This window comes from Brachionichthys hirsutus, chromosome 10 (genome assembly GCF_040956055.1).
Source record: "Brachionichthys hirsutus isolate HB-005 chromosome 10, CSIRO-AGI_Bhir_v1, whole genome shotgun sequence".
NCBI classification, from domain to species: domain Eukaryota; kingdom Metazoa; phylum Chordata; class Actinopteri; order Lophiiformes; family Brachionichthyidae; genus Brachionichthys; species Brachionichthys hirsutus.
In genome coordinates this window covers 5,348,801-5,420,889 of record NC_090906.1, presented here as the reverse complement: position 1 = coordinate 5,420,889, position 72,089 = coordinate 5,348,801, and the positions used below count along the sequence as shown (strand labels likewise).

General features: G+C 42.2%; 4 protein-coding genes across 4 annotated transcripts; 3 read left to right on the top strand and 1 right to left on the bottom strand.

Moving 5' to 3' along the window:
• The first annotated feature begins 3,117 nt into the window (after positions 1-3,117).
• On the top strand, positions 3,118-5,610 carry LOC137900225 (reticulon-4 receptor-like 1). The gene is made up of 3 exons (XM_068744287.1): positions 3,118-3,160; positions 3,416-3,870; positions 4,708-5,610. The coding sequence occupies exons 1-3, from the start codon at positions 3,118-3,120 to the stop codon at positions 5,608-5,610; spliced, it is 1,401 nt and encodes a 466-aa protein (XP_068600388.1).
• A 22,703-nt stretch (positions 5,611-28,313) lies between these two features.
• Positions 28,314-52,883, bottom strand: LOC137900557 (replication protein A 70 kDa DNA-binding subunit-like). The gene is made up of 17 exons (XM_068744664.1): positions 52,851-52,883; positions 52,460-52,507; positions 52,074-52,152; positions 51,776-51,884; positions 51,563-51,654; positions 51,376-51,477; positions 46,807-46,951; positions 45,272-45,374; positions 45,088-45,156; positions 43,935-44,127; positions 42,244-42,380; positions 40,999-41,147; positions 39,228-39,357; positions 33,987-34,163; positions 33,760-33,867; positions 33,431-33,517; positions 28,314-28,870 (listed from the first exon to the last, which is right to left on the bottom strand). Exons 1-17 carry the CDS (start codon positions 52,881-52,883, stop codon positions 28,769-28,771), a joined length of 1,863 nt encoding a protein of 620 aa, XP_068600765.1. The 3' UTR covers positions 28,314-28,768.
• An 881-nt stretch (positions 52,884-53,764) lies between these two features.
• On the top strand, positions 53,765-58,411 carry smyd4 (SET and MYND domain containing 4). Its single transcript, XM_068744941.1, has 10 exons — positions 53,765-53,898; positions 54,038-54,182; positions 54,854-54,943; positions 55,344-56,289; positions 56,500-56,766; positions 56,845-57,002; positions 57,103-57,250; positions 57,398-57,511; positions 58,052-58,175; positions 58,272-58,411. The coding sequence occupies exons 1-10, from the start codon at positions 53,765-53,767 to the stop codon at positions 58,393-58,395; spliced, it is 2,250 nt and encodes a 749-aa protein (XP_068601042.1). The 3' UTR covers positions 58,396-58,411.
• Positions 58,412-63,242: 4,831 nt separating this feature from the next.
• On the top strand, positions 63,243-71,533 carry tpbgl (trophoblast glycoprotein like). The gene is made up of 2 exons (XM_068744972.1): positions 63,243-63,254; positions 70,478-71,533. The coding sequence occupies exons 1-2, from the start codon at positions 63,243-63,245 to the stop codon at positions 71,531-71,533; spliced, it is 1,068 nt and encodes a 355-aa protein (XP_068601073.1).
• The last annotated feature ends 556 nt before the right edge of the window (positions 71,534-72,089 follow it).

The following is a 72,089-nucleotide window of genomic DNA, read 5'->3' as shown; positions in this document are numbered from 1 at the left end:
TCTCTCTCAGTGTGCACTATATACCGTCGTGCCAACACTTTAGGTTAACACAATTCATTTCAGCAGATGATGAATAAATAATAGAACTGTGTGTTAGTGTGAGATTTGTTACCCTCAGTTTCAAAGTCTTATGGCAGTTAGCAGATTGTCTATTTAATGTCATCATCTCTACCTTTCAATCACCCACGATACACTCCCACAATTAATAGGCATATTGAGATGTAGATACATTCCTTCAGATGGCCTCAGACATATTCCGGTCCGGTACATGCATGACTGTGGACTGTCTTACATGTGCACCATATTGCATAAGAAGCAGCAGTTAGAGAGAGGCTATAATCTGAAAAGATAAAAGAGGCAAAGGGGAGAAGAAAGGGAAATAAAGATTATCAAAATTCAAAAATGAAAAAGACTGCAGGGGTAAACAGAAGGGAACGAGGAAGCAAGAACAGTTTAAAATGCAAACTAATGCTAGGAGCACTATCACGAGTACATGTCAAGCAGACTGAAGGCTGGATGAATGCGGAAGTAATTAATGTGGCCAGTGGGGAAAAAGCCAATTTGGGAGCTTAATATTACAAACATAGACTAACAACTGAAAAACCACAATTGTCATTTGTGACAGATTTGACAATTGAACAAAGAAAATCGCAATGATGCGTTACTCTCAATTAGAGTCTGCATGTTGAGAGTATAATTCATCAAGACCAGATTATGATGCATAACGAGGATCTTATTTTAACTTTCATTTTCATAATATCTTTAATCGTATAGAATCTGTGAAATCTCAAAGTCTGATAAAGGCTGAAACAAAATATATTTTATGCAAGATCCTGTCAAGATCAATCAAGCGCTGCCAAAGGATTATGTCACAACATACCACACATGTTCAGTTCACATTGCACACTTTATGGCATACAACACCTCTATGAATAATTGACAGACAAGCCAGAGCAGCAAATAAAGATAAAGCTATTTAGGAAGGAAAGCGTAAATGTTTTGGGTAAAGGAGGCAGAGAAGCATAACGTGAAGGGCAACAAAGATTAACCGATAGAGCTGAGGAGAAGAGAGCAGCCAGATAAAATCACTTTGAGACTGAATATGTTCCAGTTTGTAGCAAGAACATTTGACCAATTAAACCGAGGGCAAACCTCCATGCACAAGTCTGCAGGTTCGTTTTTATTATTCAGACCTGCTGCAGCACAAACGTATGTATGACCTACATGTATTCATATGAGACAGAGAGAGAGAGAGAGAGAGCGAGAGAGAGAGCGCAAGAGCTGTACTATTATTTGTTATTTTTGTTTGGCAGGAGAAACAAATCAGTAGCGTACTAGTTTAAAAAATATTGTTTCCCTTTGTTTATGACCTTTGTCCAGATGATAGCATCTTCACAATGAGTGCTAACATGCTGACGTGATAATGCATACAACGTTCTTGGTTTATTATTGGTGCATGCTAACCTCTAGCAAAGTAAAGCACGGCTGATGGGAATGACACGAGTTCTGCAGGTATTTGCTCATAAACTAAAAGATTTAAATACTAGAAATATTGATAATGAATATTGTCATTGCAAATGGATTTTACCTCATCCAAGTTGGGATAAAAATATTTATAATCAGAACCACAAACTCATCAAACTCACGACTCAAAAGTCTGGGGCTCATCAGTGGAAAGTGATACTCGTGCCATGTGGAACATGAAGCTCTGTACCAAATTGTATGGACGTCTGTCATAGTTAGTGATGTATGAAGTGTTGGCTCTGGCACCTCTAGTATCACTCAGTTTAATGCATATTCATGTAAATATAAACTTGCATCTAATACGGAATGGATGCCCTGTGCCTGTCCCACTGTGCTGCTGTTGCTGATCTGCACTATTGCTTGCTGATTTTCATTCTCTCTGTGTGTATATATCGTTGCTTTAAGAGAGAGATTTTGGTTTTTGTTTATGTTCCGATGAGTGCGTTAAGCCGTAGGCCTTCACACGATTTTATTATGTTCGCATAATGATAATAAAGTATCTTGAATCTTGATACACGCATGTAAAGGAGGCTTGTCAATAAAGAAAAACAGGTTTGTTTAACCTCGCATTAAAAGGCACAACATTTTATAATTTCTCCTCAACATTTAACATTATTGATTTGCTGTTGGTACAGGCAAGAAGATGGTCTGCTGCATCAACAGCTGCTGTCGTAGGTCTGTTTGCTTGTTTTGTTTTGTTTTGGTAGGAAAAAAGTCAGACTTGTCCAATACATGAGAAACACCCTACTCTCTCAGTGTAGCTCAGATAAACGAAGGACCTACAGACAAGTAAACAAGTAAATACAGAACCATGCAGACACATGTGTGCCGTACAGGAGAAGACAGCGTTATCATGTGCTGTTCTTTACAGAGCAGCAGTGTCCTGGTCAACCTCACATCTGTCCATCACATCTGGTGAACCACCGACACAAACAAACACATACAAGGTTGGACACATCAGCACATGGCATTCATACAGCATATCCTTGTAGTCTCTGATGAGATATTTCTCCTTGGCTCAGGTTGCAGTCACCTTCAACTCTTTATTATTTACTTCTCCGGCCCCCAGTACAGGGGGAAAAAAAATGAAATGAATGACTGGGACGGGGGTAATCTGGAAACAAAAAGCAATATCCACTCCACAGATGATTCCCGTTTCATCTTCCGCCTTCTCTCTCTGCCTCCATCGCTTTTTCCTCATTTTTCCTTTTTTTTTGTAGAAACATATTACAGTTGTGGTGTGTGCTCACTTGTAAAAGCAAGAGAAGCATTGATTTTCGGTTGCCTTCAGAGGATAACAAAAGCTTGCAACGCTGCAGGTTGTGCAATGCCACGCTTTGTGTGTCGCTCTCTGGCTGTGCCTTATCGTCAGGTTTGGTTCCAGGAAGACATGAATAAAAATGATTGTACCTCTGTGGCAATCATAGTGTAACGCAATATATATAAAGAAAGAAAGAAACCCAAGACTCCACAACGTGTCTGTGTGGTGAAAGTTAGTGACTGGGCCTGTCTCAGGACATTCAAGGGTTTTGCAGAAAGTAATGCGTTAATTAAGAGACCGTTAAAGATGAGCATGACATCGAAGGATAGGCGATGACGTTCAGGAGCGAAATGTACAAGGAGCATCGGCAGAGACGCATGTTTGTGTGTGTGTTCGTGTGTGTTTGAACAAGATTTGTGTCAGTGTTGTAATTTGTCTGCACTGAACCGTGCCTATTGTTGTCTGTGCAAATTGAGAGCAATGGGTTTTTCATTTAAAGATGTATCTGATAACAGAAGCTCCGCTGTACAAATTCAATTTACCCTGCTTATCTTTCATGTAGTCTTTTCCCTCCATCTCTTTGGATGTTTGTTGTATTTTCATCCTCCTCCTCTCCCCCTTGTCTCTCAGGTTATGGTGGAGTGGAGTTACTCTTGGTGCTGTGTGGCCTGGATCTCTCTCTGCCCTGCCCTCGCCACTGCATCTGCTACTCTTCGCCGAGCACCGTCTCCTGTCAGGCCCACAACTTCCATGCCGTGCCCGAGGGCATACCCGCCCAGAGCGAGCGTGTCTTCCTGCAAAACAACAAGATCCAGCGGCTGCTTCGTGGCCACTTTTCGCCCACCACCACCATGCTGTGGCTTTATTCCAACAATATCTCTTACATACAACCATCAACCTTCCACGGCTTTGATCGCCTGGAGGAACTTGACCTTGGGGACAACCGCCACCTAAAGGGTGTTGCTTCGGACACCTTCCTGGGTCTGGGTAGACTACATGCCCTGCACCTATACCGCTGTGGCCTGATCAGCCTGCCTCCAGGGATCTTTGCAGGCCTCCATAATCTTCAGTATCTCTACCTACAGGTACATGGATAATAGCCTCCTTTTATCTCTACCGTATATTGCATCTGCAGCCACAATCGTATTACGGTGTAATCTGCCCGTAAGCCTGGCTCAGCACTTACTGCTTATGAATTGGATGACGATCAAATGTTAGCGTTTATTCTTAGTGCAATGAAAGTACTGCAAAGCAGCTCTCACACTAAAATAATCTACAGTACAGCCTCTGTGGGCTACCACCATAGGAAAACAGCATGGGTTTATAATCTGGTATAATGGATGATTTCATCTATTGCATGGTGGGTTGATGGAGATAAAAGCCTCTGGAAAGTACGTCCCATTCTTATTATTGATCGAGAAATCAATCAGTTGTCAGTCTGAGTGAGTGGGGTAAAGGTTACATTTTAAATATTTGATTGTATTCTGTAACAGCAGCTTTGTCTGGAAAACCATGCATTATGATTAGGTCACCCCGTGATTGTTCCATTTAACCAAGTGCTCAACCTGAAATTAACCACACAAAAGGCACTGATGGGAACATTTCTTGTGTAATATGTTCTATATTACTGTACTCTTTGAAAGAAGACAAACTCTCTCTGGTTTTCTGTTTTATTGTTTTTTATGTGGTGTTAAGCTGAGCTAAAAACCACACAAGAGCAAGCTATTGCTAATAAAATAAATAATGTTAGAATAGATGTAAAGATGTTTTTTTTTTCAATAATAGTAAATTACAATATGAATGATCATCAAATAATAATAAAAAAAAACATTTATTTATGTATTTGGGGTTAAGTGAGATTTCATGCAACACTCTACACACTAATTTAAGCTTTTATTTTAACTTTCCATTTTTCCTGGCAGGACAACCATTTAGAGTTCCTGGAGGATGATTTGTTCATCGATTTACTGAACCTCAGTCATCTCTTCCTGCATGGCAATCGACTATGGAGCCTTCGCCAGAACACTTTCCGTGGTTTGGGAGTCTTAGACCGCCTGCTTCTACACCAGAACCGCATCCAATGGGTTGACCGCCTAGCTTTCCATGATATGCGACGGCTCACCACACTGTACCTGTTCAACAACTCCCTGACTGAGCTATCTGGTGGCAGCTTGACTCTACTGCCGGCCCTGGAGTACCTACGTCTCAATGACAATCCCTGGGAATGTGACTGCAAGGCTCTGTCACTTTGGAATTGGCTACAGAGGTTCAGAGGCTCCACATCGTCACTGATGTGTGTTTCACCATCAGAACTTGCGGGGAAAGACCTGAAAATAATGAAGAAAGAGGAGCTGCCTAGCTGCTTGCCAAATGAAGGTCATGCACGTGGCGCCCCTGGTGGGGAGGTGGAGCATGGAGAGTCATTAAACCACCTGAATCGCCACAGAAACCATCAAAACCACCATCAGCGGTCATACTTGCCCCATGGAGACCAGCACAACTTGCCTTCCCCCTCTCCCCTGCCACTGCCGCCTAAGGCAAGTCGCAGAAACTGTACCCGTCGGGGCCGCAAAACAAAAGGGGGCCTCAATGAGGTGCAGGTATTGCAGGGGGAGAGGGAGAAAGACTATGCTCCAAATGGAGGTAAATATGACCGATCAGGAAATGCAAGGAGGAAGAACAAGTGCATCCCCAGAACTTCTGTTGGCCCACCAAGTGGGGTCCAGATAGCCAATAATAAAGCAGGGTCCCACCATGCATATTACAAGATCTGTTTCTCCTCAGCTCTGCTGCTGTCACTCATCTCTGCGATGCTATTGTGGTAATGATGCAACATTCTCCTGAACCGTCCTGCCCCAGTTCTTTAAGTGATGCACATGTGTATTATAGTGGGCGTACATGAACTGTGCACGAAGTGAATAATCAAATATTCACTATCAAGGTGTCCCTGTTGTGTTAAGGCAGGAAACTATGACTCATAATAAAATCATGGAAGTCAGGGAAATAATTTAGCCGACAGTTTTGATGATGTCACCATGGAAAAAGCAGGAAGTCTTACACACGTCTCGGTGACATTACTTGCTGAATTGATGTATGTACAAAATGCTTATAACAACTGTACAAGCACACAGAAACAAACCAATGACTTGTTGACATAATAGCAAGAAGAATGCACAGTAAAAACAGTCTAAACGTATGTTGAATACATATGTGTCTATACTTGTCAATCTCATTGGACGCTCACCTCTGAGATGTGTATTGCGTTTTTTCCAAAGTAAGAAAGACGAACATGCAGTAGAGTAAGATCCTAATGTAGCGACAAATAATTTAAAAGACATTAAATGGTTAAATATCACAATTTAAACATATATCATTTGGATGGGCGTCGACCACTGTAACCAGTAGCCCAGCGTGATTATAGTAAAACTAACCTCTTTATTCTTTTCTCAACACAAGCATCCTCTCTATTTTCAGGTACAAAATCTACAGAGTGGACAAGTGTGATGCATTAATGGTGGTTACATGAATCACAGCACGTTTATTTTAACTTTAAAGCGTATGTGTATGATTGACTTTTAGCCTAAACGTCACTGCGAGTTCCACGTTCATATAACTGACACCTCTTCAAACCAGTCCTGTCTAAAGCCCTGCTGCGACAAATCAATCCTTTTAAAAGCCATTCAGGAACATCATAGTCATAAGAACCAACCAATCACAGTCATTGTAAATGAGCATGTGATTTTCTGTTTTTTGGATGACATCCTTAAAAAAAAACAGCCCTAAAGCCATGCGGGTAGAACAGCGCTAAACAGCAAGAGTGCCTGGAGGACAAGTGGTCGACGAGGACAAAACATGGAGCTGATGGATGGATTCATTCCTCATCCTCACTGGCTACAAAACAGAGGCCTCAACAACTCTGAAAGGTCGAAACACTGAGGCCCGATGTCCAATGTACTTTAGTCTGAAGAGTTTCGGAGGATAATTGAAATGTTATCCTTCAAGCAGAGATGATATAATCCAATAGTCACAAAAGGAATTCAGATGCTGCAAAAAACAGCCCAACAATCATGGATGATTCCTGATGGCCACCACGAGACTGCAATGCATCTCCTAGATTGGTGCAATCAATCGCTGATCGACTGCAGACTGAGACGATCATCCCAGAGAAAAAGAAACAGACAAACTGCAACTGAATTTATTTTTACGTTCTCACCGGTGTGTTGAGTGCGATCCAAAGCAGAAGGACTTCTCGACGACATGTGAGACTGATTGTAGAGTTGGATTTTAATGCTGCTAAGTCAGAGAAGACGCCTTCCTGAGGCTCAGGATTCTTCTTCGAGAAATCAGGAAAGAGAGGACTATGTTAGAACTGGAGTGGCTCAGCAACACACGCCCCTAATAAAGCCAAATCACTTCCACAGCCTTCCTGTCCCACTGCAACCCTAGCACCGCCATCCTTTCAGGGCACGGACATGCTCAGCTACAAACAAGGAACCCTGTACATATACACACAGATCATCGGTGTACCATAATAGTCATGCTTAAATAATCTTTATTTCTTACTGAAATAAACTTGTGAATTTTATTTTAAAAAGGAACTACATGGGGTCGTAGACTTACGACCACAATTGATTCTGAGGGTTTGATCGTAAGCCGACTTGGTTGTAAGTCGGCCCATGTTGAATCACCGTAAGTATATTATGCTGCGTCATGATTCTGTAAATGGAGTAGAAAGAGACAATTTCCTCGTGGGTGAGACCGCAGGAACTGTCGTAGGATCGATTCGCTCAGTCGCTTTCCGGTATGTCGTAAAAACACCTCATAAACCGACAAAAACAACAACAACAGACCAGTGCGTTCGTAAAGTCAAACAGTCGTATAGGTCGTAAGTCGACGACCCCCTGTCCCCACGCATACAAAAGGATGGCCTAGAGAACTGGAATCCAAACGCAGGGAACACATGTGTACCTGCCTGTATGTTCCCTGCTGAGCCTCGCCTTTTTAACTCTGTAAATGTCGGGGGTGATCGGAGGCCTGTCCCTGGTGTCTGACACATAGGATTAGAGACCCCTCTTGGTAAACTTGTTTGTGCTGCTGTGAACCCAGAGGTCATGTAAATTATGTATGTTTATTCCAGTGAGGATGATATTTTGGAAAAAACTTAAAGAAAAAAAAAAAGAAACTATCGTGTCTCACTAGTTCCCTATAAACATAAACAGGACGCTTGAGGCTTGAATTTTATTTTTACATAAAAGGATTCCTATCATTATGTATGCCATTTTTTTAGGCTCTGCCTTTTTGTGTTGTGCTGAATCATTCAAGATAAACAGTGTATTGAACTGTCGCTCTCCCACTTCTCTATTTGTTTCAATCCTCCTCTTCATCACCCCGTCTTTCCCTCCCTGCTACTCCTCACCTCCACTCCTTCCGCCCCATTTGCTCATTCTCTCTCCACCTCCTCCGCTCCTTTCTTCTCAAGCACTCGCTTCTCCCCTTTCCCCTAGTCTATCTTCTCATTCTTTTCCTCCTTCATATGCAACACAAATGTTTTCTATGTGGTAATCAAACAATGCCAGACTAAAAAGCTCTTTATAAATAACATTAAACAGAAAGTGTCCTCAAATGGCTGAGGCAGTCTGTTTGTTTTGCCTCCTTTTTGTCTGCGCGGTTGCACAACTGTCTGTGCATGTATGAGTGTGTGTGGCTAATAGAGAACCAAAATAAGCCCTGAGGCTGAGCGATAAGGCAAAAGAAAGGAAAATGGTTAAAAAGGTGACGCAATAAGTGAACAAATTCATCTACTGCTGGGGGAGGAATGCCTAAATATACAAACAATTTTCTCTAGGTTCAGTCATTCACTGCACAAGTTTGTAATAATAGTCATCAGAAGGACTTTTGGCTCACACAGACACACAAATACACTCACCTGTCCAGCTGTGTTAGCTGTTAAGGTGCGAGGGAGGTGGCGTGTGTCAGGCCAAGGTGGGGTCAAACAGAGACTCGAGTGTGCTATGTCTGCTTTCATTGTTTACACCGTGTTCACATTTACGCATACGTGTCTCACTGCTCGACGCTGGTCTGTGTTGCTGCATGCCCACCAGTGTACCAAGAATGCCCACTGCCACGGCAGATCCCACCCGGGGGGGGGGGCATGCCTCTGAGATATAGTATATATCTCACTGCTCTGTTTGTGAGAAAAAAAACGACAAGAGGAATAGACAGACACACAGAGAGAGAGAGAGAGAGAGCGAGAGAAAGAGAGGAAAACCACATGGATTTAAAGGCAGAGGGGTGGAGACATTGGTGAAAGAAATCCATGAAGTAGTTATCAGTGCAAAACAGACCAGCAGCCAGGGGAGAGGGAGTGGGCACAATATCAGTAGCTGCAGCATCAGCTTTGAGTTGTGCTTGGTCAGTGACAGCATGCGTCCGAAGAAAAGCCTGGGCCACAGTTTACATGTGTTCATCCATGTAGAGACAAAGCAAGTGATGGAGAACAGCGTTTAAATTAAAGCTCCAGCCTGCTCCGTCAATGGCTCCAGGGAGAATATGAAATAAAAAGCAGTTCCTGAAACAAAAGCCTCATAGTAACGATGTTAATTATTTAAGGGACAAAAATAGCAATGCTGCATAAATACTTGGGCGTATTTCCCTTGACTGGGAAGGAGGGATGGAATAAAGATTTAAATTACTAAAAACCAAAGTAACATTAAAGAAGAAGAAAGGAGAATGATGAACGAAAGAGGATCTCATTGAGGATGAAGAGGGGGGGAAAGAAAGTGAGAATCACAGGATGAAAGAAAGCTGAGGTAAAACAATGGAAAGGCCATGAGGGAAAATGGAAGGATGACGATTACAAAAAAATTAGGGAAGGAAGCATGAAGAGGAAAAATGGTTGGGAACTACAAATGATGTGACACACTTAAAGGGATGAAATTAAGAGATAAGGGAGTGAAAGATGGAAGATGAGAAGGGAAATTGATAACAAGCAAAAGAAGACAGATTCTGGAGGAATTGAGCGTGAAAATGAGGGAGCTAAGGGACAGTTGTTGAATGAGGAATGTACAACGAAAGAAAGAAATCATCCACGAATGCCAGCTTCATGATCTAACCGAAGAACAGCTCCTCCATTAGTTCAGTCCCTCAGCTGAGGATCTAAAATAGCCACATGTGAATATTTATATATGCCTGTGTTCCCTACCAAAGCCAAAGAGGCCAAGCAAAATTGATTTCTCAGTGTGAATCCCTTAAGAGTTGAGACTTAGCTAAAGAAAACCTGAAAACAGCGAGAGGGAGCGGGAAAAAGAAATAAAGCGCTGCAGTCGATGTTGGCGAAGTGGAAAACTACAAAATAACACCTTCAGTCAGATTCATCATGCTGATGCACTTACAGTTTGCACATCCTATGTGATGTCATATCATACACCAGCTTGCATGCCTTACAGTAGTTCCCTGTAAGCGTCATTTACATCAGCCATTTCATCACTGCCTTGTTCCATTAGAAAAATGCAATGCCTGTTTGATCACATTTAGTCACACTTTTTTTTATTGATGGCTTTCTTTCACTCCATATCGGCATATCGAGGGGTTCTTTGTTCAATATCCCTGCAGTATTTATTACTGTCAAAGTCAAAATATCACAGCTTTAAAGGGTAACAAAAGTTAATGTGTATGTGAACATCAATGAGATCATTTAGACATTTTAAATACTGCAGCAGCAAAGCCGCGCATGTGTCGTGTTTGATCATGTGTGATTATTATATGAAAACTCTGCATCCATGCAAGTTTGTGTGTTTCGACGTACAATTTCAATTTGCTGTTCCCTAAACCAAACCAAAACAGATGTCGACATTAATTCAAAACCGTCATGCATACACATTATGCATTGTTGTCACCCTGCTGGGTCGCAGCTTACGGTATGAATAAAAGAAAAAGAAAAAGAAAAACCTAAAAGAAAAGCACCATCAAATATGAAGCTAAGAAAGCAGACTCTATTTGCACATTTGCTTTGGTTGTTGCATAAAAGTTACAAACCCTTGTTCTGAGACTTTTACTTTTAACTATTACCGGTATATTAATGATTATGGTGCTGTGGTAAGCGATGTTGCCTGACAGCAAGAAGGTCACAGGTTCAAATCCAAATTGGGGCCTTTGTGTGAGAAGTTTGCATGTTCACCCCATGTCTGTGTGGGTTCTTTCCAGGTTCTCCAGGTCATCTGGAAACCTAAGCAGCTTTTCTTTTTTTTTTAAGTGTATGCCTTTGTTTGTATGATTAATCCACATTTGAACATGTACATTTTGATTTTTCATAGTTACATTCTAACTGGACCAAGTCAGTACTGCCATTGGAGAAATGACGCTAATGACATTTTAACTCATAGTACGTGTATGTGTACTTATGTGACAAGCTTGGGAAAAAAGAAAGCATTATATTTGTTAGGAAAGCTATGCATTAACAAATAATAAAAAAAAGTTACTTTTCTTATGCTTGTCAAAAGAGATGGTTGATCTTGGAAAATGAAATGTCACAACAAAAATGCTTCAATGGATCCGACTGACTCTGGACAGGCAGGATAATTATCAATTCCAATGAAACAATTATTTCTAAACTGGTGCTGGGCTCATTATGACAATCAGATACTCAAACTGAACAGACACAGGCCCAATGAATCCGGAACATGCACTGATGTCTTAGCTCTGATCTCATTCTCAACACTCTCCACAAGCTCACGCCATGCTCAGCTCAGCAGATATCACAGAGTGATGATAGACTTTCAAAACCACGTTAGTCACAGAGTACAGCAGCAGATACTACACAGGCGGCATTTGGTTATTCCCTAAAAGAACAAATCCAGCTACTGCAGGGAATATGATTCAAACCTGCTGCTGCAGTACATGAACAGTACATGAACAGTACATGAACAGTACATGAACAGTACATGAACAGTACAGGAAAGCAAGGTTAAGACGGACAAGGCAGACTTAGAAACCTTGACGGTAGTTTTGGGGAACCACCTGCCAAAGACGTGTTCATCTCCAGTTAAGATTTATTAATGACACAAACTATATTTGAACTCAGTCTGTGACACTAAAACATTTAAGAGAAAAATACTAAACAAATGGAGTCCTGCATGGTGGCGCTGTGGTTAGCACTGTTGCCTCACAGCAAGAAGTGTCCTTGGCTCAATTCCAATTTCAGATAGAGTTTCAACTTCAAACTAAAGTTTTCCATTTGAAGTGATCTAATCTAAAGTCTGGCAGTAAAATGTGTACCGTAATAAAATAAATAAATAGATGAAATACAAACTACACAAAAACTAGTAGCAGACAAATAGCAGAACAGAATTAATAAGGCAGGCTTTTCTTAGTTTGACAATACAACATTCTGCTGCACTATTCCTACAGCTTATACCCCACCCAAAAGACACTCCAGACATGAGGGGATTCAGGTTGACAGTTTTATGCATTTGACACAGATGGAGTTCAGGAATTAGTTACACAAGGATGGCCTCAGTCAGACTTTGTTAAGAAAGGTGTCACTAAAATGGTCCATGTGTCCTTTGGCAGCCATCATGGCCTACCTGGCCATGAAATAACATGCTGTACTGTATCAGAGCTTAGGATGGTATGATATGGAGTTGTGTTTTAGTCACCCAGCAGAAGTATCCTACAGTCTGCAATACTGTACTGTGAAAAATGATAGAGAGACTTAGCATTCTCTACTGTCACCTTCTTAGGTAAGACACAAAGGAACCCGTCCATGAAATACCTCAGAGAAGAGAATGTGCCAGTTTGGCATCTAAATGTTTCTGCCACTGCAAGCAGGCTGCAGCGCCGTATTCACACAGGGGAACATGAAGACCACATAACCCTCTTCTTCATCACGTCACACAGGAATCCTGCTAAACTAAAGGTTACTCTGGCTGTCTGAATGTTTCTTGTGACAAATGAATAAAATCTTGCCAGTCAGCTGGTATATTCTATTTCTGCAAAGATCAAGCCTGCATCATTTCTTAACCCCATCCATGATCCTGACAATCTGTTCAGCTTTGCACAAGACAAGCAGAACTAATATCAGAAGTAAAAAATAATCTTTCTCCACTCAACCGGTCAAGACAGATGGTCGCTCACTGCAAGTTGTAGGTCCTGTTCAAGGTTTCTGCCTGTTAAAGTCTTTGCTCATGTGGAACAAGTTAGTACGTTCTATAAGAGCAGGCCTTCCCTTGCTCTACCTGGAAAGTGCCTTTTTGTTCCTACTTCTACCCCAGCTACAGCGGCGACATGAGAAAAAACATCAATAATAACCTCATAAACTTGCAAGATCATTTAGGAAAATACAACATTTTACTCACCAGAAATTTGTAGACAAAATCCATCCTCCTCTCTGTCCTCACAGACAGTTCAAATGCTCTGTCGTACAGATTATCCATGCGCTTGAGTTCCATCATGAAGTCAAGATGCTCCAGCCAGAGTGTGCTGAAACAGTTCCTTTTTTTAGAGCATCTCTCTTCTCAAAGACTGTATTGACCAATCTGGATGTGTAACTGCCGCTGTGTTGGTGCCGCACGAGGGAGTTCGTCCAGTTGTTGCGTGCGCCGCGATCGAGAAAAAAAATGCAGCAAGGCCATTGAGGTGGCCAAAAAAGATCTTGCATTCCCTCCAGCTTTGAGGCCCCTTGAGTCTGTGCTAAATTGAGTCGATGTGCATATCAGAGTATAAATAAAGCCAAAGGTGCATCTCTCTCTCTTTAACTTTAGCCTGCAGCACCCCATTTAATCCAGAAGACATGACCGCTGCACCACAACTTTGCCCAGACATTCATTTCCTAACAAACATCTGATGATAAGACCTACAATGTCATCGACTCGCTTCCCACTGGTAACATGTTCAAATCTGGCAAACCACTCCTGGACACCTGCGCTCGTTACGTAACTGCGTCACTCTGCCTGGCAACAAATGATGGCTGAAATGTGATTGGTTAGAATAGATGCTTTAATATGAAAAGCATGTCTCTGGAAGCAGCACAACCGTCGGAAAAGCTATGAAAGAAAGCTTTCATACACACACACACACACACATAAGTAACATGACAAAGACAATGAAGTAGTTTTTGTTTATTAATATATTTTGCATAACTTAAATTAGCAATCCCACAATGACAGAACATCTGACAACTGAATATTGCATTCCAAATGTAAAAGGAAATATACTGTACAATCATTTTGAGAAGATTATGATGGTGAATTTTATTCTTGGGCATGACGTTGTGCATCAACAAGTAAGCAGCAATGTAAAATGGTGTAGCTGGTTATGGTGGAGAAAGAGATGTCATTCGAGTCAAGTCTCTCTAAACAGTAATTCTACGGTGGAAGTTGCAGTACTCGGGTCTGGAAGTTTAACCAGTGACTCATTTAATGAGAAAAATCGCTATGAAGTTTATTTTTATCCATGTTTATGGAGCAACATCAGCAGCATGTGACTCTATTAAATATAAATCTATGTAGACCACCAAGCTCAAAGGAAACAAATGTATCCCATTACTTGTAAGGTAAATCACAATTAGATTTTTTTTTCTTTTTGGAAACGGCTCTACCTTGAGGGCATTTGTCATTGCTTTTAAATAAAATGTTCCAGTGCTGCAGCTTCAACACATTCAGAGGAAGGGTAGTAATGATCTGGTAGAAGAAGAAAAAAGCACCATATGGCTGACAAAAATATATTGCACTGAGCCTACTCCTCCAAATGCTGTGGATCATTATAATAATTTGCAGTCAGCAGACTCTGGCCCATGTTTAGCTTTCCATCTTTTAGTCCCATGTACAAAGGTTCAGTACTGCATCAAACAGAACACAAGTGGAATTACCAGATTTACGATATACATTTACACTCATAGCCATGATAGCAACACTGCAATTGTGAGCGTCTTAAAGTGAAGTTAGTCGATGTACAATAGGGCCCATCAAGCCTCGGAGCACACAGTGCGGAGACTGTCCTTCTTAAAATCAAGGGTGCCTTTCATCTGGCCGTGGACACTGGATCACGTTCAGCTGTAATCCTCTTAGCCCAGACTGCGGCTTTCAAGTCTGCATGGCTCCATTTGATCATCTGCTTCAAATACAGGCTGGAAGGTTACTTACACTGCTGAACATATTTTTCGTGTATTCATGACATCATTGATTTTCTATGGCGTCTGCGGCTTTTGAGGAAGAGACTTCATTGCATCGCACGTTATGAAAAGGAACTGGGAAAGTGTTTTTCACTTTTCAGTTCTGAAGTTTTGAGTCAGGGAAGTAGCTGGAGTCTGTTTCAAGGCAGAGGCAGAGCTCTTTACAGCAGACGCTCTTTTGCTCTCTCCGTCGGCATGGCGACGCAGACGCCACGGAGAACAAAACGACCAAATCTAGAGTTCTCACGTCGATTTTCATTTCCATTTTAAACAACATTGGCGGCCCCCAAACAAAATGGATTTTATATCTTATAAGAAATACTTATATATTTTTTGTCTATGTATTTATGTATTAGAGGTAAATTCTTGTGTTTTTAGACCAATTTCTCCAAACAGTCAGGGATCGCTGTTGTTGATATACTTGAGAATATTTCCAATTAAGGGCATCTCTCGCATCATCATTGAGCAATAAAGTCAATACCAGGAAAAACAGCTCGGGGGTTGTTAATAATATTGATTTTAATTGCTTGTGTCTTAAACTACTCAGTGGATCCTTAGAGACGGCCGCTAATGCATGTCCTCAGGGCAAGAATACTAATGGCATGTTACCATGGCGGTTATTGACAAATCCGTCGTCCAAACTTTTCCAGATATCTTGTAGACTGGGACCAAGTAGCTTCAGGATTTACGAATGCAAACATGAATGACATCAAATGGCGATCGCTGGCTCCAGCATGCTACACAGGTTGTCCGTCAGGTGAGATAAAGGGGTGCTGCAAAGCTTTATGGGGAGGAGTCTCTGTTGGATAGGACTGGATTTGGAAACAGATTCCAGTCAGTTACAGAGACAGATAATTCAAGAGATTTAAATATTGCACTTAAGCCAAAACACCATCAACCTTTCTCAAATGAGTTTGGCTGCAGTTCATGGAAAACTGTCAACAACATGCCTCAGATTTATTTTTATATGGACAAGACACAAATGGAATCTATATGTAACCGGCTGCCTCATTATGAGCTTCAAACTGGGATTTGCCCCTATTCAGCTTAATACTCCTACATGGACGCAGTGCTGTTCCTCTTGAAAGAGTTTCACAGCTCCCATTAACGTCTGCAGAAAAATTAGAGACGTTTAATATTCTTCACTTTTTAATCTATTCTATTTATTTATTTTTACTGGACAGAAAAGCTGTCAGCAGCTTACGTGGGAGTTGACGTGATTTGTCACTTTTCACTGTCCTCTCTCAGAGAAAGGCCGTCTCCGTTCCACCCGGCCTCTCTTCCTCACTCATTGCTGGAAGCTTTACTTGCTGCTTTGTTTCCAGCATCAAAACCTCTCAGCTTCTCCTGGTCTCCATCATTCTGCCGACTTTTGTTTCACTCACCCACTCTCCTTCTCTGCCACCTCTTCTTATGCCTCACATTTCAGCCTATCCCCACCCAACCACCCCCCACCCCCCCAACCCTTCTCCTGCCAGATGCTTATGATTCACATTGGAAGTGTTTGTCCCTCCTGCTGTTCCTCTCATCCCACCCACCCTCACACCTTTACCTCATCCTCAGGGTTTCTCCTATCCTTTCAGCTCTGCTACTTTCTGTCATTCCTTTCCTTTCTTCATTTCTTCTTCTTCTCCCGCTGTTTTTCTCCCTCCTCCTGTGCCTCTTAGATAACTGTCACTGACACTGCTTTGATCATTCTAAGTCCAACAGAACCAAGGGAGGGTCCAACACCCATCCATGTCACTCTGTCACTCCCCCCCCCTTTATCCCTCAGTATAAACTCCAATCTTGTTTTTCTAAGATCCATTACTTCCTCCATGCTTGACAAGAAAGTGGCCTCCTCTGGTTCTCTAGATTCTGCTGTGACAAAGTTATTTAAATACTTTCTCAAAATGGATCCATGACCAAAATATTTTGAGCAGGAGCGATGAGTCTGTTGTGCTGCTAGGATCATGCAGTACTTTGTATTTATAACCTGTGGTCTTGTTTTTAATCTCTTCATAAATGACGTGACCTCGAAGTATAAATTAAAGTTATTTTTGAAGCACAAATGGACGGTGAAAGTGCACATTATAAATTTGAACCCGGAAACCGACTGCTAGCATTTAGATTTAGGCATGTGTTTTTCATCTGTGGTTATCCGGTTATCTGCAGAAAAAGGCCTAATTATAATTAGATTATAATCCTGCTGCGAGTTTTCCCCTTCTGTGGGTGTTATTTCTTTGGTTGGCATATTTATGTTAATATTGGCAATCAAATATTCAAGAAGGTGAAAACATGATGAAGAATCCTCAGCCACAGCTGCAGCTAAATAAATCTCTTGGTGTAAAGTAATTATCCAAAACACAGCACCTGAGTTCACAATTTAGCCGACGTCAATTTCTCCTCAGCCGGAGGACATGTTTCAGCATATTAAAAAGATTCTGGTGACTTCTATTTAGAAAAGTTCACCAAAATTACTGAACATTTGCTTAGTTGTGAGCAGTAATTAGTTTCAGCTTTTGCAGCTTTGACAAAAACAGATGGTTCAAAGTTGGGGTTTGGATTCTAATACTGCCAGGTGTGCACATATTTATGAGGGCGCTGAAAACAAAGGATGCTCAGACGTGCAAATTATGTCAGATGGGTTTGCCCCTAGACAGCTATTATCAATTCTCATCATCTCTCTGACTTCCCCCTGGCATTTTATTCTATTTTGTATTTATAGCAACAGCTCCGTGAGCAACAGATGTAATTCGCAACAAGTACGGGAGTATAAAAGACATAAAAGCCACTGCAGACACAAAGAAATATACAAGGCTGCAAAATCAGCAGATTTTACCACAACAAGGCAGTCAGAAACAGAAATGAGCGTGAGTGAAGTTTGAATATAAAGCAAACTCTTAGCACCTATAGCCCCCCTTTGGACCTTTAAGGGCTGTGACATAATTTTACTTAACTTTACGTAGTGTAATAGGAGTAGTAGAAGGAATAAGCATTATGTTATATTTTATAACTGAAAATGACTTTAGGACTTTGGTTTTGACTACTTACTTATCAATTCTATCAAATTTCAACATTTATCAACTTGACCAGTCATCAGCCACCACCACCACCAGCACCAGCAGCATCTTGGTACTGAAGCTCCAAAGACTATAGCTGATGTACCAAACAATCATCCGCTTCATCCAGTAGTCTCTGCTGATTCAAATCTAATCGAGTCAGATACGAAAGTGCTCAAGCGATGAGACAGCGATATGGTGAGTAACAAGTAGTAGCTATTCTCTTTACTGTTTGATTGCTCTGGCCTGAGGTAATGTTTGATTGTATGATCGGGTCCACTGAGCACAATACGTTCTGCTAAATAACTGCTGCATAGCTATTCTTTTTTTTTAAAGAGAATTGAAAAGAGAGCTCAGAGAAATGCAATGCATTGGTACAGGTATGTGTGTGAGACACACACACACACACGCACACACATGTATATACAAACACAGACATGGGTAGCACAATGTTCTCTGGTGATACCAGATTGGAGGGTTACAGCAAACAAATACAGCTGGCCATGTTTCTACAATCCACTGAAACAATAATTCTGTTTCTGAATGATTGTAATCAAACACGTGTTATCACGTCAGAAACAAAAACATGCGCATATATATATATATATTAATGAAGATGCAAACTTGCATGCAGTTTGTATTATTCTTGTCTCTAACTGATAATGATAGCAGCAACATGCTTGTATAGAACTACACGTTAACAACGGAGTTACTTTCCAAAGACCCCGTCGCTAAAAACGATTTCACCGTTAAACGAAACTGCCTTTCATTGACAACTTGGCCACCATTTTGTGTGGTCACAAAATATTCTACCTCACGATGCACTGGCGACGCTTCCGGTTTATACCCCGCCTCTCGCCCATTGAAAAGCTGGGATAGGCTCCAGCAACACCCGTGACCCACCAGGCGGATAAAGCAGACATGACATTTTTGTCGCTAAACACATACTTTTACATTTACGTCATTAAATTATTACGCGGTAAAAGAAGATCCGTGTAATACTTAATAGATAAAGCAAATGAGGCATCTAATCCGATATCCAGGCTGCTGCTAAACTGCTGTGGGAGAGAGGCCCTAATGATATATTCATTAAATGTCTGTGATAATTATCTTAACCATAACAGTTTTACTGATGATGAGAGGAGTGGCATGTTATTTCCCAGAGTAACGATTTCTACCAATACCCTTACAAGGTGGAGGTTTTTATTTTATTTTTATTATTAACACATGACAAAATGCATCAGACAGCTGACCTTTATCTGGCGCCATCTTCAGTCCTTGTTATTTCTGCCTGACCGGTGACCCACTACCAGACAGGCAGCAATTTGACTGATTCTGTCCGGTGGTCTTCATAGCAGCTCTATTTTGGGATCTCAACATGCGTCTTCCTCTTCACAAAGGCCTGGGGATTGGAGGGTTCTGCCCATAGCTGTTCCTCAGTCTGCACTCGTCTGGAATGCTGGAGCTCTTCCAGTTTTGGGGCCGTGGGACCTCTTTGGCAGGGAGTTCTAATCCATTCCAGGCACAGATGTCGCTGATTGATTTTCAGCAGGACCTGTGTTTGTTGATCATCAAGTCTGGACGGGGCATCCCGGTCAACCTGCTGTTCCGATGTGAACAACATTACCACTGAGCCCCCCCTCCTCCCAGCTGGCTGTACAGTATGAATATTAATGATCAAAACTGATCGTATAATGTCTGCCTTTAAATTGACGCTCTGTCAAACTGTGAGTTTAATCGTTTCCATTAATTAGCCTAAAATATTCTGGTGTTCACAGAGCAATTAACAGAACAGCTGCTTTAATTTTGATATGTTCCAGTTTGCTGCCTTTGTCTCGAGAGCCTGGAAAATGGTTTTGGATGGATGGAAGCTCGATTAATTAATTAGAGTTCTGATTTCATTCAGTATATAATTATATTATTTAAACGTTTCCACTATTTGGGGGGTTTTGTCGTATAGGACAATGGTGTGGAGATTTGATTGTGAAAATATCTTGGGCTTTTTGTTTGTTGGTTAGATATTTAATTGATGTGCTTCACTCTGGATCTCTAAGTTTATGATCCGACCTGTTGGATTACGTGGGTCGGACCACACGGAGAAAGTGTCAAACAGATTCTAGAAAAATGCATTCTGTTGACCAGGGCTCACTGCTTTGATGTAGGCGAAGCAAACCCTTCACCTCCACGTATCCTAACATGATACTCAACCCTTACCTCAGACACTGATTGAGGGAACTGCTCCCTGAACTCTTCAGTGAACACTTGATACATGATTTTAAGTGCAGCATCAGCACTGGACTAACAAAATGTCCGAGCGCTTTTACAACTTCAAACTCCATTGTGGATTCCGATAAAGCCACTAACCGCTGAGATCACAAACTAGTTTTCACGACTTCATTCCAATCCTACAAATGTGTTCTGTTCTGAAGAACAGTAAAATGTACCACTTGACATGAGGTGTGTGCAGAATTATGGATCCAATTATTTATTTATTTTTTTACTGAATTGCTATAAGAGAACACTGCTGCATGCAGCCTGCTCACAGCCTACGAGTTTCTGAGTGAGAGCATTTGGGAAAATAAGAGGCATACTGATTGTAATTTAAGCACATGGATCTATTAATAGTATTATTTTATACCTACTGCATTAGTCTGCTCTTGAACCCAGCACAAACCATATTGCATGGCATGTATCGGCCGTCTGGTTCTCTCGTTGTCAGCAGTCGGGACTGGAGGAAGGAACTTAATCATTTGTGCACAATGTCCTCCCACAGTCTTAAGACAACCCACACTGCTCTCCATAATGAAACGTGCTGTTATGCCTCTTTCAGCTTTCCCTCTACAATGCGATAACCTTCCCCCCAATTACGTCTTCTTTGTGTTTAAATAATCTACCGTGACTCTTAAGCGGGCACAAAGAGAACAGCGTCTTCTCAGACAGACGGAGCAAGATGTCTTTTTTTTTTTTTCAAATGGAAACTCGCTTGTGTAAGGTCTCACAATTTCATTGGTTTCTAAGTGAAATGGAATGCCTGATTAAGCCCACCTCAATAGCAGAAGGCTTGGCATAAGGCAGTGAGGAACGAGTGATTCTAATTAGGCTGAAGACAAACCAACCACAGAGAATCTCAGTTATGGTATTACACAGGAAGTTGATTTTAAAAGAGGGGGGGGCACACACTTAGAGGAGATTAGAGGGCTGGTGCTCCCAGTAATGTTTCATCTGTCATAAAGAATTCTGATACCTATTTTTATTGGGCAATTAATTCATTTAGTCCCTTTTTGATAAGCTTGCCAATAATATCTGTAATGTTCCCAGCACTGAAAATTCCTAGACGGGCTTCTCCTCAGCAGTGAAACTTTGCCGGTCGGCCCCTGCCCTTGTGAAAAAGCTTTTCTTGCAGCGTCATGAATGTAAGACACAAACACTACGGGCAAACTGCTAGTGAAAACGACAAGACACCTCTACGCTCAGCCTTTGTTGCTACTCGGTTCAATTTCTTGCAGGGCGTCCCTCTAAATAAAGCTGTCTTTTCCATTTGCCAACAGAAATGGAGAGGTCTACGAGATGGAAAGTCGGAAGCAATAAGAAGAAGCGGTCAGCACAGAAGAAAAGACGTTTGAATCGGAGCAGGATGCATCCTGTCTGAGTACAACCTTTCAGTAATATGTTGGGATGCGCCTGAACCATCCAAATGAAGCAACATGAAATCCAGAGCAACTTTCCCTGCAGGGATAGTTATATTTCTCATGCTCTTCTCTTTAAAAGGTGCTGCTGCAGATTTTACACATCATGTTCAGTAGCAGGAGGCTTTTGATCGGTATTGTTCGCCATCATCATTATACTTTCTATTTTGTTTTTTATATCTTGCTGTTTTGCTTGAGTGGCATTCATGAGCTCTTCAGCAGGCAAAAAGGAGACTGGAGGCTGTGATGATAAAAGAGAGACAGACAACGGCGAGGTGAAAAGCGATGATTGGACGTTCTTTGTGTACGTGATTATGAATGACACGCGCACTCAAACTCTAAATGTGAGTGGAGGTCGAACTCCCTCCAAACTGACTGTCAAGAGGTTAATACAGGAGCAGAAGGAGGGGAAAGACCATTTTTTACACATTACCTCCTCTCTGACAGCCTCGACTCCCCGATCCCCCGTTTAATAAAAGAGTTCACTATTTGTCTTTGGAATCTAATTTCATACAAGGTTGCAAAGTTTCTTCAATCATCACCTCCAGGCATCTTGTCTTTATTGTATCTGTGGCGTTGTGGCTCACTGCTTTATGCATGGATCATGTGGCTAAATAACGAGCTGCAGAGATGTAGTACGTCTGTGATTAGCCGCGTCCCAGTGGGAGGGAGATTTATGAAATTCAAACTCCGTGTTTAAAAAAAAAAATCTGATACCAGGTACTGAAACTTCAATAATAAGACAGTTACATTCCGTTATGTCCTCCTCTGAATGTGGGTGTTTGAATGCTTAATCAAATATGAACCTGCCGTATACAAGCTTTGGGATCTTACTAATAATTTGTCGCTATTTCTATATGACAAGAGCGGTGTTAAAAATAGGATTTGAAGATGTTCATGATTACAATCAATGCAGATTCATTATTTGTGGAGATCAAGACACTCTCGCATTAATAGCTATTAATTCAGTTACATTTCAGGTCTTGTTCTTTTGCCCTTTTATCAGTCAGCATGTTAAACTATCATCTTACTCACTAGCTACTAGAATTTAACCACCACAAGAATGACGGTTGGCTGGCAGCACCGTGTCTTTTATCTATTGTTGAGCTACTACTATATATTTCTAGCAATAGGGAGTCTTTCCATAAAGGTTTACAAAGTGCTCCAAAGCAAATGAACAGTTCTAGTGATAGATTGATAAGAGAAATGTAACTTCAGAGTGCCGGGATTAAAGACTGATTCAGGACTGAGGTGAGTTTCTGCGTCATTAGTGACATTTTTTATTTTATTTAAGTTGCACGGTTCCAACAAAGACAGCTTGAATTGTAGTAGGATTGGTACTTTTACTGCGTTTGATTTTCATTGCGTCCCGTCTGTCAGCCCCGCCCACTTCCCCTTGTCGGTCTCTCTTGGCTGTGTGGAGCAGTGAGTGGGTTTCTCGCTCATTTCTGGCGTTCAGCTTGATGTCAGCCGTGTAGAGCAGGTGGTTGATTGTTGCCGAGGGCAACCTTTGTCAAGTTATCAATGTTAGCAATTCATCAATAATGTTTTTTTTTGGGGGGGGTCAACTCCGTTAACAGCAGGTACCAACAGAAATATTGCTTGAAAACAGCATAAGCAATCGGAGGCTTAGCACTTTAAGGACTTTCAACGGAAACAAGACCGCAAGGGCTTTTTTTTTAAATGCTCCTCAGACAGGGTGTTTGACTGTACTTGTACTCTAACATTCTATCTAATAAATATATTCATCATCATCACTAGAGATAAATGTGTGCTCACTATTTGCAAAGAACTTAGTCACTGTTGCTATTTTAATTTAATGAGCTACAGCAGTTTACAAAACACTTACTGGTAGTCTTACTGTAAAATGGTAAACGTGATAACCCCCCCCCCCCAACACACACACACACACACAACACACACCCAGGAAGGGGCCGCTACACCCTCTTCCTCCCATTCAGTGTGGAGTGCACACTCAACATGTAACTTCCCATAGGGCTGTAATTACATTTGTGGTGTAAACTGGGTAATTAGCTGAGTCTCCACTTAGCCCTCAGCTGGAAACACGCAGAAGAGCAAGCAAAGCAGCCGGCAGGAACATCCTCCAATCTGCTGAAAATGCAATCCCGAAATATATCATTCTAAAAAACACACTGAAAATGATCCATATGCTGTTAGTATATTTACAATCAGTGTGGCTTCCTTTCATGTTCAGCCCTCCCATCTTAAAGGGTCCCTTGTGCACTCATGAATAGTGCAGGATGAGGAGGCAGTGTCCTTGTGACGCACAATGGATTCTTTTCATACTATGTTACATGCATATGTGATCAATCAGAATGAACATAAATATAAGATGAGCTTTTAACATTTCACATTGAAAAAACAAGGTGATTAAAAATCTCTGGAGAAGTCAAAAGCAAGGGGCCTCGGATGAGGAATTTTCCATTTCATTTAGATTCAAGTCATGAATGACCTTAAAACCAATAAATCATAAAAGAAAGTGATCTCTCAATAACCAGCACTTTGAACTTGCTGCTCAGTTAAACATGTTATGATCACATCATCAGAGCAACTGCTCATATTAAGTATTTTGGCTGCACATTTTCTTTCCCACATTCCTGTCATTACATTTTCTATTCATTGCACCACTTTTCTTTTTACATTCTTTGGGCGCATTCCTTTCATGCCTTTTGTTGTTGCTCTGCATTTTCTAAAACTCCTTTGTAAATGTAATTAAACTGTGTCCAGCAAAACAGGCCATCATTGATTATTACTGTGTTATAAGCTGTGTGTCTCCTTCCAGATCATCGTCACCACCACGTCAGCGTTCTGCCATTCTCACGCTCTCCATCTGCTTGAATGACCCCTTAAGTTGATTTCTCTTTTACCAATCAAGCTACTGTTGCCCGATATGACCTCGTGCCTATGTGATAAATGAGTGAACACTTAAACGGCCTTTTGTCTGCTCTGTGGTCCATATTTTTTAAAGCCTTGATCATATCTACTGTACTTTCAGCTTGTCCCATGAGGGTTTGCCACAACAAATTAATGTTCTCCACTTCACCCTGTCCTTTGCATCGTCCTCCACAACACCAGCCACTCTCATGCCCTCCATCACTACGTCCATCATATACAGTACATTTATTGACTGGAATTCAATGAATAAAGCCAGAATAAGAGTTACAGAATAGCAATGGATTCTTTGTGTTAAAAAAAGTTGCACATGTTACAATATATGTGTGGCTAGCCATGCACTTGAGAACTGCTTGAATTTAAAAAATACAAAGTAAATGGAAGATGGAAAATGTCTGGTTTATTAATGAATGTTTGATGAGCTTAATCACTGATCTTCTCCACACCTCCTCCTCTCTGCCTGGTAATGAAGAAGGCGAATCCCAGCAGGCGCTTCTAATGCTGCAGATGTGTTAAGCAAACAAGGGGGACTTATCACGGTGGCCTGATCAGATTAGGTTCGAAAGATAGCAGCTTAAGACATTTATCTACTGGCTCATCCAAATCACACTACAGGTGCACACAGACCCCCCCCCCCCCATCCCGCGCTCTCACTGAGAGTCACTGAGCCACTAGGATGAGTACCGCATGAGGAATTAATAAATATACTGCACTTTCACATTTTGTCACTCTTTTACCAGTTTTGGATTTTTATTTTCTTATCAACTCAAACCTAAATCAGAATCCAGATTGGAGGATTCCAACAAGCATGTAGAAACAGACGCAGAAAACAGACAAGCCTGGACAACTTGACGAAAGCCAGCAGGCAAAGTGTCGGCTCTGTTGCACACGGACGCTAAAGACGAAGCGAGGCGCAGCAGCGTGACACGATGGCTGGTGAAGGAAGCAGCAACAGGTGTGCAGGTGTGGGGACCCATGGGCATGGAGAGGTGGGGAATAAAGCTGTCCGTTTAGTTACTACAGAAACAGTGGAGGTGAGGTATACTCCCGTTAACGTTATCATAATACTGCAACATATCAGTAGAAATATGTTTACATAAAGAAATAGTCCCAAAGACACTGTCGTCCAAACCTTTTTATAATTTTCCAGTACTTCAGTCTTTTTTTTAAATATACAGCCTTATTCTCACATCAGTTTGATGAGGGCTGTTAATTTGAAATGGAAACACTTAAATCTTTCCCTTTACCGCAATTACAAACCTCCAAGTACTGAGTTGCTGCAAACTGTAGGCCAGTTTGTGCATGGATGCTCAGTTGCACTTCGATTTAAATAGTTGTCTTTGCTGATTTGTCATCCTGCATTTACGTGTTCAGCAGTTACCGAGGAACAGCTCTCAAAAACATGCAATGTTGTTTTTGAAATGAATAGTCGTGGCAGCAAATACAAAAATCAATTCATATTCAAATTACCACTGCATATTTTTTTCTCATGCCACCTTCTTGTTGCACAACAAAGGATAACCGCGGTACAGTATTAAGATTGACTCGGTGCCACTTTGGGTGTTAGAACAAGTAAAACTTACAAGCACAGCAGTTTTTGAAGATAAAAACAACTGAAATAGCTTTACTGCGCCTCAACAAAAGTTTCTCCTCAAGCTGAAGTTTAAGGATTGTTGCAGGGATGTGTACCTGTAATGTGTTTCTACTATTTGGAGTTCTATTGGATGCAGTTACAGGTAAAACATGTCGCACTTCTGTCCACAACCAAGTTCACAGGATGTGTTTGGGGTTAGTTAGCATTTCTTGATTCAAACATAAGAATTAAATTCTTCTATCTGCTCTTTTCTAATCTAAATGTTAAAAATATTGAAAGTGTGTGTGTGTAAGGTGTAAAGTTGAGAAAGCATGTTCATGAAAATAATAAATAAAAAACATAATGCAATAGAAAAGAGTGCAGACCCCTGCTTCCAGATCACTCCATTTGTTATTTTATACTACTCCCATGCAGTGATGAGTATTTTAGATACAATATTATTATTGTTTGTTTTATCTGTAATTCAGTTCTAATTGAGCTGCTATTAGTTATTTTGTCATTTAATAAAACTTTCATGATGACCTTTCTAACTCATTTTATTTTAGGACTATTGCAATAACTACAGAACCCAGACGCTATCATCAGAGTGGAGGTTATGGTTTAGTTGGGATCCAGTTTCTAAGATGCTAGAACGCCCCAAAGTGATCAGAATTGGACCTCTGTAAAGCTGTGCCAACGCTGCATGCAGTAGTTTCTCAGGAAGGCCGGCCCCCTCGGGCATTTCTCTCACACAGATTCACAGGACTGCTTGGCTAAGCTGCATCGTCTTATATGATAAGACTGTTGTCAGACAGGCTGTGATCAGGGTTAGGACCTCTGAGATAAGTGCTAGTTCATTTCCATTTCCCGTCCTTGTAGCCTCACACATTCTGCAGACAGTCGAACCTCATATTCACCGGGCTGAAGGCCCTACGTTCCCAGAACGGAGATATGACAAAGATAACAGCAATTCATTTCACTACTGCTTAGTACTCCAAGGATAGTACAGAAATGCATTTATCTTAATCTCCTCACTATAAGGCCTTTAGGTTGTGATTCCTGATCTTGCTGGCTTATTGTTTTACTCAAACAGAAAGCTGTCACGCTGCTTATGCCTGCAAATTAGTTTTTAAAGTTCTGGATTTTATTTAAAGTGAAACATTGAAAGAATCGTTTAATGGCACGGGACCTTTTGTGTTTCTTCATCGGTGATGCATATATCAAACGCAAGCATTAATTATTTAAACTTTTGACACTATAAAATGCAGAATCTATTAGTATGTCTGGCCACCGCGCTCAATGCATTCAGGCCACCCTGGGTTGTCATTTTTAGGACATCATCTGTCATCACATTGCTCTCTAAAAAAGATAAAGGAAAGACAGCGATGACAAAGAGTTAAGGGAAAGGTGACAGCGGGATGAAAAGATCATTGGTCCATGTGTTTTAATCTGCCAAGCCTCCACACAGCATGCTAGTCGGCAGGAAGGAAATGGCACGGATGGTGCTTGCAGTGAAGGTAGGAGGCGGCTGGCTGCTGCCATAAATCAATGTCACCCTCGAGTCACACCCCAGTAGGAAGACATGCCAAAGAAAAGCATTGTTCTCACGTTCTGAATGTGTATTCATCGTGAGTGTAAAGTACTCTGAAATATAGTAAAATGCCTTATTCAGCAATGAGATGTGCTTGAAGCAGGGCTTCAAGTTTCATCAAGTCATTTTTAAATAAATTAGTACAGCATGATGCAAAAACTAGTTAACTAAAGAATTTGACCATGAAGCAACACTGGATGTAATAAAAATCATCTCGGATTCTATGGCCTATAATTTTAATATTTCATATTTTGTAAGCATTAACCGCTAACTTATAACATCACCCTATGAAGATACCTAAAGTGCATTAAATTGGCAGAGAGTAGGTCTGGATAAGTGGCAGACAATACATCAGAGGATTTAAGAATTTCAAAAATGATTTACGGTAAGTGATATTTTTTGCTAAGAAAATGAACAATCCAAAATTAGAAAGGTGGGTAAACATTGCTATTTATTAGTTGGTAGAGCGATTTGTGCAAATAACGTATAGCGTGATAGCCTGACCAACTTAACAAAGGTTTTAAATTACGTATACTGTATTTATTAATTTTTGTGCCAGATGACAGTGGACAATAACAAATGTTATGCTGGAGATTCAATGTCAAAATGAAACAATGAAAACTGAACAAATTTGACTCAGTTAAGTGCAACTCAACTAACGCTGAGGTTTTGAATCCGCAAGAGAAAGCACTAATTTTACTGTTAAAATGTAAGAACGCTAAAATGCTATTTTATACAATTGCATAATAAAACCTCTTTGATAAAAATGACATTACATTAAAAAGATCCGGCTGTTTCCAGCACATTTCCACACTTTCTCAACTGTTCTTTTGGAGAACATGAGTAAATAAATCAGTCTTTTGTTTGGCTGCCGCTCGATGACACGACTCACTGAATGCCCTTCTGCTGCTCCAGTCAGATATGGTGTTATCTCACTGGTGGAAAAAGTCAGCCGCCAGTCAGGGGCCAGCGGAAGACGAGTTTAATCGCCAGGCAGTCGCTCATGACCGCGCTCACTGGGCCAGTTTGCGGATGTTGTCAAGGAGTCTCTTGCTGTATTCTCTGTGGTTGACCGGCTGGATGTCCATTACAGTTACTTTCACTCGACGCTCGTCCTGAAGAGGGAAGAAAAGGGCGAGTTAAGGGTCGCAGCATGCGAGAGAGGTATTGCTGCTCTACATGGCCGACAGCATTCATCAAATACATGTTAAAGACAATTCATTCTCTGGAGACTGACACACTGTAAAACATTATTCACAACCCCGACACAAAGGTGTGAGGGTTCAACAACTGGTTGAACCCATCATTCATCCTTGGATGCCTGTGACATCATCAATGGTTGACTGGCTGTCCCTCCTTAAGACACCTTCGGTAGGGACCCGTCACTGCAGACTGGAACACCCAACATGAGCTTTAGTTTTGGAGATGCTTCGAGCCATCACAGTGTGACCCTTGTCAAATATCCTCAGATCCTTGTATTCGCATTATATTACAGTTACGCTTCCAAAGCATCGAACTTTGAGGAGAAAAACATTCACTTGCTGTCAGGACTAGAACAAGAGGTCATATTTGCAGCCCTGTGTAAATCCACAATATAATTTAAATGTACAAAGCTCTTAATGTTTCAGGCACCAACATACCTTCAAGAGCTCACAGAGCCCAAGTAACCACATAGAACATTATGCTCAAGTATTACTTGGAAGCTCTGGAGCCTCCAATGCAGAACGACAGCCACAGATTTCTGTAGAATCGTGTTTAGGCCTAGACCTGCTCTTCTTGTGAAGTGCTTTCATATAATAACTGTTGTAATTAGTTTCCTCCCACCACAAAAATTAGTAAAATTAGTTGTGTGTGTGTGTGTGTGTGAGAGAATGATTGTCTGACTGATGAACTGGCGACTTGTCCAGGGTGTACCCCACCTCTCGCTGATTGAGCACGACCCGGTAATGGGCAAAGCAGTTCGGAAGATGAATGAATGAATGAATGAATAACAAACCAAACCAAACCTCCTCGGTGGAGGGAATAATGAGTTGGAATCTCTTGAAGACATAATGACAAAAATATTCAATTATAATATCTGTCACTATATACAGGATTAATCCAGAGCCAATCGATTAGCAATGGCGCCAGCATGACCAGCACTTTAACATTTGACCATTAGCCCGTATGATTCAGCACCTCCATTAGAAACGCTCCCATTTGCATCGACCTGAGGACGTGAGGCATATTAAACAATACAGTGGGCCAATCGGACAAAGGTGGCATGTTGTGTATAAAATAATTGTCTTCCAGAGGACCAGAATATGGTGAGTAAGAGGGCTGCTGAAGAGAATGTGCATATGTAATATTCAAATCACACATGGAGAAAAACAATTGCCTCATGGCCGGGCAGTCACCCCTATTTTCTGACTCTATTTTGCATGCTGGAATGTGTTGCTTAATTCTGGGGAATTAACACACACATTTATCCACATGACACACCTGCTTTAAAGAGCACATCCTCTCAAAGAATAAATTAGATTCTGTAGCAAAATATAAAGTTGTACAAAGAAGAACAGCCCAGTGGAGAAATGGTTGGATAATGATGTACCAGAGAGTTAAATGTGAATGACGATTATAAAGGCATCTACAAATTTGTCTTCGGTTTCTAGTCCTTCATTCCTACAGGGACTGGCCACTGAGAATCTTTTTCAAGGTTGCCCCGAATAAATTACGCAATGTTGCTTCTGTAAACAAACAAACAAAACAAAAAAAAGTATTAAGTATTAAATATTAAGTATTAATATTAGTTTAATATTTGAAAGCCTATTTAAATGTTCTACTTTATCTTGAAATGTCTCAATAAACACATTTATTACACGTGTGATTACAACATGATCTATCCTAATGACTTTGTTGAGGCTAAGTGTCTGATTAACCACAAAATATCCTTCCTCAGTTAGGCTCCACCCCAAGCGTGATGATAATCGCCGCCGTTGTCTGTGTAAACATCCATTTGGCGCAAAATCTCTCAATTACAATGATCAATTACAGCGTAAAGTTCGGAGAAGCCAGTCCAAAAAGTTTGTCTATCTATTATCTGTACTCTGCTCTAGAATAAAGCAAAATTGAGTTAATGAACAAGAGAGGCTCAAACGGAACTTTTCAAACAGGAGCTCTGTTGTCCCTCGTCTCTGTGCCCCATCCTATGAATAATGACAAAGCACAAAATGTGTCATTTCTTTCTTAAGTGCTGACGTCTCCTTACATTGTTCTATTTTTATGAAAGCACTGCGGTCTGTCTGATCTTTGTCTTGTATCACATTCGGAGGTTTATGAGAAAGAACTGAGCAACTGGATCAGACGGCGCCGCCGTTCTCAGCTGGTCTTTTTGAATCACAAGCTCTGACTCACAAAAAAAAACCTTTCGACTTTAACTAACAATGATCTTCCCTTCATGGAACACTTCATCGCTCTTGTTCGACCTCGGATCAATTCTCACGCCTTTCCCACGTTACAAAAATGTGACAATGGATGAGAAACATGAATTGAGAAGTTAAGACTAATGTCATCGAAGCGTGCCCTGAAACACCTGCTCGTGTCTTCTGCTTGGTAAAATTCTATCTCAGTGAAAGAAATCATTCTTTAAGTGATATTACTGAATTACTTATATGGCATTACTTTACATTATTTGTACTTTACAGATAATACAATTTGGGCGGGGCGTAACCTGTAAACAGCACTTGTGTGTGTTGTGTAGAAGAAAAAGAGCTTGTGAGCTCACTTTCAGGCACGTTAGCGTCAAGCCAAGGGTGTAGTTAAAATGTTTAAAATCGATTAGTGCAAATCAAAGTAAAGATATTTCAAGTGTGAGAAAAAAAAAGGGACAAATGGAGACCGGTTTCTACCCACAATAGGTCACCTTCAGGACGGGACTGGATGACGGTGCAAACCTGAGAGGACAGCAGGAGGCTGATGCAAGAGGTCGCTATGGTTGTCATAGTAATAATTTGCAGTGTAGCAATAAATTATTCCAATAACTCGCCTTACTTTCTCCTCATTTATAACAGCACAGCCCCCATTGACACCGGCAACAATGACAGAAGACCATCATTTAACAAAACGGCTCTAAAAATTTATTTTTTCATTGCGAACGATTAAAAGAAAAGAAAGTAGTGAATATAAAAAAATTCAGTAAGTCTCTCTCTCTCTCTGGAGTAATTTATTCAGACGGTCGCCTCCTCTGGCTGACTGCGCCACGCTTTCATAAGGCTGCCATTGTCGTTATGACACGTGGAAGTGACGTGTCACACAATAGTTTTGTAATTAAATCATTTCACGTCCCGGTAATAATTCAGGTTCCTCCTGACTTTAACAAATCTCTCTGTATATGTAATACGACTGCAGCTACACAGAACACAGAACAGTACTTGCCTGAACTCGAATAATTCCTCATCGAAAAGCATTTGCATCGTTTTCACGAAGCTCATTCCAGACCAGTGGCTTTTGAACTCTGCATTCCCTGTAGGCTTCCTCCAGGTCGGGACGCATCATTAATCCTACATCTCAATCCTTCCACTCAGACTCTTGGTATGTGCCCCATGACGTAATAATTTAACTAATTAGGCTGAGACAGATAATAGCTAAATGCTAATTAGAGCCTAATTAAGAGAAATGAATCCACAGCTGCATCTGTTTTCTGTTATCCAAAGTGCACCAACAACTCCCTTGTCACTGATGCTATGGTAATTGAAATGATTCTAGATTATTGTTGTGTGAATGGCATTGCGTCGTTATTCAATTGTACTTTGCAGCGTCTGGCTTTGTGGCTTCATAAGCTCGGGACCTTATTTCAGCGAAAAAAACAAAGCGACAACAATAAACGGTTATTGTTCACATTTTTGTGTGTTCACCGAAAGCAAAGCAAGCTCCTCCAACACTTGTACTAATCACAATTTGGAAAGCATCTTTGAGCAACCAGCTCATGCTGGTGATCAGTAAATACTTTGTACAATCTATAAGCAGTTTAAGCTTTGTCATCTCATCACGCTGTAACCATCGTGCTTTCATTCCAACAGAAATCTTGCCAAAGGAAGTTCTTGTCGGATCTAACATAAACAGAATCCTTACACACAAGACTCGAGTGTATTTGATCCACGATCCACAGTCATGTTGATCGATAATCTCATGCTTCATCTCCGTCGTCATCGTCCGTTTTTTTCTTCTCACTGCTATCCTTACGGCTTGCTTTCTTTGGACCCATCACTTATTATAAAACATATTCATTGATACAGCCAAAATCACTGAAGGAGTGAAGCGTGATTGGAGCGTGCAGCGTTCGGCCATCGAGCGTCAGCGTCTGGAAGCGTGCTCGCATCTCAAATTTATGTTTGCATCTCAAAGCAAAATATTGCTTTCAGGCTGGCTCGTATCTCGGAATGCTCGTATATCGAGGTGTTACGCTAATATGTTAGAAATAAGAAACGTCTCTTCCATTTGTTCAGAATAGCAATAAGACAGTAAAACACATGCGCTGCCCAATCAGAGTTCGGTATTCCTGCAAAGAAGACATTACTGAAGAAATGCTTGCCGCTTGCAGGAAAATGATGAGCACAATGGAATGTTATCTTCTGCTCTTCTATTCCAGGGAAACAAAATTGCATTGCATTGTGGTCCTGCTAACTGTAGCCACTTACATTGTACGTCTCCAGCTTGACTCTGTTGTTAAAGATGTACGTTTTCAATTTAGCTTTCTGGAAGACTTCATCAAACGCAGCCTCATCCTTGGGATCACATACACACACACACACAAACAAAATAGATACACAGTGAGGCTTCGTATTGAAGTAAGAACTCCTGGGACATTTTCTCCAGTCCGCAACTTCAAAAAACTAATTTAAAGTTCGGACATGGTTTTAAGATTAAGTTTAAAATTAGGTTTAGGTTATTGTTTAGGGGAAAGATTCAGATAATGGTACGAGAGTCTTCACAGCAGCAGAAAGAGGCGTGTGTGTGTGTGTCTTACCGTTTCCCGGAGCCGCCCCAGTGCTTCGGCACTGTGACCTAAGAGGACCTCAGCTGCGTCCCGGAAACATGTCACCCACTGGTTATCGCCAAAGTCTGCCAAGTTAGCCTGCGAGTCAGACAGAGATGAGGAAAGGAGGGAGAGGTTATTCGTGTGTGTGTGCATGTTGGGGCGTTGTGACATGTGGGGCCAACAAGCATTGGTAATGTTCAATGTGTGTAACTCACAGAAAGAATGAGTCTGTATTTAAAGATGGGGAACTCTCCGTTACACTTCTCACAGTGGTACAGTCCATCCTGCCGGTCGATGACCTTCTTGTAGCAGCCTGCGGACGGGCAGCCCTTGTACAGACAACTGTCCTTACGAGTGTGCAATAACGTCGCCACACAGCTGAAATAGTCTGCCTGAGAAGAGAGCAAAACTATAAAGATTAATAACAATAATAAAAAACGGTTGTAATTTCAACATTTTACGGGTGGCAATTAATTTTCAAGTGCTGCTCCCAACATAAACACGTCCGAACCAAAAGGGACCTTAAAGACTGCAGCAGAATCATGGAAATGGTTTCATCCTGCATCAAGAATGTGACAAATGTCACACCACATTAACCGATTCCTGACCGCTCATTTATCAAGAGCACGGCCTTAAAGTTTAATCTCACTTTACAGGGCTGCACAGAGAACACTTATCTCACATTCGCCCTTAAAAATAGACCCCAGTAAAAAAATACATTTCAATGTAGAGCCAAAACAAATGGGGGGTGGGGGGGGGGGCACTAGGAGTGCAATATGTAGTGAGAAAATGTACTGAAGGGTGAAATAATTCCTGCTGGAGCTGGAAGAAGAGACAAAGCTGCCTTATAATCCAACAGCTAAATACTGTCCTTCACAATAAGGCAAAACAATACGCTGGTCCTGGCAACAGAAGATGACTCCAGGCAACAATGTTTAAAGAGCATCTAATTTCACTATTTTAGCTTCCTCCTTTCGATGTGTTGGAGCTAGAGGATGTGAAAAGTAGAAGGATAGCGGCAGCGTGTCCCTTTGACTACCTCGTAGTCGTCTTGTATCATTAAAATTTCAGAACACACTCATCTGTTTCTTTTCTTAGACTTGAGAGGAGGGCCTTACGTAACCTACAAAATACAGCCAGATGAATCTGAACCATCTCAACTCCTCCACTTGCAACATGTAATAAACGCCCCAGTCACTATTCATGAGTTCTTATTGGCTATTTGTAATATTTATGAAGCCAGCGTCTTTAACTGACTGTCAGTCAGCAGTCTGACTGATTATATCAAATAATTATGTCGTCTATCACTGAATGTAAAGACTCTGAGCCTCTTGTTTTTGCTCTGAAAATAACACAAATGTGTTTGAACACAAAATAGCAGACGTTTTTAAATGCTATGTGCGCTGGGAGACGAGACCTCGGCACGGCAAACAAGATCTGAAAAGGTGCAGAACCGAAATGTCATCAAAGCGTTTGTTATGTAGGAGGCTCCATCTCGGGTAGAGGAACACGACAGCAGGTGGCTCAGGCTGAAAGAACATAATGAGCCAGCGCTTGCCCAGCGTACAAAGAGTCAGTCACGCTTTTGTGGTCGAGTACGATGACCAATGTAAAAAATGGTGTTTTTGGATTACCGAAAATCACAAACCAACTCTTTTCTTTTGCTCAATGAATAACGATCCTAAAACAAAAAACCTCACCTTAAACTTTCTGACACGCAGCAAATGTCAAGATACTAAAGCGCAGAAGAAGCTGAGCGACACTTTCAGCAGTTTAGAGGGACGTGAATGAAGTCAAAGCAAACTTGGCATCGCCGTTAAAACGGCTGCCAACAAGTCATTCCAGCCGGTCCATGCATGCTGTTTACACATCTCGAGCTGACACGCAAACAATCTCAGAGCGGTTTAAAAAGAGCGCTCCAGAATTCTATGCATAATAGATGGCAGATGAGATGAACCGTGGCTTCCATCTCTAATACATTAGCTCTTCTAATTCCTGCACACGCACACACAAAGTTATACGCATATAAGAAAAGAACTTTCACATTTGCAATACACATGCAATGAACCTTTCATTTAGGGATTTAAATTAAAATGCAGTCACACAGCATCAAATTAAAATGCAGCAATGCCGCAGTCATTCATACAGATATTAGCACCTTAAGCGCAGAACACACACACACTGCTCAAAATCAACAGCTAAAAAGCAAACAAATGCAAATTTTGGAGGGGAGAAATAAAAGCTATCCTCTCATCCTGTGGAGGAGCACAGCATTTGATTTCCATAAATATAATACAGCAAAATGAGCTGTGTCCCATTGGAAGAGGCACACGCATGTACACGTGCGCCTGCACGCACACATGGATATCAGAGACAAGACATGTTTTTCTTAGCTCCACCAGAGGGTACATATCTACCAGGAGAGCAGACCTTAAGATGTTGGAAATACAGCCAGAATGTGAAATGAAATCCTTTCAAATGCGTTCTAAACAACTACAAGCCACAGCTGGGCCAGACTAATTACTAATGTTGGCCTAAATGAGTCTATCAAAGACTCTCTGTAGGATGCTGGCCAGATTAGCTCTGTCTCGCTAGAGAGAGAGAGAGACACACACAACCCACTCATTCTGTAAAGCAGCATTTAGAGCTCTGGGTGTGAACGGGCCGCTGCTCCCTGCATCCCCTCTGATATTGACCGGTACCGTCCTGTGTCCCATGACCTCTACAGATACCGTCAGTCAGGCTCGGAGCTCGCTGACACTTTCTTACCGCGAGCTAGCACTCACTCATAATTTGTCCACCCAGCCAGAACCCCTCCCAAACACTTACTAAGGAGGTTGTTTCTTTTTTTTAATTAGGACAATTTCTCCCTTTAGCAACAGCCCTCTGCCTCCTCAACACTCCACTCCCAAGTTTCCGCCCGCGTCCCTGCCTCGTCACATTGTGCAGACTTGGGCAGATTGGAGCGCTGGAGGAGGTGGGGGGAAGGTGGCAGGACGAGAGGAAAGGATGCTTCTCTTTCAGCGCTTGCTGAGGGCTGATGATATTGGCAGATACTACAAAGAATGTGTGGATAGAGGTCAACAGGATCTGGGCTGCAGTGATTGCAGCCCAACTAAACCACTCCAAATAAATCCCCCTGTATTTGCAGTCATCACCCTGTTCCTCCTGTGATTCTTCTCCCCCCCCCCCCCCCCCCGTATTCCATTGTGTACACAGAAGCTTTGGGGTAAAGTGCCAACCTTCAGGGCACTGAGGAGAACATCATGACGAATGCTGCACATAAACACAAAAATATTTGTGTCGACAGCCTTCTGCAAATCATTTGCATTCTTATCACATATAATCCATGTGTCCCCTTTCTGGCACTTAGATGCAATTTGAATGTACACATGGAAGGGCAACCAAGTGAAAATCTTTGTCACGTAATTCACACGGCATTGCATGTCAACTTTAATGCTTGTCCCAAAATCCAAACCAAACACACACACACACACACACACATGCATATTGCTACAATAAATAGAAATGGGTAGGAGGCAATAACATCCAGACACACGTTGCTGCAGTCACACACTTACATGGAGGCAGGGTAAATTGGTAGAACATTACATTTGGTTCCTTTAAAATTAGAAGCTAATGATTTGAATTCTATCACAACCAGCGCTGCAGCGGCAGCATGTGACAGACGGCCTCCTCCCAGTTGTTGGTGGTGTGCAGAGCAGAGAGAGAAAAGAGAAGACGGCAAAGAAAAGAAATCAAGCTATAGCTCAGAGAGCACAGACCTCCGCCAAAGAGCTCATACCCCTCCTAACCGGATTCCCACCGTCCACATGGTGATCTGGATCATCATCAAAAGGGTCTATATTGTTCTTGGTATCTTTATACACCAACCATGAAAAGTAAAAATGAATCGGAGCTGATTTTGGAATCCACAAATCCTCATTCTGGATCCGATGCAGAAGACATTAGACACATTACGACTATGATTTTTGGTGTTGCCACACTCCTCACTGCTTTTTCTTGAAGCATCTCTCACCACAGTCCATCCATTTCTCCAACTCTATCACTTAAAAAGATTTGATTAGAATCTCAATTGATTTTGAAGCTTACTTATAAGAGGTTTCTAATTAAGCTTGAGGGATGGGGAGTGACTCGTTAGAGATAAACCGAATTAATTAGGCAGAAGGTTTGAGTGCCATATGACGCGATACTTGTACTACTTTTAGTAGAAAGAAGTATAATTTGGCATGAGAACACTTCTTAAAATGGCACACGTTCTCACTTGCCCCTTCAGTGGCGTGTGGCACTTCAAATCTGCAACGTTAATAAGTGGGATATTCAGAATCACCCGCCCACAGCTAAAGCAAATCAAGCGTTAACTACCGTAACCACTGAAGTCAAAGGCAGACCCAGCTCAGAGCATCTTTATTTACAATAAATAAAGGAGTAGTACGGCCCTTTGTTTGTCTCAAAGCTAATATGCAGGCGAGCCAGATGCAGACAGATTTTCATAAATGCCTTTTTGACAGTTTAGTTCCCCTGTGTGTGGAGCTACAGGACGATAAGTACGGTAACCACTCTTCACATTAAATCGCGTCAACATTAGGAGTTTACCGCACAGCTTTGGAAAAATGTTTTCTCCAGCACCGTAACTGGGTGTTGACTCTGTATTTACAACCCTGGGAGATTTTCCACCATCACACTCCTCTGCGCTGCAGCTATGCTGATGTTCCGTCATCTTTGGAGGTTTTTCTTTCATTCGTCTTCAAACAGTAGCAGCTGCCTGAGCGAGAGAAGGATTTTTCTGACTTCCACATCAATCTGCTTCCAGTCAAAGTTTCTGAGAAAGAACTGGCTCAGAGATAAAACAAATAAAACAAATAGTGAGATTTACTAATTTCTTCATTTCCATCTGATCGGCTGTACACTCCCTGTCCTGTGATAAACACTTTATAATTATTATTTCACACGTAGATCAATCTACAACTAAAGTGAACGGAAACAAAAAGAATTGAAATCCCAACATAAACAGCAAAATGACAAGAACTAGTTTTGTACATATATGCAGTACTCTTCAGTGTATTTTTATGACAGAGACCATTTTTCTATATACAAGCAGGAGTTCCTACTCGAAGAATAAATAGTCGTCAGATTTGTGGGGGGGATTTAGGCACGTTTCGTTTCCCAGTCCAATCGATTAGTTGTTTAAATGTCAAACAACACATAGTCTGAGACGACGTAAATGTTGGACAAGATGTTCACGTCCAAAGGACCATGGAGGTCATTTCAGTTTTTTTAGACTTCTATCTCTGAGATTTACTGTCATTTGTTTGGTCCAACGCTTTATAGACTCACTTTTCTTTTCTTTATATTGGATTCTGACTTCTTATTTTCCAGACTAACGTCTTTAATTAGAAACAGCGCATGTACGTGCATTAACTCGTGCCCTGCACCTTCTCTATGTGTCCCATGTGTTCATTTTTGACGTCGCTCAGTGCTTTCCAGTTCGTCTTAGCGCCGCCCGTCATCGACGTCATCTCTGTCAGTGATTGGCTGTCGAGTGTATGGCCTTTCTGGTCAAACCTGCGGGTACAAATAATATGAGCATAAACAGGTTATTGCACCACAACAAACAGATATATAATAAATAGAATAAATATTTAAGTGAAGTGATAAAAACATTAAATGAAGAATGAACAGTGTGCATGTGAACGCACCTGACAATCTCTGGAGGCTATGCTGAAAGTGTGTCTATTGCTTAATATTTACAAACTCACAAACATGCTATGCTGCGATCAACTAGAGAAACTATCTTAAGTCAAGACTGATTCACTTAATCTCTGATCTGATTTACATTCCCTGCATATATATCCTAAAATCTATTCTGTCGGGACTCGGGATGTGGCCCATCTGTTATGGATAAATCCATTCATGCATCCAGCAGATATTTAATCAGTAACAGTTAAATATTTGGACACACAATGCCTCATTCACTGAAGAAAGAAAAGTACCCACTATATCTATTAATTATTCAAGCTTTTTGAAAGACCCTTTAAAATTGTAATGGATCAGTGAGCCTGCTGCTCTGCATTCCAGATGTGCAGAACAATCTATAATCATTGAAGGTAATCTGTTTCTCTTAATTATGCAAGTAAGCCCGGTCAAAACAATCACACGAAGCACTGCATTAGCACAGGAAGTGGAGTCAGACAGACACGCTTTGTCTTTGTAAAGTGCCGACCTTAAAAAATAAAAATAAAGAAGTGCTAGTTGAATAACATTTATTCTGTCAGCATGTAAACCAGAGAGAGGAGCAAATAGCAAAATCTAGAAGAGGGAAAGACAGGGAATAGAGAAGAACAAAATAAGAAATTAAGAAGGATTAAACGCCCTATTTTGTTTTTTTACCCCAAAAAACATCAGGATGAAATGTTGCATTGTTCAACACATATTAAAGTTATCTGAAGAGGACAGCTACCCCTTGTGACATGTCCTCCATGAGTATTATTTATTTTGTGTATACTATTAAAATGACAGATTTCCAGTCATCTTAAAACATAATTTCCATGAAAAAAATACAATCTTTGAGGGAAAACCCACTTATTATGATTATATAACGTGTAAAGTTTGGTGAAGAAGTTTTGTCTAGTTTGTGAGATACGCTTTTGAAAATGAAAGATAGCTCTGTGCAACACACACAGCTTGCACATATGCACGCTGAAGCATGACACCCGCGCGCACACACACACACACACACAGAGAAAATAATTAATGAATTCATTTTTCAGTGCTGGCAAGAGCTGAGAACAGCCTTAATGAAAGAATGAGTCATTATTTAAAACTCCACCACAGGAGCTGCTATAATAAAACCTAGTTTGATGCTGCTCCATCTTTCTGCTCATTTTAAGTAGCAGTCAGAAATAACCCTGCTTGCTTTTCTGTTGTTCCCTCCATCCGATGCCGTCTACATCCTGTCTGGAGTCCCGCTGAGACCGGGGAGGCCACGTGCCACCACGTCTACTGACATGTGATTATTAGGAGAAGCATGTGTGCAGGGTCAGGCTGAGGTTCACGTACATGTATGGCATTACAGCAACAAGAAGTTACCGTCTCTGCCATCAAGCGACTGGACTTCCACGCCCGCTGCACATACCAGCATACGGACAACTCTGTGTGTTGATGAGTGCGAGCGTTAGCGCACGGATGCACGCCAGCGTGACTCACCAGGCCCTCAGTCTGAAGGCCTCCGGTATCTCTGGGTTGACCATGACTGCGGAGCTATACAGAGCAGACACAGATCTGCCGGCGAAATCGGACAAGCGAGCGCCTTTGATGGCCACCACAGGCTGACCAGAGCTGTCAAACCTCTCTGCCTGGAGGGAGGAAAGAACTGCGTCAAAGACAAATATGGATGATGGGGAACAACAGACAGTAATAGCAGCCATCAGCATCTCACATGTCCGGAATGCAGCGTGCTGGGGACACCAGAAAGCAATATGTGGTGTAGTTTGCCTTTATAATACGACAACCTAACAAGTTAATTAGAAGGTCGCATAAGGATTTTGGAGAAGGGCAGGGATTAGCTCTTGCCGATTTGAATGAGCTTACAGAAGAATTGTGCCCTTTCGTGCACATTAAAGAGTATTTAGCCTTCAGTTTCAGATCGGGGGACCTGAAGGTCATGGGAACGATTTGACCTGTCCAACGGTTACAAGCAGCAAACCGAATAAAACAGCTAAATGTGCAGGAGCAGAGATGGGATCTCTTCCTGACAGTAGCGATACACTCATCTCGCCATGCGATACACGACATTCAACCCACGATACGATTCGTAACGATTTGATACAGGTACATCATTTTCTGAAGGATTTTAAAGGGACAGTGATTTTGGTGACAATGGAGAGTTAAAGTGCAGCAAGCGGCCTTCTTTGGCAGATTTCTTTAGCTCGATACTGAAAATATGAGGAGCGACTAGCCAGGCTAGCCACCAGGTTAAGTCAGATTTTTGTTCAGGAATAGAAACTTCACGTTTGCATGACACAGATTGCAAAACCGCTATACTTCTGTCCAAATCGTCGCTTTCCTTTTTGTTTTTAAACCCGAAATGCTCCCACACATCTGCTTTTAAGCATGCAGGCGCTGGATTTCGACTCCCTCTAACCGGAAGAGAGAGACGACGGCTCTGAGTAACTTGCTAGAAATGCTCTACATCGACCCTAGCGGGGGGGGGGGGGGGATTTGAATGGGGCTTAATGTATTCATACTCACGGCTGAAAGATCGATACTCTCTGGGCAATCAAAATATCGATATATATCGCAGAATTGACAAAACTGCTCAGCTCTACCTGACAGGGTTGCACAAACATGAGTGTTTAGAGTCTGTTCTGAACTCCAAATCCATCCCCAGATACAAAGAGAGCGTAAGAAGAGAGAGAGAGAGAGAGAAGCGAAAGCGATTATTGTTATTACCTCCTCCCTCCACAATGTGGCGACCACCCCTTTGCCGGTTGGGTCTACGAGGTTGAGGGCCCGCTTGGAGATTTCTTTGCTGGTTTTCGTGACGACACGCGACACATCCTCCGCACTCTTACACACTCCGATCACATCTAAAGACACAGAGGGAAAACCACGACGTGGTATAAACACAGTTAATGCGGGAATATAGGCAGGCAATTGATTCCTAGAAGGTGAAAAAGGAAGTAAAAGCCATGTGACAAGTGCCTTTTGAAAAAGTATTTACATGCCGAGATGCAAAAGACATTTATTGTCTCTATGTACATGGTGTAGTATTGGTAAAGAAGATCATAGCAGACATTTGACTCGCATCTAAAGTGAGAGCAGACTGGCATAAATGTCATCCCAGTGTGGATAACACCCAGGACCAAACTTCACATCACAACAAACACACTCAGTCATGTTTCCGCTGAGCCTGGACTAAATTATATGATAAATATTCACTAAATGAAGCGAACCTACAGGCTTCAGAATGAAAAGAATATAAAACAATGACCAATGGCCACTAATATTTAAAAGTCCATGTCCATAAGAAGCTCCTATTTACTTGCTGAAAAGCCAATCATGATGCCCTCTGGAGCCTTCCTGGAAACAAACATTCAATTTAGTCATCAATTGAATGTTTGTTTAGTCACCCCCCCCCCCCAAAAAAAACTCCCACTTCTAATCTGCTTTCCTTGGAATCTGACAAAAGTCTTGAATGCATTTCCTTTCAAACAAAATATCTGACAAATACCTTTCTTCTACATTCGTGCTTGCAGCATTAACCATCTTCTTCTTGGACTTCATCCTCCGGCCTGCTACTTTTTCTAAACTCTTCCTCCCTTCCTCTGTCTGGGCTCTCTGTAATCCCATTATGATTAAGACGATGGCATCCACCTCTGAACTCCATTATCACCACCGGAGCAGAATGACAGTTCTCATTACTATGTTATAATCCCCTATTTAACAGGAGTGCGGAATGAGGGGGGGGGGGCAGATGACACACAGGACTTCACGCTGGCCCTCAGCGACCGACACAAACACACTCGTCCAGGTAAACTGCTCTAAACTCTTATTGTGCTGCTGTGCTGGATTGAATTGTTTGCAGCTTGTAGAAAGTTAAATCCTCACTCTTCACCTCTTATCACTGCCACCGTTACAGAATCTTTAGCGTCTCACCTGTCACTCATTCCATTAATAATACTAAGCAGGCAGCCGGGAGCAAACTGTAGCATCGCTCATTTCAACTGCATTTTACACTTGGACCATCGCAATGTTCCCGTCGCCCAGATAAGACATCCCTATCAGGCTCAGAGTCGAGACGTCAACGCAGCTAACCTTCCTAAAAATGACCAGTGAAATGAGCATAATCTGATTTTTATCACTCCTCTTATCTATATCCCTGAATTAACTGTTCCTCTGACCCTGGAATAATGCATTCTCTTAAGACACCCAGCATTGATCGGGACATTCATGTCTATTGCCTCAGGTTTTTTTTTTTTTACATATATATCTATAAACTGTAATTCTCAATAAATGTTAAATGGCTTGGTGGGGCTAAAACCTCACAGCAGTCACCAGATCCACCAGCTCACTCCTGGTTCTGTTCTGTTCAGTTCTATAAATAGATTAATTAAGTCTTATTGAAGAATTGTTTCTTTTACCAACGATGGTGCCCGCGTCTCTCTCTTCCAGTTCTGCAATGGGTACAAAGTTGCACTGCACATGTGGGACACCCGCTCCGTCATCACATGGCACAATGGATGAATCGGAGAGGAGGGTGATCTCGTACTCATTCTTCAGTGTGCAGTACTGTTTGTTGGCAACCTTCAGAGTACCCTTGGAGATGTAGTACACCTGTGAAGAAGGGGTGAAAACGGTTATACAACTGGAAAAAATAAAATAAAATATTCGACGTTACTGCTTGAGAACCTGAAGTGACAGAAAGGGATGAACGATTAATTGACTCTGAAAGGCAAGTTACTGAAAAAGCATAAGTTCAACCAAAACCTCTTAAGACTGAAAAAATCTTTCACGTGCAACAAAGATGTGGCTTCATGTTGTCTAATTTAACAGAAAATAAGAAGCATCTCAGAGCAAAACAGATGAAAGGCACTATTTAAACTTATGAACTATTGTTTCATAAATTTAGACCCCCCCCCCCCCCATCCCATCCCATCCCATCCCATCCGCAGCCCACACAGAGCAAAGGGGGCGAAACTAATGTCATGAGCATTCTACCCACTCAGCGTCAGACACACCCAGCCACTGATCTGTCAATACTCAGATCAGGAAGGGAAGATGAAGTCATTCCTTTATTTATCTTTAAAGGGCAGAGGGCACAAATTGGATCCTGGGCTCTGCTTGGAGTGTTACGATTGACAAGTTCCTTTGAGCAAGCTATTCTTCAGCTGGTTCCTGAGACTGGTGCTAACTCTGGCTTTGTTCATCTCTCACTGTCATCCAGCAACTAAAATTGAAACTTCTTTCAATATATATATACCATATATATATATATGATACAGTCATTAACAATAAATTAAAACTAATTTATTTCAAGAAATGTTTCGGGAAAAAAACAAATCATGGATCCAGCCAATTCTGACCTAGTTCAGAATTCAGTGGTTCTTTTTTTTAGGCACACGACGTTCTGTTTCATGAATTTACACAAATTGACTGAAAGTACAAAATCCATTGGGGAAAAAACTTTGAGTACCATTATTTCCTTGAAGTATTGTGAGCTACGAATATCGTGTATCATTTCAAGAAGCTCTGATCTCAGCAAGTGAGGATGTCTGGTGAGTGGAATCTGTTCACCTTGCCTTGCTCCACTAGAGAGTAAAACGTGTCCGCTTCATTGTTGAAAGCTGTGATCCTGATTTCTCCCTGTTAAATGGCATATTTTCATTAAACATTTGGATTGAAATATGAAAAACAGCAAAGTGTGACGTGCGTTAAGAAGCATGCACGTTATCGAGACATTCAGGCCTCCAGTACTCACACTCTCATCGACTATCTCAAAGGAGAACAGTCGGCCTTCTCCTCTGGAGTTACTCCATGTCCGGATATTGGACTTACTGGTTACCCGTGCTTTGACCGTCCACCTAGAAATACACACACACACACACAAAACACAATAAAGACAATAAGGCATTATAAACTACATGTCAACAAAGCTAACTTGGAAAAACAATGTGCTGTGAAGTGATGACTTCTACTCTACAGAATCAATCGCTCGCTGTCTGCAGACGTTATAAAAGATCTAATGAACAAGACAGTTGATTGTAGGCTGCTGACAACCTTGGAATGTGACTAAATAAAGAAAAGAAAAATCACAAACACATTAAAATAGGAAGAAAAGAAGGAACTGCATGCAGAAGCATCTGAAAATGCAGAGACCCCCCCCCCCCCCCCCCCCCACAGACGCCCCTCGTACATATTCTTGGAAAGATCTTGCATTGTCTTTCAACCGCTGTATAAAAGCCAAATTGATCACTGATCAAAATCTTAGTGTTGCTAATGTTTCATATGACTCCGTCATAAACTGCATTGAACCTAAGCTAAAATAAAATAATAATAAATAAATGAAAATAAAGATCTGCTTTTTAAAGGTGAAAATGAATATCACACTTAAAGAGCAGCCTTTTTATTAACGTCCACTGAAACAATCATCTCACTCCGTCAGGTTTGTTTCAAAGACTGAACTCGGACCAACTCCTGGATGCACTTTTAGTTCTGTTTTTAATCACAGCCAGCAGAGCTCTGTAGTTTATGTGGCAGCGGGCTGCTAGAATATGTTAAGTCTGCATGTGGATGATATTTATGGAGGTGCCGTGGCTTGAAGCTCGAGCACATTGACTGCATGCACCTTCACCTGGCAGACAAATCGAGGCTCAAGCAATTTCAATCATTCTGTATTTGACAAACATGGCAAGAGACGGAGCACATGAATGCAGCGCACGCTATTGCTAATAAACAAGCTACTGGAGAAGAAAAATCCAGTCGGGGGGGGACACTGAGGACAGTGAAGCAGACTGTACTTATTAAGACCTTGCTGCATGTGGGGGTGAGTACCACACACCGTTTCCTGTTGAGCAATTCTCTGAAAAAGGTATGTGCACCCCGGATTAGAGAACCTGAGCATAAAACCCAGCAGGACCCGTCGTTGAAGAGTCAGTTTCTGGGGCCGCATTGGACTGTTCAGTTCAGTTCCATGCATGAACAGAATACAAGTACAAAAACACCATGTGTACTTTATGCTTTTACATGCATGAGCACCCACAAACATGCTTCCAAGTATGCTGCTAAGTGCTAGTCAGAACTGACAGCGAATAAGGAAGCAGAGTCCCAGCATGAGCGGAAAGCGTTTCGTGCATGAATGAGCACGAGGGAAAAGAGTCACAGTGAAATCATAACGTTCACCCAGTGGTTGTCATTTGCATAAAGTTCTGTTCTCATCTATGCAGAGTTTAATTTGTGAGCAATTTATTTTACATAAAATGCACATGTACAAGGAAGTAAACACACAAGACTTACTTGCTTAGGTAGGGGTTGAGATATGCAATAGGAACCGACATTGGTGACGCACCTGGTGACGCAGCGTTCCCCTTACAGGGTGAAAACTTTGAGGGTGAATTTCCCACAAAACCTTTCACATTGCCTCCAGGGGGAGGAAGATGTTCTGGAAAACAGTGAGATGTGTGATTAAAGTGAGATTAACGTGAGTTAGGTTTACTCACTGTAACAGCAGTTTCAAACAAATACACTAAATATAGTCATTTGAAGGACCGCGTTGTTATTTTTCTTGTTTAAATAACTTTCTTATATGTGTTCTCAAGTTTCAAATAAAAATACCGATGCAAACCATTAGAGACGGTGGTGCAGGTGGTTGAGCGGGTTGTCCTGTGATCGAGATTGGCGGTTCAATTCCCAGCTCCGGCACGTGTCCTCGGCATCCTTCCAATGATATAGTCCCTCTCTCTGCTCTGGCCAAACCATCAAGGTCTGGTCTCTCTGACCTTGTCTCCAAAACATCTATTACTCCTCAAGATGCCGATGTTCTCCCAAGGAGAACGTCGGCATCTTCATCTCCTCCACTTCTATCTCCGCCTCCTGTCTTTTCCTCAGAGGGGACCTTCTCATTGCATCAGCTTGTGCAAATTAATGCAACTGTTTTTCATTCTGGGCTGCCAATTAAATACAAATGTGTATTCATAATTCATAATTTTTTAGCGAATAAAATCAATTAGGATTAGTCATCAGAACATCAGTCTCATGGCCGAAGCAGCAGGTTTTATCTGTAAATCCTCATCTTCACCACATTCATGCATCTCAATGATTTTATTTCTGTTCAAAGCTAAGTAAAAACAACTTTAATCTTGTCTAACACAAATTTTTTATTAAATACTAAATAAGCTGTATATAATGAGTAATACAAAAGATAAATAAAGAAGCACAATATAAGGAAAATAAAAAAGATGTTTTCATTTAAAAACCTCACACATATTCTGAGAAGTTGGGAACAAGTTTCCTTTGTTTCTGAAGCTTCGGTTCAGCTTTTGTTTAAAGCCAGAATAATTTAACAGCTCTGATGAGTCACAAAATCACAAGTTGTTGCGTCACCTCCCACAATAAAACAGCATCAGCCCTATGAGCGGCGATTCAGGAGAGATATTTGGCTGCTGTCTTTTGAACTTTTGAATCGTCTATCATATCGAGAAAGAGAAAATGAGAATTGTTCTGGAAAAAAGATGGAAATCCTCAGAGACCACTCCCCTGATTTAAGCTCCTGCTCCGAACTACAACAAAATCTCACCCTTTTGATACCATCATTTGCAGGTGTCTGTGTGTGTGTGTGTGTGTGTGTGTCATGAACAAATTCCAAGGGGAAATCACAGATTTAACAGCGATTTTCAGGCGAGGGGTAATTAACATCAATATTCATACGCACGCCGTCTGGATGGAGGAGTAGAGAGGGAGGGGAGTGCTGGTGGAAAAAAAAGAGGAGCACGTGTGTGGGGATCGCTGGATCGCTGGAAAAGCAAAGTCACAGAAAAATACATCACGGCTACTCGTTTTTTGTGATTAACATCGGTGCCATATCCTGATACACGTGCAGGTAACGTATTCAACAAGGCTAACACTGAAAAAGAGACATAATACTCTATTATAAAGAATATGACTACAAATCACAGTGTGTGAGTGTGAGCGCTGCTAGTACACATCTGTGTATCCACTCCTGCTGCTGCTGATGTGTCCGTACTTGTATGGTTTTTGTATTTTGTATTTTATCATTACTGTTAGATGTAGCACGACTTCACCGAGAAACGTTCCGAGTCAGTGAACACTCACTGACAATGGCAATAAACTACTTCTGATTCTGATTCTGATTCTGATGAGAAAGAGAAGCACTTGGAAGGATAAAGTAACATGCAGAGAAGAGTCAGTCACGAATAATGAATATTTTTAACTGCATCACTTCAAGAACAGCGACTAATGAGCATCCGCCCGAACGCAGCGGCGGCTGGGGTGCAACCTTCGCTTCTTCACCTGCTGCTTGAGGGTTTTCCTTTTCTCAGTCACGTGACTCAAGTGCTTTTTTTAACCTTTTCTTTAACCAGGAACATCAAGTTGAGATACAAGCGTTCATCTTCCAGAGAATCCTGCGTAGAGAGAGTCGGCTTAATGTTACATGCTTACAACATTTCTGATGATTTTCGCCGACACCAAAGAAAAGGATTTCTCTGACCACGACTTCCCATTGCTAGGCTTGCAGTGGCCATGGATCAGAACAGAACGTGCTGATAGAGGTGCCCTTCCATTAATATAATTACACGTCCTCCATCTTTCAGTCTATGACCTGGGAACTGATCGAGGTCTGCCGTAGAACCTGCCCGATGTGGGTCTCAATCTCATGGATGTGGCTTTTATTTGCTACTATAATCATTTTTCTTCTTTAGGATTTCATTCAAACACATTATTTCTATTTATTTAGTAAAAGTAGAAATGAACAATAGCAACGAAAATGCTCTCATTATTCAGGTTTACTGAGAAAATGATCTGGAGCGTGCTTAATTTGAATGTCAAACTATTCATTCAAAAAAAGTTATTTTCTTCATCAGCATTTTACCTTGTTATTTTCTGTTTTAAACGCATATTATCTGGGGAAAGTGCATGTACTTATCAGCCGTGCCGCAGCAGTTATTATCGGTGCTGAAATATCCAGCCTGAGCCTAAACAGGAGGGATTTGCTGTACCTGCAGCCCCTCACAGGATTCTGGAATGCTTCTTGTAACTTGTGCTAAACTCTTTGTGATAAGCACATTCATCGTCCATTGATATTATTTTTTATCTGCTCCAACGGAGCAATAAATCTACAACTGTTATTGGAGCATTCATTCTTTCTACACACTATGGGGCTGTTGAGGATTAGTCATAACACTAGTGAGTGTATAAGTGTGTGTGTGTGTGTGTGTGTGTGTGTGTGAGTGGTGTGGGTAGATAAGTCTATATCTTAATTGTTGTTTTGCAGTACTAACTATACTGTTAGTTTGGTCTAAATATTTGTCGCATCTACTTTTAGTGATTGTTTTTAGCTCTCACGTTCCTCCTAGAAAAGGCAAGAGGAAGACACACCAGTGAAGGGAATAGGAGTTATGTCAGCACGGTCGAATCATCCAGGGAGTCACCGTTTCTCACGGACTGTAAAACCCGGATAGAGGCCTGAACTCAATCCTCATAATAAAAGGAGGCTAAATCACCATTACGCTGCCTGCACCTCATTAAAAGTAGTCAATGTCATGGAAAAGACAAAAAAAAAAAGAATATCACTGAGATTAAGCAGAGAAGCAAAGGTTTGTTTTTTGTGATCTCTGAGATAACGAGGTAACAGCTTTCTCTTTGCTAAGAAAATCAGACAACTCTTTCTCTCCCTCCATGTAGCACCTCAGGGGGATTCAGTCCACAACAATATATTCATGAAGCCAAGAACTGGAGGAAACATCATCCGCCACAAACTCCATTCACAACACACACACTCACAGAGACACACCTACACCTGCAAACATACAAGGTATACGTACCAAGCGCTCATTAACCATCCACATGTTGAAATTATCCGCTAATGGAGGAAAATCGGTGTTTCTGCCACATGAATAAAAAAAGCAATGCCAATGTTCAGGGCAGCTGGTGGCATGAGACAACAGCGGGACGAAGCCTAAACTAAAAAGAAAATCCTACAAAGCACATCCTGCAGCCACTTTTCGGTAAATACTTAGTGGCTGAGGGCAAAAGTTGGCAACTATGCACTCCACCTGCCACATTAGCATGTGAGCAAAGTGGTAATAGTGCACAGCGAGACGCAAACATGGAGCAATTAAGGTGAAGGAACTTCCACTAATTTGCCGCTTGCTGTTCTTACGCCTTAATCTGGGTTAAGAGCCTTAATCCTCCGGCTCTAGATTAAAGCCTGGAATCTTTGAATGAAAACTGGATTAACAAAGACTTTGCTGGTCCCAGTTAAGAGTACTGCAGAACAGCAGCACTGTGGAGAAAAAGCAACGAGAGAACTGCAAATCCTTCCAATCTGAAACAGAAGCCTTCTCTCGGTAGGTAACCAGCGCCCTCTGTTGGTGAAAGGAGGGACTGAAAGAATACACTGTTAATAAATACTAAAATATGTTGTCGTTTAGTAAACGTGTGAAAACTATTACGCTGAGGGGAAACAGATGGCTTTTAAAAAACACAACAGCTCATCAGAGAAAGCTCAAAATCTTGTTGAATTAGTCATTACTTGACAATTGTGTTATTAGTCATGAATATGGTTTTGTCCTGCATGGGCATTATTTGTCAAAATGTTGCTTCAGCACGACTGCCGGATAAAGAAAGAACCGACTCAGTTCACCTTCCTTAACTGAATGAAGAGATGCAAAGTTTATGTAAACAGACTCGGAGATAGAACCTGCAATCAAAGGTTTGGGGGTGTTTTGCTTCTAAAAATGCACTGAACAAAGTCCCCATCAATGAGGAACAACAATGCAAAGTAGTCACTAAACAGGTTTACTGTTATAACAGTTCTACTAACTGTGACTTTCACACAGAACTCACTGTTCTCGTTCTCAGCGGAGGGTCCAGGTACTGCAGCGGATGGAGGGGAGGCCGGGACAGATGTGCTGGTCGAGGCAAGCTCCTGCGGGGACGATGTTTGATCTGCACGTCAAAAGTACACTGTGAGGGACCAGCAGAGGCTATTTACTTGCTTCTTAATACATGTAGAACTCAAAAGTACCCACACCTTCTTTGTTATATAGAACAGGACTTCCAATCTGCCCTCCGGTTTCCTCAGCCGTCTGCAAAATGTCGATGTCCAACACAATCACCAGAATCCTGGAACAACAACAAGAAGAAGGTAAAGAATGTGGCCAAAGAGGATTATATGGAGAAAAGAAGATAAAAACGACAACAACAACAACAAGGGCGTAAACACAATTAAAGCACAAACACACACCTGCCATCTGAGAACCAGGTGATCTTGGTCCGCGTCAGCCTACACACACAGTAAGGTAGCAGCAGGTTATTTTCAGCCAGATGGTTCAGGTGTGTGGCCAGAAGGAAGACTGCGTCCACAAACACATAGGTGTAAAGATTACTCAACTATAGTTACCAAACAAGAATAGTCCATTTTCTTCTGAGGTTGAGATTTTTCCTTTTCCTATCGCTCTTTATAATTCACGATATCACTCTTGACGCATTGAATATGTCGTGTGTTTTCTTTAAAATCTATTTAGAGAACTTCAAATACTCACGAGAGCCATGGTGCCGCCCATCGCTCATCAGGAGCCGGTACGTGCTTGGACCGGAGCTATTAGGGACTTCACGGAGCTTCTGAAACACGGAAGGGAAAGCAATACTTGTATGGTTTGTTTTCAGTTTCATCTAGCATTGTGTGTATGGGGGGGGGGTTAAAGTTCAAACCCGTGGCATTTAACTGATCAAACTGTTCCGTTTGACTCTGTTGCCACGAACAGACACGATAATAAATCGCACATAAACATGACATACAGTGAGGAGGGTTCATTAATGCACCTTCCAGCTAAAACTAAAACTTTGTTACTTTTATTACTATAATTATTTCTTTTAGCCAGTATACAGTGGAGGTTTAAATATGAACCACATCAATTGGTGTCCTCACCAGCAGCTGCAGCACTGGACGATCCATCTCTGAGCTTTTGAACAGGGCCTTCACAACAACAACAACAACAACAACAACAACAACAACAACACAGACTTTTTAAGTTTCACGTCACATTAGCAGGCTTCTAATGGCCAAAAGAGTGAGATGTTTTAACCGGTAATGCCTGTCCTGCGCCATCATTTGAGCACGTACAGAAAATAAGCAATTAATTGATGCACAAATACAGAATTGCACGCTCCAGATCAACCTCAGAAAAAGACTGTTGCTAAATGCATCGTTTTGGGGCGTTAGCAGCTGTACTAGCTATAAGGGCTACGGTGCTAAATGCAAACACAAAGAGTCAAGACAGAAATAAAATTAAAAATACTCGTTTATACTTATTCCTTACTTCAAACGCCCCCTGTGTGAGTTTTCCACTCATGTCTCGAGTTTGGAGAGGTTTTTTTTATACCACAAGCTTTTTCCTCAATGAGGAGAAATGGAACTTATCGCGAGAGTAGAGGAGATATTATTTTCGTCTCGTTGCTCGTTGCGTGAAAAACCTTCACGGGATATGGTAAATTTACTGCCTTCAAAATAAAGCTGCGTATCCCTCCAAACACTCGGTCAAGGACCCACGACGATTAATATTGAACGATATTTGCATGATATTAGATGAGAGGATTGTACGGAAGCTTATTGCATTCACTAAATATTTTTTTCTGGTTTTCCTGAATTTCTGAATGAATGAGATAAATCATTTCTTTCCTGTTTTTAGAGGTATTTTTTCTGTTTTTTCTGAAATAATGATATACATTTATGATAAATATTTCATTTTATGTTATTATAGGTATTTTTTTCTGTTGTTAGAGGTAATTATTTTCAATTTTTTTCTGTTAATGTTTTTCTGCTTTTAGAGGTAAAACCCAATTGAATTTAACTGGGAGTCTACATTAAATCCATGTGTTCTCCCCCATCTTTGTTGTGCTCTAGAAAAGTAATTGATACGCTTGCCATTCAGGTGTTGAATAATAATGAGACTATGGGTGTCGCAATGATACTTGGTGTTCAGAAAAACAGTTGTCATATCGGTTTGTACAGAGATACAGTATGTTATCCGTTCTTGATATGTTTAGGTATCGCAAATGGCTGATAGATTATTAATCTTGTTAAGTAAATTAAACTATTCTGGATGTTTCTTTAATCCTCTGTCAAACGTGCTTTACTTTGAAAACTGTGGCCGGAAACTCTCGTTTGATCTATGGTAGCTAGCTTGCTGTCGACGCGAACGCAAACTCTAGTTCTCTCTTGGGGTGCAGGAAGATGGATCTTCCGTGTCCTCAGTGGCAAGATCACGTCGCGCAGAAATGGGTCGGAATCGATCTCGAGCTGAAGGAACATTTTACATCACTTGTTGAAATCGATGACATTTTTAAATGTAGCCTAAAAATGACAACGTGAGTAGCTAGCTCATGCATGTGACTTAAGTTGAGCGTTTGAGGACTTCGGTTCTTTGCCTTGTTCCGCCCTCGGTATTTCAGTATGTTATTTATATTTTATATATCGTTGTAACGGTCCATCATTTCTGTCTCGCAGCCCAGAGGATCTGCACTTCGCGGATTCCATATCTGTGGGTTACTCTGTGCAGAAGGATGCAGAGAAAGCAGCCAAATGCAGGGAGAGAGGCAACTCTAGCTTCCAGTCCAGAGACTACGCTGCAGCGGCTCTACACTACTCACAGGTGAAGCAGGAGAACAGGAGGTCTTTGGTCTGTGCTAGACCGTCCATCGATCTAGTCCATCGATCGATCCAACATCTTGCCCTGATGAAAGTTCTGAGTTGTATTACCTCCCTGCAGGGACCCAGATCTCAGTTGGTGTTTGGATGTTGGCAGGATTTAATAAAAACAAATCAGCATGATGCATTTTCTTGAAAATCGTTAGGTTAGTAGTTGTAATCCGATAGAAGTATTAATATACAGTAATTAAATTAGACTGCTGGGCCTTGGCTGAAGTATTCATGGTCCTACCGATGGGACTTAAATGTCGTGACAGTTCTGACGCAACACAATAGTAAAGCATTCATTGGATAAAGGTTTGTGTGGACACATCTCCTGTAAATCAGTTTAACATCAGACTAGGTTCCGTCCGAGGTTTCTGCCTGTTAAAGGGAAGTTTTTCCTTGCCTCTGTTGCCAAAGTGCCGGCTCTCGTGGGTCAAGTTGGGTTCTGTCGTTCCCTGCTAATCCTGTAAAGTGCCTTGAGATGACTTTCTGTTGTGATCTGGCGCTATATAAATAAAACTGAATTGAATCAGACGTTCAAATTCCTGAGCAGTGATGTGTGTAAATGTCTTTGGGATCGACCTTTGACCTGTACCCACAGCCTGTTTCTTTTGTTCCCGGTCATGACAGGGTGCCTGTTTTGCCCCTCCGGGTTCCGAGCAGCTGTCTCTGTGCTACGCTAACCGCTCCGCCGCCCTCTACCATCTGCAGCGCTACCAGGTGAGTAGCAGGGAATCGCATCAGCCTCATGATTCGGCTTCATCACTTTGATTTGTTCCACTTATTAATTTTCTTCCCTGTTTAATAAAGCACTGTCAGACATATAACGGAGGCTTTTATGTGTTGCTCTTACGACCTGTGCAGGATTAGTTTACTTCACGGATAAATTCTGAAGCATGGCGTATCATCAGATGTTTTTGATGTTTAAGGAGACCAGCGATAAAGTTCTCGCCGTTACTGGATACCACAATGAGAACTCCTCACTTATTGCACCACAAAATTGGTACATCTCAGCCACTGGATTAGGTTTAGTCTAATGTCCGTGTGTCTTTATGATATTGAGGTAACCTTTGATCTTATAGTGGCTCAAACAGATATGTGTCTCTTTTTTTGGTCTCAGGAGTCCCTGGATGATATTTCCAAAGCTATCAAGAGTGGCTATCCCCTTCACCTTTTACACAAACTAAATGAGCGTCGCACGCAGTGCCTCAAGCACCTCCCTGTAGGTCAAAGTGCAAAAGAAGACCGTCATGACGGCGCCTCAAAGGATCATGGAGCAGCGGCGCATGGATCTCCCAAATGCGGCAGCGGAGTTTGTCCCCAAGCTGTTGTTTCCTTCAACCCAGAGAAAGGTCGGCACCTGGTGGCCACAGAGAGAATAGCAGCTGGGGAGGTCATCCTGACTGACAGGCCATTCAGCTGTGTCCTTATACCAGGGATGGAGGTGGTGGGAGAGATGGCAGGAGGACCGCTGGGCATGGAGCGCAGACGCTGCCACAGGTGTTTGAGTGAAACGCTGAGTGCTGTGCCTTGTGACGGCTGCAGTTACAGCCAATACTGTTCAGCCTCCTGTCAGCAGGAAGCCTGGGAAGAGCATCACCGGTGGGAGTGTCCGCTTGGAGCGGATCTTATGGCGATGGGTGTGATGTCGCAGCTCGCTCTAAGGGTAGCCCTAAAGGCTGGGCTAAGGAACGTCCGAATGGCCAGAGAGCAGCACACGGAACCAAAGCCCGGCTGTCTGAACAGCAAGTCTCTTCATGCTACGTGTGACAGCGACTCTTACCTGGGCGTGTTTCACCTGCTGCACCACCTGAATAGACACAGCCCATCCCTCCGGTTCCTGTATGCCGTTACCATAGCAACTCTCTACCTGAAACTCTGCGAGGCGGGGCCCCGACCCTCAGCCGGGGATTCCACTGGGCCATCAGGGGGGAAGAGCCAACCCAACCAGGAGGGGGGCATCGCAGATTGGGGCTCGGAGTCGTGGCTGCTCGGAGGTGCAGCTCTGAGACACGTGATGCAGCTGAGGTGCAACGCTCAGGCAGTCACCGTGCTGCAAGACACAGGTGACGCTTTCACAAGTGGGATCACCGTACATTCATTGATAGCTGAACATTAGAAACATGAAAACATGTTTCATTATTGTTTATCTTCACTTTAATTGAGTATTTCATGCATTTTATCAGTGAATGCATCTTCAACCATGACAATTCTTAAGGTACAAAATTCAATATCAATATTATTATAATTTTTTCAAATATTCTTTCATCTTGCAGGCACAACAAACTCACCAGTGCAGTCCAATAGGGAAGTCCGCGTTGCCACAGCAATCTTCCCAACTCTTAGTCTCCTCAATCACTCCTGCTGTCCCAACACCAGCCTGGTGTTCGTGTCTCGAGATGTTTCGGAGCCGTGCGCCTCAGATCTGTCTGCAGACGTCGGTGAACGTGCAGCTGAGGACAGAAGTGAAGCCTGCAGAATCGCTGTTACTGTAAGAGCAGCAAATGTTATCCCTCCTGGGCAAGAGATCCTGCACTGTTATGGTGAGAGAGTCTTACGGATTGTTACGCCGTTCAAGGATGTGCAGCGATTGTTTTACGAACCTTTCCTCCATTCCTCAGGGCCCCACAGCAGAAGGATGGCGACCCAAGAGCGCCAGTGTCTCCTCCTGGAACAGTATTTCTTCCTGTGTCGTTGTGAGGCCTGCGCTCTGCTGGAGGACGAGGAGGAAGGGGCGGCGTCTGGTCTCTTATGTATAAAATGCAACAGATTTCTCAGGGTTCGTGTGGATTTCACAGTTATACATTATTAGTAGCACCACTAACAGAATCTTTCCTCGTACTCCTTTTGACTATTGAGACCCGTAACATGTTTTCCAGAAATCCGATGAGAGCGGAGGAAAAGGATTCCTGTGTTCGCGGTCCAGCTGTGGTCATCGCATGTCTTCCTCTGAAGTGAGCCGCAGCCTACGGGGCATCAGGGTGGACTTGGAGAAGGCAGTAGACCTCCTGCAGAGAGAGCGGCCAGGTGTCTGATACAGATACAGTGATGCAGCAATATGTGTGTGTGTGAGTGAGTGTGAGTGTGTGTGTGTGTGTGTGTGTGTGTGTGTGCCATTTATTCGCGGGTTCCTTCGCTGCATCTCCATATTGTTCTTCTTCTGCCGTCCATCAGATGAAGCTCTGGAAATATTAAGGACCAAATGTCAGCCCGGTCTAATCCTTGCGGAGACGCACCCGCTTCAGGGGGAGCTTGATGACACCACGGCGAGAGCGTACGCAGTCATGGGTGAGAAGGACCGCGTCCATCCATCCCGTTGCTCTAATTCTGCACGTGCGTTTGTTTACCTGCAGAGGGACCGACATGACCATCATTTAGTGGGGACACCAAACAGCAGTGGGATTTAGTTCAAATAAAAAGAGCTCATTATCTGGGAGTAGGCGCTTTGTGGAAATGGCAACGGAATAGATCTAACGTACAAATCTTTGTTCAACAATCGGCATCCATTTTCTTTTGTACACGAGACAACCTCCATCGTCTCGTCTTCAGCTGCTTTTTCCCGCTTTGTGAGTCACGAGTCTGTTGGAGCCTTATCCCCGCCGGCTACGGCCAAAAGGCGTGGAACACCCCGGATGAGACGCCAGCTCCTCAACAGATCATTTCCTGAACTGGGACAGATTGCCTCAACCCTAATCCATCAAGCAACAAGCTATTACCATTAATTATAAACCTGTCTGTGCCAAAATAAATTGATTTATATTATGGAACTTTGACTTTGCTATAATCCCTCTGATTTGTAATCCTGTAATTTTCTCTGCTCTGTTTTAGGTTACTGGAATGACGCAGCCTCCCATCTGCAGCGGAGCGCCGCAGCTGTCGGCTCCCAGTATGGAGAGGACAGCATTGAACTCGGTTATCATCTCTTCAAACTGGTTCAGCTACACTTTAACGGGTAACTGACTTCTATCGGCATCGAGGGGAGAAAACAAACAACACATGACTGCACTAACCTCTAAACAATGGCTGCTTTTCTTTCATCCTAATCTAGTGGCTCCAGATCCCCAGCCCTCGCTCTCATTCCCAAGGTCAGGCGGCTGCTCCGCCTTCACCGCGGCCCAAGCTGTCAGGAGATGCGGGAGCTGCAAGCCATGGAGGACTGCCTACGAGGGTAGACGGACTGTTGCAGCAGAAGTATAATCAATAATTACAGTTTCGAACTCGTGGAAACTGATTAAAAATCTGAAAAAAGGTTTCTTTGTGTGTCTGAAACCGGCGTCGGAGTTTTGCTGAGTTTTGCAAATGTGTGTGTTTCTAATTATGGTAGTTAAGAAACTGTTAATACTCCAGCAAGTCAATCAATACGTGCAATCTGAAAAATAGCCTCGCCAAAAGGCCATGTCCCTGCGACCTTTAGGTGGCAGCAGTTGTCCGCCGACAACTTTCATTTCATGCTCCGGTGAGTGGCAAAACAAAATGCAGCTCCGGCTCTTGAGCCTGCGCCCTTCAGGACATCTATACGTTCTATTTAGAAGTCTTCATGAGCACAAAGTATTTATTAAAAGGTCCTTCTCTATACCAGTTGTCTATCAGTAATCAATAATGAGGAATTATTCTGAACGGCTGGAACACAAGGATCCCGATCACTGTGCTCTGTTGCAGAGGATCGATCGTTTCCGGAGACGGGGAGCGGCTCTCGTTTTGATCCGAAACAACACAAGAGTTTGTTCTCCGGAACTCTGGAAGGTTCCGGTGGTTATAAATCAGCGTCTGGAGAGCAGCCAGGCTGACGGATGTGTGTGTACTCAGAGCCAAGGTCAAGTCAAAACTCTGAGAGGCTGCTGTGAAAATAACAGCGGCGTTGTGTAAGGGCGAACTCGGTAAGCGCCGTGGGGAAGGGTCCCGCTGAGACCAGCTCTAACAATGGTCGCCTCGGGTCAAGGGTCAGGTCAGTCGTTCTTGGCTCACTGGAATCACACTGGTATTGTGTCCAAATATGGAAAATCACAGGGTTGAGTTTTTGTTGGAAATAAATACAATTACAAAACAAATCAGAAAGGCTGCAGTTATTCACCGTCTCCTTACTGTGCATGAATAAAATGATGCAATTTGGTGTTTAAACTAACAAATAGTGACACGTTTTCAATACACTATTACTGCTAATGTACAGACGGATAAAACTCAACGTGGTGCAGCAATTAGAAATACATATGTTCATTAATGTAGCTCAACAGCCCCTAATTCAGATCCTCTGATTAAACATTGGTTAAAACCCAGTTGTGTTTTAACAAAACTTAATGATGGAAAAATTAAGTCTTCACTTTTTAAACTGGGTCCTAGTTCGGCCAAGGATAAAATCACAAACTGCTCGTTCCTGTTCCCCGAGATATTTCTCTGTCTGCCTTTAGGTCCGCAGCTCAGGCAGAAGCAAGCATGCCTGTAAAAAAACATTTTGAAGTCCAGTGTTAAAATGAGCATCAGAAAGAGGAGCTCGCCCCCCCCCCCATTAATTCTCCTTTCTGCTCCAGTATCAGATCACAGACTCCTCATTTGACTCTCTGGTGCCATTTGAAGCCATTTCCAGAGGATGTGATCTCAGGCTGATCAGATGTCTGGCTGTACCTAATGCAATTCAAACTGGCCAAACCACAAACAAAAAGCTGCGGCGTGTGTGTTCTGTCACGACATCTTCGTCAACATCCGAGACGCATAGGGTTAGGGTTAGGGTTAGGGTTGCATACATTCTCTGTACAGAGCTGTAAGCATAGCGGTGAACTCTGACCTGCAGTGTGAGTGAAAAGCTGGATGAGTATATAAAAAGACAATGCTGACTCTGACGTCCTCACCCGATGGGTACAAAGTTAAGGCAGTAATACAAGAGAAATCAGTAGAATCACGACAAGCTGCTTCTTCCTCTACTTGGAGAACCCAACAAGCCTCTGATGAGATGCAAACCCTGCAGTGCGTATCGTGTGCGTTTCCACATCAGAAAAATGCAGCCACCTCCTGACAGGGGTTACTGAATGTCTGCGCGCAGCCTGGACACAGATTGATGAGCTGCAATTCATCCAGATACATTTCTATCTGGACAGAAGTGATCAACTGGAAAAATTGAAACTCCACAGAGCAAACAAATGCCGAGAGATGAATCAGAATCTGCACCGAGGAAGATGAGGAATTAAATATTGATTCATTAATATTAATATTAATATTAATATTCCCACAATGGAAATGATAGATTTTCATACAGTATTAGAATCTTTTGATCGGAACTCTGGTGTCGAACACACTTTTATTCTAGCAAAAAAGAAGCCTGCAGCTTTCTCTTGTTATCCCCATGATGAAGTAGGTTTCCTGACAGGAATGGACTCCTATTAATTTGTGTCTGTGTTTTATACAATGTTTGCACTGTTTAACATGTAAACATTTCTTCACTCATAAATGTCTGGTTTCTCAGATGTGACATGACATAGCGGTTATGATGCTTCACAGGCCTCTCCCCCAGTTATAAAGCTGGTCCTGACATTGGTAGAATCTGTTTTTCTTGCCTATATGTTTATGTTTCTATTTTTTTCCAAGTTTTAATACCCGATACGTAAAGTCCTAGGCATCAGAGAACAAAAAATGAAGCTAAAAATCCCCCCAAAAGACAAACAGTGCTGTAAATCTGCAAGTGTTTAAGCTCTTTATCATATTTTTGCAGCTTTAATAGTTTTGGGCTGCTGTTACTTTATTTGTGTTTGTGGGGAGAGTTTCCTTTCATTAGAGGTGGCGGAGAGTTCCCCTTGGGAAGTGACCACGTTAGATAGGATTAGAAATGAGACGATAAGAGGGACAGTGAAGGTTAGACATTTTGGAGACAAGTTCAGAGAGGCCAGACTTTGATGGTTTGGACATGTCCAGAGGAGAGACGGGGACTATATCGGTAGAAGGATGCTGAGGATGGAACTGCCAGGGAACAGGGCTAGAGGTCGATCCAGGAGCAGATACATGGACGTAGGGAGGGAGGACATGAGAGTGGCTGGTGTTGGGGAGAGGACGATGCAAAGGACAGGGAGAAGTGGAGAAGGTTGATTTGCTGTGGCGACCCCTCAGGGTACAAGCCGAAAGTAGATAGTGCTTAGTAACAATCCCATTTAGCACCCTTTCATCACTTATCCATTAGACTTAAACTCAGACCCCCCCCCCCCCCCCCCCCCCATCCTGATAGCTTTACAAGTCCCTCACACTGTTCTCTGGGAGCTCCGACCCCCTCGAGCTCTCCAGTGTCTGCATTTGTCTTTAATTGGATTTGCTCCTGTACGCGGCCTCCTCAACGCTCCGTCTTTCAGCTTCTCTCCAAGCAGCAGAGGACATCTGATACACGACACAGTGCTCATGTAAAAATAAGATCACCATCACTCTCTCGCACTGGCAAGGTTATTACAGACTATTATGGAAATGGATGACAGTAAATAATAGTCCCTCTACTCTAGGCCAAATGTCGGTGACGAAAATTGTGAATTTAAAACGGATCAGAGAGATGCGAGTCGCATCAAAAATAGAAAAGCTCATTTGCTACTGCTCGCGCTCCCAGGCTGCATGTCCAACATTACAGTCATGATCAGATGGAAGGAGGGAGAGTTTGTGTGTTGAATGAGAAGCATGATCGTGTTTGAAGGCTGGAGAGAGGGGGCTTCAGCAGTATGCTACCGGATAAGATGAGGCTCAGCTGGTCCCGCGGGGCATTTAAACCGTTCACCTCACTGGAACGCAGTCGTGCACGGATGACCAGTGAAGTTCCTTTAACCGCGTTACAAATTAGAAGCACTTACTGCCATTTTAAAATAGCGACTGTAGTACACAACTGTCTGTATGATGCATCATTGATGCTATGTTTTAATGTACTCTTTGCATAACTAGACATTATAAAATAAAAGCACCAAAGTTTACATTTGTTGCAGCTCATAAAGGCTCCAGTGGAAAATCATGTTAGTCTCTAAATCAGAATGACATCGTCTGGCTGGTTGACAAACTCAACCTGGTGGAATGGTGGGATTATCCCCAAGAGATCCTGGATTCTGGATCACTTTGAAATTGTCATTAACATTGCAGTCAATGGAGCATCAAAATCTGTTCCTTAATTCCTCAGTTGAGTATTGACCCTACATATATTATATGTAGGGTGGGGGTCTCTATTTCACCTCCGAATTTCATCCAGCTCGGATCCGTATTTTCCCATTTACTTATATTGGAGGCTTTTTCCCAAAAATTATATCTTGTCAAATATGCATTCTTCTTCTTCTTCTTCTGTCGTATGTCCTTAGACCTTCAGCTCTGTTGCAGCAAGCCAGTCCAGTGTGTCATTGTCCAAGTCTATTAAGCCCTGATCACCATTTGGTGGGCGGTATATGGGGCAGCTGGTCAGCACCTCTGACATCAGATGATTTTTGTCCTTTATATCCTGAAGTGAAGTTTTCATTTAGCATCATTTAAATGTTATTATCCTCATAATGAGGAGTTGATGGAAGCAAACAATGAAGGAATGATTTTCCTACATCCTCTGACTATGCCGACAGCTCGCTTGTTGTGATGTTCTCAGATATTAAAGCTCAATATTGCCAACATTATTCATACCACTCCAGGGAATAATAACCCGCAGGTGCCATTCGAAAGTCAAAAAGCAAATTAAAAGAAAAAATATTTCAGGGAAAGCTGCCCTTGGGGAAATTTAGTATTTATTTACTCCGTTTATATTCTGTTGTGTCAGCACTTCCCTCAGCCAGGATAAGTGATCTGCCTTTTGTTTCCCCTTTCTTTATTCACAAGTGTCATAAAGGTGTATTCATGTGACAGTGCAAGTAGGACATATTTTACGTGTTTATATGAGACTGGAGTTGGGTTTATGTCCTCTTAAACAGGCTCTTTCTTATCTGTTGAGCCATCTTGTCAAGTTACAGGGGTAAACGCTAAGAATAGCTCCTTCTCCCCTCTCCACATATAAATGATGATCTCCCCTTTATAACAAGCTTCTCTATAATAAATGTATGAAAATGTCTTCCTCCTTCCCAGCCTATCTATCCATGCCTCCTTTTCTCCGCAAATGTCTCGCTCTGTTCTCCGCCACAATGGCAGGAGTATTTTCAGCACAGTGTTGAAACATGGATGGATGATGAAGACATTTCCTCTATGGCTGCTCATGCCACTCTTTCAGCAGTTGTCCAGCTGTAATGTGCAATGTGATTCTTTATTAGCTTCTGTAGAGCGAGATCTCATTTTCTACTTTCTAGCTTCACAAGGGGAGGAAATGTCTGGAAGGGATTATGGTGTCACATTCAAGGACACATTAGGAGGGATAATCAAAGCCAATCTGTTCTGTCTGTGTCGTTATAAAGCACCGATTTATATAGCTCACGTCTTTACTCAAAAACGTCTCTATACACCACCCCCCCTCCCCCCCCTCATTATGAGTTCCATGACTGCGTGAGTCAAAGATGTTGCTGTTGGTCACTTGATAATTTGGTGGTGGAGAAAGAAACAAACAGATCCTTTTTAAATTCAATAAAAATGGAAGTCTGTCAGAATATTACTTGTAGTAAGTAGTACCAGCAAAAATATACTTTAAATATCAAAAGTGAAAGCTGCTCCTTCTCCAGAAGACGAGAACCCTGTATTAAATTATTAATACTGCAGGTGCATTTTATATTGATCAAAAAGTTGGGAATATTTAATATTACATTTTATAAAAAATTAAAATACAAAGTGACAAATAAAAAATATGTCCTTTGAAATGTGTTCTGTTTGTCTTTGTTCTCGTTTAAGGTTCTTTTATTTTTCAGATGCTCACCAGTGAAGGGAACTTCCTGTCCATCCCCTAAACCTCCCACTAGACATCAATCATACGTCCATAGATTCAAATGTCCACACATTGAAATGCAAAACTAATTACACAGACGAAGAAAAAAAGATAGAAGATGGGTTCATTGTTTTCCCACATATTTTAGAAATTGTTTCAAAAATGAATTGCCAGAAACCAGGAAATGTCCCATGTCCCATACCGTATGTTGCAGCATGTCCCATACATCATGCTGTATGATTTTACACCCTCTGGAATGTTGAGATGAAATTCAAAGCAAAAATCAAGAGACACACTTAATACCCAATACCCCACTTACAGTAAGTGCAGAACTTGAGTACATATTTTTCCACTATCTTGTGGCTGCAACTGTAAATGTCTTACTCATTTATATAGCTCCAAAGCTTTCCACAAAGGAACAAGGTGGTTGCTGGGTGACAGAATATGGTTTTGACCAACACAATTTCCATGCAATCTCTCTCATTAGCTCCAGACGCACAACTTACTGAATAAATGAGAAGCGGCGGCAGCAGATTCCGGCTGCCACTCGTCCATCTCCAGTGTCACGCTGCAGGTCACAGTGGAAAATGCACCCTAGCTGAGAAGAAGTAATGTAGAGCGAAAATGCTGACAGACAGAGGATGCCACCACTCTACTAAACAAATACCTGACAGCATCAAGGTTTACTGGAAGTTCAGGGAGGAAACTCCAAAAGATAAAATGCACAAACTCGAATAACATTTTAATGATAAATACGACTCTAAATTTGAATCGCACCACACTTGTATTTCATGATTAAAGTATCTCTACCTACAGCACCTGCTGACCTTCCTTCATGGACACTGGAAACTCACCCTGCCCTTGAGAGTGCTGCTATGCTCTGTCTAGTATTTCTCTGTACATGTAAACACACGACTACCACGAGTACCATGCATTATGCTACTGCATAAGAACAGAATCTGACCAACTACTATACAAGAATATATTAGAATTAGAGTGAATTATTTAAATCGGACTGTTGAACTCAAGCAAGATAGAATAATGATAAAAAAAAAAACATTTCATAATTTAAAATCCATCCATTTTCTGCTCTGCGGGCCTCGGGATTTGCTGGAGCCTATCCCAGCTTGCTACGGGCAAGAGGCGGGGAACATCCCGAATTTGTCGCCAGCGCATCTTGGGGCATTATTTAAAATAAATTTATATATTAAGTAGTAGAAACAATTGCTCTTTCTCAAAAAAAACCCCAAAACAATCACCGGCCTTGTTAACCCATTACAGCAGGACAGGCAGGAGGTGATTGTTTTTCCTAGATTTGGGCAGGTGGTTCACTTTCCAGGGTGTCACTGATACACTTCCAGCATTAGTGATTTACCCACCATGGCGGCATCTGCAATGTCAATCAACAGCAGCCAGAAGGACAAGCAGAGGTCACCCGAACATCAGATAGTAACCATTTCGTAATTCCATCTAAATAGAAGCATCGCAGGCCAAGTATCCATATCGCTTGTCATGGGATCAGAACCTCGGTTTCAGTAAACCGATCCAACCAGATACTGCATGAGTCATTATTGTGTAATACTATAAAGCTATTAGTGTTTTATTAAGGTAAAAAAAATACACCGAAGTGAATATCTATTTACAGCTGTTTCACCTCTCATCATGCCTGATTCCCTCATCTCATTTGTTTCAAGTCTTCAATAGTGGCATAACATTTTCTACCAAAATAAAACCACATTTCCTAGAAGACCTCTTGTGTAACTCTTACAGCAATTAATTGTGAAGTAGTCATGATGTAATTATTTTTCTTTACATCAATAAAACATTTTTTTAAGTCCTATTGAGGAAACGAAAGGTTCAAAATTCTTTAGAGGAAAAAAAATCTCACATGGATTTAAACTTGAATTACTTTCTTATGTAATTATTTAAAAAAAATATTTATTTAGAAAACAAAGTGTATCTGTGATTAAGTTTTACGAACGAACTTGAACCCTGAATGAGCGTGACGCGGCACAAGAAACTACACCCACCCCCAGTCCAGAGTGTAACGTGAAAAATTATGCATTTGTACAGCAGTGTGATTTATAAGGGTTGGGGAAAATCTTTCATCTGCAACCTTGAAATAGATCATTAACCTTTCTTTATGCACAGCATTTTGGTAGACAAGTAAGATGATTAAAAGAATATAATAAAAAGGAAAACGGGCCAATATGAACCCCTGTCTGATAATACAACCTTCGTCATTATTATTAATGATTTTACCCAACAAAGAACATTATTTTAAACTCTGGTGTGAAACTGATTTTATGTTACGGCCTCAGTGATTCCTCCGGTCCCTCCATTCTGCCAGTCACACAGCGAACTCCTCTGATTGACTGGCCTGGCTTTGCTTGAGCGGCTGTGCCTGTCTGGCTACGGCTCACTCCATTACACGTCTAAATGACTAATTAATGCTCCCTGGGACAGGCGACACCCGTTCTTGAAGATCCATTTACGCCCTCATCCCCACATGGCGCTGACTAGACCACACTGGTACTTCGTCACTTCTCCCTCACCTCCATCCCCTTCCCACTCATCTTTTCATCTTTTATTTATCAGCTATAGTAGAAACTTGTTGAAGGAGCAGATTGAAAGAGAGGTGGAGCAGACAGAAGTGCAGGCTGCATCTGAGATGGGAGAAAGAATGAGATAGGAACCCTGAGGTGGACGATGTGCTGCTAATCTTTACTGCTTGGTTGTTTTCTTAGATGAAGCCTGACCTCTGCCTGTTTGTGCTAGTAGAATGCCCACACTTCTCTGCACCGTCAGATTGATATGGTCCAGTAGTGTTAGACCTTGTGTGTGTGTGTGTTGGTATGTATCAATCACATTATATATCATCACAGTTGCTGCAGAGTCCTTCAACTTCTCACTCCCAGTTGCTTTTAAAGAGGTAAACACTTTAAAACACACACACACACACACACACACACACACACACACACCCTTCAAACACTTTCACAGCTAAAAGTATATCTCTGCAGTCAAGGGAATAAACTATTCAAGAACTCAAGTCATTTTCATGCAAAATGTAAATTAGTGCTGCTAATGAGCTAAAGGTAAGAAGTAAGGAGGCTCTGCTGCTGCTGCACTCGGGGAAGGAGACAGCAGTTTAACACACAGTATCAGTTAGAGAGCAACCCTTAAAAGGTCAGGGTGTAGGATGTGATGCTGAGCTGCAGCCAGTTTGATGATGAAGGTGCAGATACTGTCTCTGATGTAGGTATTATGTTCAGCCAATGGTGGAGGATCAACATCTGCTGCACTAAATGTTTCACGACCTTTAGGTCTATTCTGTTACATGGCCTTTTTTCCATGAGGCGACTGACCCATGTTGAATTATGAGTCCAGCATAATTATGAACCAACCACAGATCAGGTTGGTCGTTCAAACAAGGTGAAGGTATGACAAATGGGAGGATGAAAGAAGACCTTTAGGAGACTGCATGAGTGGCTTGAACATATAAAAAAAACACGCAAAACGTAATAAAAAAATACAGCATATGTAGTACATGCAAAAGTAGCATACTGCTTCTAGTTCATCATTTATACCAGAAACAAAAGGTAACAACGGGAAGAAATACTCGCTGGCTAACTTCAGCTGGTCAGTCGCACACAATTATACAAGCACAAACACACACACACACACACACACACACAAGGGCTGCCAAGAGGAAATCAATTCCGAGGTTCAGTGTCAAGTTGAAGGCCGCAAGCAGGGCACCCTAACAACATCCCAGCGATGGCCTTTGAATAGCAGCCACCTCTAAATCAACGCTCTGCGCTGGCAGATGGAGCGGACACCTGCGGAGCAGGCGATGGGGTCCAGGGAGGCGAGGAGGAGGACTGATGCCCTTGTTTGTTTGGAGGAAGAAATACTGCGCCGTACGCCTTAATAGGCAAAACAACCCGACGTAAATATGGCCCGTTGAGCTTATCAGGAGCACCAGCAGGAAGAGCGTTCTCAATCATTCTCTATCTCGGCCTCTCTTGTTGTCTCTCGGGCTCAGCTTTCTCATCGCTGCCGTCTCCCAGTGTCTATATTTACATCCCTGCCATAGTCATTTGTGTCGGGCCCGTTCCAGATTTAGTGCTCTCTGACCGAGCAGCAAAGTGGAATAAGCTCACGACTCCCCAGTGCCATGCCGATATGAACAAACACAAAGACGGAAATGTCCTCTGTGGTTCCTGTTGACCTTTAAAAGAATAGTTATGGGGCTGGTGCCTGTTCCTTTTCCTATATTAAGTAACACTCTTCGTCTTTATGTCTTGAATTACATGTCGGTGAATTTCGAAGGACTTTCAACGGAAACAAGACCGCAAGGTTTTTTTTGAAATGCTCCTCTTGGACAGGGTGTTTGACTGTACTTGTACTGCTCTAACATTCTAACTAATAAATATATTCTTCATAAATGTATTCATCATCATCATCAATTGATACTCAGTGTATAAACTGCAGTGCCTTATACATGTGACAATATTGTCTGGGTTTGTTTTGGCCCCTTATCTTAGAATTAAGGTATAATTACAACATAGTTTTTAAAAAAAATGCACTTGTGTTTTAGACCAGTGCTCCTCAACCTTTTTTTCACGTCAAGCTGGAAAGTATTTCAAAACACGCCGCCTGCCTTCCCTGAGTAGCAGACATGTGTCCACAGCACCTCAGTCCATCCCTGCACTCCCTTCACTGAAATACTCCCTTCACACTAATCCATCATTGAGGACAGTAGCAGAATTGAATGACAACACTTAAAACAAATGGGTACTCCTTCGCCAATGATCCAAAACCTCCCCCAAAGTCACAACTTAACGTTTTATTATTCATTCATTTGCGATCTGCCGGTTGCTCCTGTGCCAGGAGCGGCAAATCTTTCTCTGAAACTTGCTCATTGTGATTGCGTTCTCTTTCCAGGTGAATAAAACACTCCTCACCTTTGCTGCCTAGGGAAAGATGATTTGTTGTTAGGGGTGCTTTAATGCTGGCACTCATTCCTTGGCGTGACATTTTCACATTCCAGGCACATAGGGAGAGAGCTTGATGGATCTTACAGCAGATTAAGCTATACCACAAGTAGCTGTCATAATGTCTTTTCCTTGCTTTGCTGGCGGCTCCACCGCCGTCTCTACCGCTCCATAGTGAAGCTGATTCAGGTTCAGAGGCAGATTTATCTAATTATGGTAACTTTCCTTTTTAAACCCATTCCATTCTTGTCTGTGTCTCACACAACAACTTTTGTAATGCTTCAGTTACACGCTGATAAACACTGACCATTCACGCAGCCATTACCCAACTGTGCAATAACTTGTCATAGGCTATCTCATAAATTGACACTGTAAAAAAATGACGCGAGAAAAACTTTGTTGATGTATGCGGCAATTTATTTATTTTTCTTCGATCTTCTTCTTTGTCCGCCACTAAATATTCAGTTTAGCGCAGAATGATCTCGACTGTGACAGAAATTAAAATTAAGTCTAGATTTTCCACTTATGCCACCGTATTGATCCATCCTTCCATCCATCCATCCATCATGAGGAAAGGACCCATGTTTGAACGTGAACCCAGAACCACATTGTTGTGAAGCCGCACAGGAGCTGCTCTTTCAGATGACAGATTAGAGTAGAATTTAATTTAAAATAATTTGAACATAATGCTGTAACTCGAGAAGTTTGATGCGGAAAGGAAAAAGACCTGCTCACTTGGATTTTATATCATCCTACAACAACCTCGTCATAATAAATGGGCTCATGTCCTTTCATCTGAGGGATTCTGTTGGAACAGAAAGTAATTAAGAGATGAGGAAACAGCGCGTGAAACATTATCATTTAATTCACAATAACTCATTCAAATTGGCTCTTGTGCTAATATATCATCATCATCATCATCACATTTTCTTTTGTGTTTTTTTTTTTTGTCAAATGGAAAAATAAAACATCCTGCAAATTGTGACTCATCATCTTTAAGTGGTTATTTTTCATTTGATCAGACAAAGACACAACAAAGACACAACAAAGCCATCACCAAATACACAACACCCAAATAGATTTCAGATACAAATTGAATATGCAACATTTGACACAATCAGTTATCCAGTTAAAATTGAGAAGAGGGCTTTCTCAAATAGACCTCTCTCTCTCTCTCTCTCTCTCTCCCCCGCTCTCTCTCTCTAAGGAAGCAGCTTTTTACATAATCAGCTGTTGTCCATCGTCCTGTGTGAACTCATCCTTTCTCCAGACAGATGTAGATCAGAGTGACATGTCTGTGGAAAGCGCGTTTTCTTCTTCTTCTTCTTCTTCTTTTATCCTGACGGTTCAAAGTAACCGGTACCGGACGGGTTAGACTTCTTGCATGCCTTGGCTGAGAGGATTTGCGAGACACTTCTGAAGATGTGGACGTTCCACAGCATCACCATTTCCACGCGCCTTTTCTCTGCGCGTAATCGCTGGCGTTACGCGGCAGCGGTGTGTTTGTTGTTTCTGCCCGTCCGGATGGACGACGCCTGCCCGTCGTCCTGCGTCTGTGCCAGAGACTCCGGGACAGTGACCTGCCGCGACGGAGAGGACACCGAGCTACCGAGAGACATCCCGGGCTGGACGTCCGCTTTTATACTCCAAGGGAGAAACGTCTCAACTTTGCAGCGCGGTGCGTTCAGCGTCAACGGCACGGAGTCGGCGATGGCAACACTCTCCCTGTCCCACAACGGAATACGGACTATTGAGCCGTACGCCTTCCTGGGACTTCCCCGACTGCGTGCGCTGGATCTGAGCCACAATCAGCTGACGTCTATCTCGGCCAGGGCTTTCCACGGGTTAGCGGAGCTGCGTTCTCTTCACCTCAATGCCTCCATTTGGCCCCGGGCCGCGACGCAGCTCGCAAATGCCCTCAGCGCGCAAAGTTTGCGCAACCTCCATAGACTGGAGTTGGCGGGGAACATGCTGACGTCCATACCGCTAACGAGATCCGACATGCACGACCTCCACGCGTTGGTCCTGATCAATAACTCGATAGAGAGCATCGGGTGGGAAAACGTCACCAGTTTGTTCCAGCACAGGCGCGTCCGCGTCTACTTGTCGTTCAACCCCTTCCGATGCAACTGCGAGCTGGAGCCGTTCTACTCCTGGCTGAAGAACTCCACGCAGTGTGCGGACGCGGGGCGCCTCCTGTGCAGCGAGCCGGAGGCCAAGAGGGGGCTCCCCGTGGAGAAGCTCCACAGGGAGGACGTGGATTGCATGAAGGAGAACCTCGAGGCGGTCTCCTACGTGTTCCTCGGTCTAGTGCTGGCTCTGATCGGGGTGGTGTTTCTCATGGTGCTCTATCTCAACCGCAGAGGCATCAAAAGGTGGATGAATAACATCCGGGAGGCGTGCAGGGACCAGATGGAGGTCTACCATTACCGCTACGAGCAGGACGCGGACCCGAGGCTGGCCAACGTGGCCGTTTAACCTGCAGAGACCCCACACTGGCGTGTGTTAGGGAGGATGGGGGGGGGGGGGGGGGGGCTGAGGTGATTCACTGGTTACATGCTGGCATGAAATAAAAACTGTTTTTAAAATAGCAACAACAAAAAAACGCAATCATTATCAGCGACTGGCGGCGGTAAGGTATCCCCGTGCACTGAGGTGTGCACAGAACTTGCCAAATTTCAATCACCATGAGATTATTGTACTATATTGTGTATATATATTGTGTATCATGTCGATTTACAGGCTACAGCAGCTTGTAAACCTTTGTCCCATTCACAAAGGGGCAAACACGCAGTCCAAAATTGAAAAAGATGGATTGAAATTAGATTACTGGATACTGATAATACGCTGCAGTGAAAACCAAACCAGTCCATCCTGTTTTATATCTACCGGTGGAGGAGTCAAGGGGACTGGGGGCAGGTGTACGACAAAGTGAACCATAAAGTTCCATCATCTGCCACGTGGGTTAAGTAATCAGCCTTCTTTATAAGTATTATCTCTGATATTACTCACATGTGTATCATTTGAACACCAG

Bases quoted from the DNA above. Each gene is read 5' to 3' on its own strand.
- LOC137900557 (XM_068744664.1), bottom strand. From the start codon at position 52,883: ATGAGTGGAAAACTCACACAGGGGGCGTTTGAA. The intron at 52,508-52,850 runs GTAAGGAATAAG...GTTGTTGTGAAG, and splicing joins TCACACAGGGGGCGTTTGAA to GCCCTGTTCAAAAGCTCAGA. The intron at 39,358-40,998 runs GTGAGTCACGCT...TTGTACCCGCAG, and splicing joins GCCTTCAGACTGAGGGCCTG to GTTTGACCAGAAAGGCCATA.
- smyd4 (XM_068744941.1), top strand. From the start codon at position 53,765: ATGGATCTTCCGTGTCCTCAGTGGCAAGATCACGTCGCGCAGAAATGG. The intron at 56,290-56,499 runs GTGACGCTTTCA...TTCATCTTGCAG, and splicing joins CACCGTGCTGCAAGACACAG to GCACAACAAACTCACCAGTG. The intron at 58,176-58,271 runs GTAACTGACTTC...ATCCTAATCTAG, and splicing joins GTTCAGCTACACTTTAACGG to TGGCTCCAGATCCCCAGCCC.
- LOC137900225 (XM_068744287.1), top strand. From the start codon at position 3,118: ATGACGTTCAGGAGCGAAATGTACAAGGAGCATCGGCAGAGAC. The intron at 3,161-3,415 runs GCATGTTTGTGT...CTTGTCTCTCAG, and splicing joins CAAGGAGCATCGGCAGAGAC to GTTATGGTGGAGTGGAGTTA. The intron at 3,871-4,707 runs GTACATGGATAA...TTTTCCTGGCAG, and splicing joins TTCAGTATCTCTACCTACAG to GACAACCATTTAGAGTTCCT.